Below are 72,089 nucleotides of genomic sequence, written 5' to 3'. Positions count from 1 at the left end.
GCTTTCTAGCCACAGCACGATAAGCTTCGTAATGAGCCAAAAAACAGGATGTCCTTCCTCAGCGGTTGTCAATCGTTAAAATGCAGTCAAATGATTTAGCCGACACCCTCAAGCAAAAGCAGCGAGCTGGTTACTTTATCCATTGTATAACTTGAGATAAGCACGATACACTGTCACCTACTATATATTTTTGCTCTCCACGGCAGTCACTGCAATCCCTTTGTATAATAAGAATTGCTCTTTAGATCATACCTTAACAGTCGTATAGTGTTACGAAAGGCTTCTCCCTACTAAAGCTTTCCTGTGAGAATTGTTGATGTTCGAGAATTTTTTTTTAAAGTACGATTTTACTGCATAGACCTGAGCTTGAGTATTTTAAATTCTCCTGGAAATTATTATTTATTTAACTCTTTTCTACTCCCCCTAACAATAATGGCTATGTTTTTACTTTGTAGATATAACCCAATTAATCTTTTAGTGCATAGTAAATACGAAAGCAATATTTAAGATATAACTGGGATGAGTTTTTAAAATATTATTATTAAAAATAAAAAAATTGTTTATTTGTCAAACAAAATAAATAATTTTGGAAACCCCTATTTAAATAGTGTTTTCTTAACATTTATAAAAAAAGAAAGTTTTCCTCCTGCAAACTTTACAATATCTCACTTCATGATTATAACCGATAAGATTGTTCTCCGCTTAAAAAAGTGAAAATTTTTTCGCTTAAGATTGCACTAACATAACCTAGGCCATGAGTTGATAGAAGTTCAAAACTCAAAAATCTTTTAAATTTTTGTTAACCTGCAGCTCGATCGTCATTCGGACAAAATTTCTCAACAACATACAATAATTTCGTTACAGTTACGTTAAGCAATTACGCGAGTATAGACCTCCGTCACCTTCTTTACTGAATATATTTGTTCAATCTGTGGCAACTTGCTAATCAGTTTGCTTACTCTAATTAATTCTTCATAAAAAATTGCAGTTGATTGAGGTTGCGTGTTGCGGGATGGTTATTTTGGGCCGCAACCCCGTTAATAAGTAGGTTCTTTAATAAGTTTGTAGTTTGCTATACAAGTCACAATTTTACTATCCTTGAATTCATAAATGAGATATTTTTCTTTATCAATTTAAACATCAGAACTTTTTTTTCTAAATAGTAGCTCGCCCTGTGTTACTTAATGGAAACATAGGAATTTATAGAATACTTGTTAATTTAAATTATCTGCAACCGATATATCCGCCAATACCGAATTATCGCTTTTCATTGTTGTTGTGATTTCGGAATAGAAAATATTGAGAGAAATCATTTGTTTCTCAGTTGTACAATGTGTCAATGGAAAGCTCTCTAACAGCAAGTGGTTAAAGAATTGAGGTTTCAGTAAACACGCTAAGTATAGAGCTGCCCGTAAATTTTTGCATTTGCTTGGCGCATATGGTGTACATAACATTTGTTTTTTTGTATAAATCATATTAAATAGTTACAAATAATATGTTCGAAGGTCATCCTAAAATGGAGTATCTAACCTAACACTTCAATATTAAATAAGCTCATATAAGTGCTTTACACTGTACGCAATAAAGTTGTATAGTGGCCATCTTGCCCAACCGCCTTGACTTTTACAATTTAAATAAAAAATAGTTACTGCCGTGTGCAAAAATAAAGAAACTGAGCAGTGTTTTTAACGAAAAAATATTCTAAATTTTCGTACTAGTTATTTTTGTTCTGATAGATTCCTGTTTGTTATTACATGGCTTCGGATGGCCCTATATATGTTAAGAACTCTGCTCTTCCCCCGAGCTTTATTATCTTATGCTAGGAAACTGTGTATTATTTAATAATACTTCATAAATTACTTCATATATTTTTCTTTAAAAAATTAGATCTGACTTTTATTAATCTTCTAATAAATGTATGTGTAAAGATATAATTTTTGTCGAAAATAATATTAATATATACTGCCTTCATGTTTAAAAGGAAATAAACAAAAATATTATAACATTAAGGAGGTGATAGCTGTTAGTCGACCAGAATTTTTGGTTTAGCAAAAATGGAATTAATAAAAGTAGATAACTCAAATGAAGTAGTTATGCTATAAACTAATTATTAGTCGGCTTAAATCGTAATCTTTTAAAAAAATTAAGTTATCTTCTGTCAAAAGTTCTATAAATAATAAAAATTTTAAGTTTCTGTGTTTTAATAAACTATTAAAGACTTCTGACTTTTCCCCTCTTATCCCTTTTTAATAAGTCCAAATATTTTGAGCACTTCGAAAAAGTTACGGGAACGTTTAGGGGCACCATTAGCAAAACCGAAAGGGGATCCTGGGAAATTAACAAAATTCACTAACTATTTTAATTTCTTTTTTTTTGGAAAAGGCATATACCGCTTTTAAAAACTCTTGAAACCATATCAATGAAGTGAGTGTCCTTAACTTTCATCCCGGAGTCAACCCAGTTCTCGAGTGCAGCTTTGTAGTCCCAGTCGCCTATAAGAGATTTGGTTAGTCCTTTAGCGAAAAGGAGAGAATGATGTATCACCAGAATAATTTTGAACTTCACTAACGTAATGGAAGAGACCCAACAGCCACTTTAACCACGGCCCGACCTTTTTATCGCAGACAGCGTCGGGATTTCCACATAAATCGTACTCGGGAAGCTGAGTGTTAAGTAAATAAAGAGCACTTAAGTTCGTCAATGGTTTAACTTTTATAGAATTCGGTAAATGCAAGTCATCTCGATTTGTAATTTTTTTCATATAATGATTTAATTTTCCCAGAATGCAAACACCGCTCGTTAGCAAAACTCCTATCGAACATTAATTTATAAAAAATTATTTGTTGGTTTTTAAACAGCCAATGGAAATACCTCTCCCCCACCAGCAGCAGCCTTCAACGTCGGTCCTTCCTGTTGGTCCAGCGCAGTGGTTATTTTCACAACCTCAATTATATTTTAATTAGTATATTAAAGAAATAACTGAAAATACTATGGTATATTGCACCGTTATCAAAAAGCCAGCCGGCTGCAATGATTCCTCGGTAGTCTCTACACCGTCCACCTCTATTCACATACTCGATATAATTTGTAAGATTCTGGGGTCGAATTGGGGAAGAAGGCGCACCTAATTGAAAAGGAATCAATTAAGGTAAAAATTATGAAAATCTCTATGAATGAGTACTACATTGGGGACCATTAGTAACCCATTTCGGCGCACGCGGTAAAAGAATACGCGGCGCACAGAAAAAGCCAGGAGGAGCATCAGCCCACCCAGGAGTTATTACAGCCCTTTGAATCATATTAGGATTGACTAAACACGACAAGGATGCGTCTTCTGATGTTAACAATTAATTTTTAGTGAGAAGGTGGCTCACAGGATCTATTGAAATCTCACCGTCCTCATCGGTACAACCCTTGTCCTGGTATAATTCTTTACCCTGGCCACAAGCGGCTGCTGCTGGGTAGGCTGCCCCACCTAAAAAGTTAAATTAAAAGTAATTTAATTTTACGGTTCTTAGAAATTTATAATTTAAGGTACCACTTCTTTCAGCTTCATGTGGATGCCTAGAATTAAGTTCGTTACAGGTATTCGCACTTATTCCCTCTGCCATAGCTTGGGCAAGAAAGGCAGCGATGTTAACAAGGCCATAAGTAGCGTTACTGCCACCTGTGCATAATAAAAAAATCATTCGTCATAATAAAGATCTTAGAACAACTTAACAAATACTTACCATCCCAGAGTTTATATTTGTCAAACCCCAAAATAATTTGGATGGCGTCTAGCATGTCCTCCCAGCGATATATAGTGGAGCTAGCATTTTTCACGATTCTATTACTATATCTGAAGGTTGGTGAGGTAACTTAACAATTCCAGAGTTTAAGTTTTCGTCTTTTAGCAAACCTGAAAATAGGAGCAACCTTACTTTTCTCGAAACTACGTAAACGCTGTAATAAGTTATTTTCTAGTAATTCATCTGATTTAAAAAAAAAAAGAGATTCAATAAGACAAGAAGAAACAGAAAACTCCTAGTCCCTCAAAAACGGTTTAATCTCCCAGTTTAAGGGCATGAAATATACTAAAGATTAATACCAACAACCAATTATACGATAACACAAAAAGAAAGCAGACTAAATGCTCTGTTACCGTTTTTTTTAAAAGAGGCCCTGTAAAAAAATGTTGACAAAATTAAATTAAAGCAACAATATAATAATTGCAAACCCGTCGTTTTTAACTTCAGTTATTATTTCATTGGTATCAGCTAAAACGTCCGATAATTCACTCTTAACGGCTTGTTGAAAATAAATTAAGATACGCTGGATTGGATTTTTAGTATGCAGACTAATACGTGCAGGTTTGGTTCTGCACCTGCATATAACCCTTAAGTAATATCTACTCCCTCAATTTCTATAGAAATATTACATTATTACCACTAACACTGGAGGACTTTACCAAGTTCATTAGTATAATTGCTAAGAAAGTTATCCCAGGTAACATTATTACCTATTTTAAACTTAAAATGCTGATAAAGAAAACATAAATGCTTCCCTATTTTCAAATGTAAGTACTTATATATAAATTTAATGTCTTAATACTATAGATTATCTAAGATACCATGTGAATAGGCAATAATTATTTACTCTAGTTATTCTTCTACCCAGTCATAACAATTGTTACGTTATAATATGATAGTTAATATTTGCATAATTTTTCTAGTGGAAGGTTTCTAATTACTGGAGAGCAATCGCTGATTATTAACTTGTTAAACCTTTTGATAATAACGGAATCTTCATACTACGCTAACTATTAAATATTAGGTATCTAAATCAGATAAGAAACTATCTTAAAATAATCACGGTTCCGCCAATTTCATTTTTTAACTATTGTAACTACTCTTCATCTTATTATATTATAACTATCTCTATAGTAAATAAAAAGAATTTTTTATATAGTCGTATTCCAAAGAAGTTAGTTTTCCAGCTCCTAAAGCTATATTACAAAGCTTAAATGCAACTTTTAACTCCCTATTGAAGAGTTTTAACTCCAGCAATAAAGTTAGGACATTAGTCGAGAATAATTGTTCCTGAAAGCCAAATTTTTTTTTATGGGTTCACTACTAAGTAGATATAATTTATAAAATAATTATGTAAAAATGTTTATGGTAACATTAATAAATATCTAATTTATCAGATATTTTTTTATAATACGTTTCCTTAATAGATGTATATCTTTTAAGAATCTAAATAACTAATAGATATTCTTGTTTAAAGGACTTATGTTCTTTTTTTTGTAGTTTATTGGGAAGATGATTTAATGTTTATTACTTAACATAAAAATAACCAAAATATTGCTTTATTAAATTTTGTATATATTTCCTTTCCAGATAAATATATAGAGGCTTTTTTATTTATAAGACCATAATTTTAAAACTTTTGACCCAAAAAATAGACATCCTTTTATAGTAACGCTTATAACTTATAATACATTTCTAAAAGAATTCAATTATTTGTTATATGTCTATTAATTTTGCAATATTGCCCTTAAAACAGATATTCATTAGAACGAGTTGCAATTTTTAATAGTTTCATATTTGCATTTTTTTTCTAAAGAGCTTCTAGGAATGGAAAAAGCACGGATAATAATGAAAAGTGTCTGTTAAGTGTATACTACAATATGCTTTGTTTAAAATTAATGACTGAAGAGACGAACGGAGACAATATTAGATTAGTAATCCAGTTTTTTTTTTATCTTAGCGAATAAATGATAAGTTGTATTGAGCTTAGTAAACTTAGAAAAAAAAAAGCTCCCTATTATTATTATAAAGTATCTGTTTAAGTAATGGCAACATGAAGAAAGCAAACAATGAAATTATTAATTTTTTCTAATCACTAGATTACTACGTTTCTTTCAGTGAAAATAGTAAGAACCTAATTAGTACTCCCTCAATAAAGTGATCTAGTAGGTAAAATTTATCTAATATACGGCAGAGTTCTCCAACTTACCTGAACTAACAGGTTTAACTTTATAATGCAGAAACTTGCCCTGTCGAGCATAATGACTCTCTTGATTAAATTTTAAAGTTGTGCAAGATCCTTATTAAATTCATTAAGAAGAAGATGAGCGGTTGGTTCTCGCCATAACCTTCATAAAAAAGAATTATACTCGTACGCCCTTTGTTCTGCAAACTCACACAGCATAACCGTTAAACGTTGTTTCCATGATTTCTCTCTTTCTGCAACTTGTTTCCCAAGCTTCTAGTGTGTTGTACTTAGTTATCTTAATCAACTATTTAACACTTGTTCTAATTATTTTTATTCCAATTTAGAGCTTTTGTTTATTTAAATAGTCCCTTTAAGCGCTTTTTATGTTAATAGAATACTATTGCCATGCGGTTATTACAGAGAATTGGTTAATAAAACCAACCAATGTATCCTCCTAAAATAATGTTTCAATGGTTACCTCAAACCGAAAGTCAACTTTATTCTTCTGTTGTTATATAAATCAGTCCTCATAATAAAACGAGTATTATATAGTTATAGGGTGATTTTACAGGCTTAAAGTTTTAAAAATTATATTTTAAGGCTTATAATATAGGTATGTCTAATACAAAGAAAAAGTCCAAAAACTATTGTCAACCATATGATCGCCTTACAAATATAAGTTATCAAATAAAGCCTATTAGTTTATATTGATACAGATTTATAAAAAAATTTAATTGGTACACACCTTAATTTTATAGCATGAAATATTTTTCACGTGTTATTACAATAATAAAGTAGAAAAAGAAAAAGAAAACTTTTTACTACGAGTTTGCCCATGAATGTTCAACTTCAACTTTTGCTGAATATATTACACTCTAATGAAATGGGCTTTTCTCTTCTGAAGGTCAAATTATGATAAACAAATGTTAATCTATTAGCTATTATTGAGGGGCTTTGTAAAAATTTGACGGCTTTAAACTTGAAGTTTCATACTTTTAAAAAAAAAACGAGAATAAACGACAAAAGGAACTGTGAAAATTTTCTTATATAAATATTAGTAATGCTAATACCTATTCTTCTCTCCTATAACTAAACAAGCCTTGGAAAGAAGAAGTAATAGAGGAGAGTGAAAGAAGTGCTTTTGCAAAAGGAGGTATACTGAAAAAAAATAAAAACAATGGCACTAATAACAACAATATTAATACTAGTAATAATAATGCACAAAAAATCAAAAAAATGGTAGTGTTGTTATAAATTTAGTAGTGATACTTTTGCAAATAACTTTTGTGACAATTTTAATAAAAATTTACTAAAATTACCACGCATAACTCTATTCTAATAACATAACTATAAAATTAGCAAAGAGAGAGATACGCTTATTAGCAAGCGCGGAGGTAGCCTTGGCTTAGAAATAGCAATGCACCTCCTTATCTCCAAAATACCTCCAGCAACGCCGATCCACAATGGCGGCTCCAAAAGTGTAATTGAGTCGGACAACGCCACAGCTTCCAGGCCACTTGGCTGCGCAGTACGCGAAGATCTATACCACTCAATCAGACAACTCTACCAACGCTTTAAAAGCAGACCACCTAGTGTAATTCCCACAATTTCTTAAACCGCGTGTAGGCCACTAAGGCTACCTTCAGGCAAATCGCTGAAACCACAATTCCACACTTTGACAACTGCTTTCAATATTGACAACAAACGGGTCAACGATTCTAGAAATGGTCAAAGGTATGGAATCGTCTGCAATGGTTCTAAACCACGAATGCTTCGCCATATTCATCTTCTGTTTTGCAATGCAGATGGCGTTTTACACAAGAAACAAGTGAAGCAAGAGTTGATGCAACGCGAAAAAATTGATCTTTCTCTTATACATGAGGCTCAGCTACTTTCAACGTATCTTCTCTAACACTTTGAAGTCCCCCAAACTTTTTGATAGGGGCTGTTCAATGTAATATCTTTGCCAGCTTCGCGAAGCATTAAAGCGGTTAAAATTCCTCTACTTAGCCGGCCAGATACCCGTTTCGGTAATTACAGTTTACGAGTTTCTTAGTAATCCACTTATTAATGTTCTTAATTGTTCCTAGTTGTTGTATGTGGGGTTTTAACTGCAAGCATCCCGCCTGGAACAGCCGTGTCGATAACCAAACGGTCAAGTCCTCGAATCTCGCGACTTTAGGCCACAGTACTCAACATACTTGGCGAAAACGGGAATATAGGACGTTTTAGATAACGCCGAAAAAAAAAATATTCATATATTTAATGTAACAAAGGTTTACTAATCTATACCATAGTAGTGGCCCCTCCTTTGCTATTTTTAACTCCCGAGCTCTGTTAGGGTCATCCTCCAGTTCTGATTATATTGGCCACGAAAAGGAAATACTAAGAACATACCAAAACTTCTACACTGGGCTCAATTCTTCGAGGCTCTTGATAAAACCTAAACATTTCTCTACCTAATTTAGGACGCCCGCCATACTCGACGTTACCGTTGCTAAGTCTGAGGGCTCTGTGACCTGACGTACCACACCGCTACGACAACATGTAAAGTTGAGTTTGCCCTAACTGCTCGCCTGATGGATTGATAAACCTTACCTGCTAGTAACGATGCATTTTTTGAGTGGCCACGGTTATAAATCCCACCGAAGATAAATCAGCGCTTAATAAAGTACACCGGCGCATTAAGAAAGAGCTGTTGCCGCACAAAGTTAAGTAATTTATCGGATGATGCCGGTAGCGGTTGCGTCTCTTTCTTGAAGTTTACAAAAACCGAGAGCTTTTTACTACTACCTACTATGGGAGACAGCATCTTTGTGTCGAAAAATGATCCTGATAAAGCGATACTCTTTGTTGATCACCTTGCTGCTCGGTGTGTGCGACCTGCTCTTTAGTGGCAGCTGAAGTGCTTACTGAATTTAAAACTTCTCCGCTGATAGTAAAGGACTGCTTGAGTTAATCAACAAAATCAAAATAACGGAGATTATTAAAGCTTTCCTGACCCCGGCGGTATTACTAAGTTGCTGTTTTAGCATTTACCAATGGTGGCGGTGAAACGTCTGTGGCCACCTCATCAACTCTCCGCTAGCCCTTGGTACGGCAACTGTGGTGATGCTCCCGAGGACACCAAACCAGCATCTATAGCAACCAAATAAAAACCTATTTGTCTCTAGTCATCTGTAGGCAAAAGTAGCTCAAGCAGTCATTCTGCGCCGATTGAAAACATTTGTTGACGCTGACGCAAGTGACGCCTTGCCAGAGTTCCAATTTAAATTTCAACAACACTCTACGAAGTAACACCCCCTTTACTTAACAAAGCGGACGACCCGTGCCTTAAACTTAAAGAAGGCGACAGGCGCCGTTTTTCTTGATGTCGAAAAAGCGTGTGACTGAGTTTAATACAAAGGCTTGCTAACAGGGGCTCTTCAGGTCTGCCAAGGGCTATGACCGTAATAGGTGTTTTAATGGTTTGAATGTTTTACGAAGTATGTCATAACGGACACATCTCCAAGTTTATAAAACTTGTTATTCGGCTTCTGCAGATACAATTTGTTGAGGAAAAGATCCCAGTTCATAAGTTTTAATGCAAATCACCATTTTTAGGCAATTTTATGGTTATTATTGATTATTTCATTGCTTAGTTGTTAGTATATAATGAAGGTTCACGAAAAATAAACTGGTAGTCGTATTAATTTTTTTGTTTTTTTGTTTAGTCACATCTGTACATCTCTATATATATATAGACATTTGTTTACAATTAATTTTAAAGGGCTTAAAGGTTTAGACACCATCAGTAAAGGTTTAAATGCCCCAACACAATTATTTATATTTTGGTCTTACTATCATTAAAATATTCTTTTGATAGTTAGCGGAAGTATATAAATCTATTTTCATAATAATGTTTATTTTACTTTTCAAAGATTTTAGTTTAAATTTATGTTTTACTAAAACAGATTTTTTTTCTCCTGTTCACGTCAAGTTTATACTATTATTGCAAGTTTAATCTGAAACTAAGAAAAACAATAACTTTACCCAAAAAAACTGTTTTATATATGACTATAAAGTTAAATTTTTGTAAAGTATTTAATTTTAAAATACTTATATTATAATTTTTTTTAACTTTATTTTTTAAAGTGTAAGTTATCACTGGTTATTGTAACCTGATTTAATTTTTGCTCTCTACTTTCGGAAGAGATTTCAGTTTCTTAGTACTTAAGGTATATTAACCTTTTCAATATTTTGTATATTGTAAGCTACACTACCACTTACAGGTTTATTTAAACCCTTTTACGGTTTAAGTCTTTATGTAAAATTAGAAAGTAAATTTAAGTAAATTAATAATTTTTTGTCTTTTACTAAGTATTTCTAAACTAAAATGAATTAGACTTTACAGGGAGCCTTATCTTTTCCTAAAGTTATAAATATGCAGACAACACTAATTCTTAACATTAATTTACTTCAATCAGCTATTAAATGCAATGTCTCTTGTATTTATCGGTTTGAAGGAGCCTGTCTTATCTGGTTAATTTTCGTACAAAATCTTTATTTTGCCGATGTAATAAGAGCAAAAAACACTTGAAAGCTAAGAAAAGAAGTAAATCTAAGGCGTGCAATAAAAGCAGTTAATTTATTAGTTTATACAACTAGTATATAAAACGCTTCACTTGGTGGCAAAATCTACCCTAATAGAATTTATATTTTTATATATATATATAATATATAAAGTCTAATAACTTAGGTTTAGCCAAATAAAGAAGAATGACATTATATATATATAATCTAATAACTTAGATTTACTTAAATAAAAGGAAGAGATTACATTTATTTTTAGTGAAAAAGATACACGAATGGACCGCGTCAAGCATACAAAGTTTAAATATCCTATCACAGTTAAACTTGAACCTAGACCGTTCAACCATTAGGGAAAGTAGAAGGGTAAAACAATTTATGGATCTTTTACCATTCACCAGCAACCATCAAAATGCCGAAATCAACTAAAAAATCCAAAAAATTTTCGTTAGAAATAATCAGTGTTCTACGATGGGAAACACACAATGAGTTTAGAGATTTTTCCCTATAGTGGAAAACACCAAAACCCTAACTTTTTTTTAGTTTATTTTTTATTGAATTAGATATTTTTAGTGGTTATATGACATTAATTTTTTTTTAATATAAAAAAAGTTTAGGTTTTTTAGTTTATTATTTATTAAATAGAATAAAATTAATTAATTTTTCTATAAAGATTATTAAATTTATTATAATTTAACTTTTATATAAACTTACGATTGATTAATTTATATACGAAATCCATAATTAATATTAATTTTAAATTTTTCAATTACAGTAATTTTGTTATTTATTATTTAATTTTTTTTAAATTAGGTTTAATTTTAAATTTTTTTTTTAAAAAATTATTTTGTCAAATTTATAATTAAACTAAATAAATTTATTCACTACTATATTGACCAACAAAGGTAGTAACTCTCGCTATTTTCAATTTATAAATTCTTTAAAAGGAAAATCAAATTTTAATAAATTACTACTTTAGTTAATAAAATCTTTTTAGTAATTTTTTTCAACATTTTTATTTTTTATATATAAATTCTTGATTTTTTTATAATTTTGTTATTATTAAAAATTAATCAAAAAAAATATTTGACCTTAAACTTGTTTAAAAAGAAATTAATAAATTTAATTTTTTTATTATTTCTTTTTGAATTTTTTAGGAAAATTTTATAGGGTCTGACTTTTTATATTTTTTCATTAAATAAAAATTATACGGTGTTTACCTTCCTTTAAAAAAGTTTAAGGAAACTTTATTTAAATAAAATAAAACTTTTTAGAATACTTAATATAAAACCATAATAATATATTATACAATATTTAAATTTAATATAAAGTTAGCTTATTACTATAAAGTTTTGTGAAGTCCATTTTATTAAATTGAGATCAAAATCTGGTTTATAAATTTTAACTTGAATTTTTTTCTTAACTATAAAAATTATACTGATTTCCTCTTAGGACCAACGGTTGACTCAAAAAAAAATGTCCACTTCTAATTTCTAATATTTCTTAAGCTTTTCACTTATATATATATACTCAGAATTTTTTTTAATTTGTCTTTGTGTGAAATCTACAGTGGTGTTGCATTTCTTCCTTTTTACAACAAATTTGTCATCCTTGTTTCCATCTGCTAACATAGTAGAATCAGCCAATTTTGCTGTGTCGTTTTAGGCTTGAAATCCATTATCACTGTAGTCAGTATAGCTTGTACTTTTCTTTAACAAAGTTAAGCTGTTTAGATATCTCACAGAGAAAGAGTTTGAAAATGACGCTTTTAGTATAAAAGACGAGAATGAGAATGAAAATCAAGAAAGCGTATACAAAACAAAACTCCGTTTTTTTAACTGTTCTTTTTACAATTTCTTCATATTTAGATTTATTATATGTTATTCCTATAGCTATCCACTTTATTTAAATCTTTTTTTAATTTACTATTTTTCTCAGACCTGATTTTTTATTATATTAGGCATTGTTAGTTGTGTTCCTCATAACCTAAGTAAAAGATGCAGTGTAAAGTCTAAACTATATTGTTTAGTCCATTAAAACAATTTAATTAACAATTTTCGGCGGTTGTTATTTAAAAAACTTTAAACTATAAGAATCCACTAGAGTGTAATTTTGTAATTTTGTCTCCACGGTGAAGTTAGATATTAGCATCAATTTATTCCATAATCTTTTCAGTCTCCGCTCAATTTATTGGCCATCCACAAAAGTCACTGCCTCTCCTTTGCGGAGCAATAAAATGGTCGCTCTTTTTCCCCCTTTTTGCTCTTATTTCGTAGTTATCCTTCACAAATTTATGCATCCCGAGGACTTAGCTTTATATGGCTAAAGGGAGCAGAGAGATAATGTAAAGAACAAATTAGGGTAACACACCCATTATATTATATATTCTTAAAAAACCAGGCAATAACTAAGCTTAGTGCTAGTAATGCATAAAATTTAGAAAATTCTTGTTGGTGCTGCTGCACTGATCTTAAGCTTTTTGGTAATATTAGAAGGGTTCTTAGGCTTCGAATCAATACATTTTTATTTATCAAGAATGTTGTAATTTTCAATTTTTCGTCATATGTGCACATTGTATTAATACAAGCGCAGCAAAGGAAACTTTCATTTAGGTTGATATCTCTTATAGATGTTAAATTTTAAGTTAAAGAAAGGACAGAAATAAAAAAAATCAACTTCGCTTACATTTTAGTAGTAGCCATAGTATTAAAGGCGTTAGGCTCATTTTAGTAAATGGGTTTTTTTGTTTCCTATTAGTAAATTTTAAAAAAAAAATTACAATTATTATAGAAAGTCTCTTTTATTAGTAATTAGTAAATTTTCTTTTACATACCAACGTACAACTATGAAGACTAGTTAATAATAATAATAACAGGGGCTTTTTAGCCTCAAGTTAGGGTCGGGTTTGTCACTTTTTAATTAAATAAAATTATTGGTAGCAGAATAAAGTATATTTTTCTCGCCTAATTTATGTAGAGGTTAATTTACGTATCATTGTGGCATTATACGAAAGCTTTTTTTGTTCAGCTTTGCAACGAGCTAGGCATGGGAGTTGTTAGAGTTAAAAAGAGATCGGGAGGTCTAGTAAATCTTGCAACTTCCACTAAGTTATGTTTTTAAACTTGTGCAACTTTCTAACAAAAGTTTTTTAAAACGAATTTTTTTTTTTATTGATATACTTCTATTTTCTGCTAGCGTAGGGCGTTAAGTTTATCTACCAAGATGAGTTAACTTTTTTTAAATATTTACGCAATTCAAATTGAAAGTATAGCCGTTATTAGCACGTCTGAACGCGCTCTGAAGGTAAGAACAGCTTCAACCAAACCAAATTTTGTTAGTTTTAAAACTTTTTCAATCTACTTGAGCGTGTTTGTATTACTTTTTTTATTCTCCAAATCCTTTTAATTTTTTAAAGTTACTTTGAAAAGTTATACTTCCTAAACACGAGTTTAATGAAATTAGAGAAAGCCTCTAGGAAGCAGTGCCGGGAGCGTTATGATAGGTTATTAATTAAAGCTTTAAATACAGCTTAATATTAAGTATTAATACTTTTTGGTATAACTTTTAAATATTTCTAAAAAGAGCGTCATAAGCTGCACAGAAATAGTGGAAACAGATAATAATTTTGTCAAAACTAAAGGGTTGGCTTCTTTGGCAACAACTTTTGGAGAGATCGGCTGCTTGTAATTTTATGTAAGCAAAAAATAAGGGCTCGATTCTTGGTAATGAATTTGAAGATTTATTCCATCTCTTTGTTGAATTTAAAAAGACTTTGGCTGAGGTTAATAAGTCTTTTTAAATTCTAGCAGCCGAAAGCATGGTTATTAGTGGTGGACAATAAAAAATAAAAATAATATAGTAAATAAGCCTTTCTGAAGCCCCCTAGAAATAGGGATTGGCCCTTTATAATAAAATTAAAAAATGGGGTCTATTAATTTTTGGATTAATAGATCTATAAGAATAAAAATATTTTTAAAGGGCTTCAATTAAAAACGAGGACCCAAATTACCTTATTTGAAATTGAGGGCCAACTACCAATTTATCATATTTGGCACAATTACTAAAAATTAAAATTCTCCTACACAAATGTTTTAGCATACTATTTTTTGTCAATTCTGATGTTTCTCCGTGTAATATACCTTAGGAAAAAATAGTTATGCCTTTACCTTACAGATATTATAATCAGTTTTGCTTCGTTACTAACTTCTAATTACTTTATATATTACTCTCACTTAACTATTTAGTTATTATATAAGCCTTGAGCTTAATGTAACTTCAAAAAGTAATGCGTTATTTTTTTAAATATAAATTGCTTATTCTTTTTAGCCGTTGAACCATATCCAGAAAAATAATATTTTTAACTTGTAAGTGTTAATAAAGTTTGCGCCAAATTATCACTCTTTTTTAACATTTTTCTTTTAAATAGACTTACTAAAATTTAACACTTTTCTTTGTAATAAAGTTCATGGTTACTAAATATGCTTAATGTTAACTTTAACAGCTTCACTATTTTGTGATCTTTTTGATATGCACATTGTGACACTCTAGGACTTGGTTAAAGATTGAAAGTTTTTAACAAATATAATAACTTTTTATTTTAAAGGTACTGCAAGCAACATCTATTTATTTTTCGGACAACCAACGGATGTTCTTATGTGTTTATAGTTTCAGTGTGTGGGATCTATAAGACAATATGTTCAATAAACAGCTTTAAAATAGAATTACTCAAACTATGATGGCCATAGATTAAACAAGTGAACTATTATGCTAAAGAAGTCTTGCATAAGGCTTTGGCGATTCCTACTACCATAAACTAAATTTTAAGGTTTCTTTCAGTTACCTTTAAACAAGTGCAAGGGATGTCCGCTCTTGAAACGTTTTATTAAAATTATGTTAGTAATAACTAAAGGTTGATAGTTAGCGGCCTTTTATTTGTTTAGGTATTTATTATTAAGAAAAACCATTTTAAATTTTAAGTAAGCTGTTGTCCACGCAATAAGCAGAGATAAAGAAAGGCTAACTACATCAGTGTTAAGATAGCTCTAAAGGTGATAACTAACAGCAACTAAACCCTGGTTAAACAAAAAAGTATATATATATAACTTGAAACAGAATAAAATAATAAAAGAAGACGTCGTTGTAGATCGAAAAAATAGTCGAGGCTTTTAGGTGTTATTAGTTAATAAATAGAGAGATTTTAAACTGAACAAAAGAGAAAGAAACAGATGAAAGGATCAACAGGTAAAAAGGGAGATAAAGATAAAAGAGTCTATATATGTTTTCTTAAAATCAATAAAAATAGTAGCTGATGTTTTTTAATGGAGGTATTTGTTAGAAAATGTTCAAGCAAAAAGCAAAATGGCGAGAAAGAGATGTAGGCGATTTTAAAGAAATTAGAATAATATTACAAAGAAACAATGAGTACTCTACTTGTAAAAATGAAAAAATGAATAACTCATCCCTCAAAGACTTAAGTTCATTGCCTGTAGCTGTCTTTACAAGGAAAATATAGGGCCACTTCGGTACTTTGCGAATTGGACCAGGACTGATACGGCTACTGCAGTGAACAAATGTGCTCAACACTTAATTGCTTACGACGAAAGTCAATGGCGCTCAATCAAACAAATTCTGAAATACATAAGCGGGACCAGAACCTTGAAATTAGTAGCCAGAAGATATAAAAGCACAAAAGTTGCTATATATTCAGACGCAAGCTATGCTTCTGAGTACGATAAAAGACTTCGTACTGGAATACTCATATGTATAGATAGTTGCCCCATACTTTGGGAATCGAAACGGCAGTGTTATAGGCTTATCCTCAGCAGAGGTCGATATATCGCCTTAACCGCATGCTTACGATAGGTTAAATGGATGCAATGCTTATTTATGGAAACAATGCCCTTGGGAAAATTAATAGTAAACGTGGATAACCAGCCAGCAAGAATATTCATGAGTGCATACGGTGGCAAGCTTCCCAAGCACGCCAATCTTAAATATCATTACGTTAAGGAAGTATTAGCTGATGGCACTACGTAAATAAGTTATTGTTAAACTGAAGATATGGTAGTGGGTATATTTACAAAAGTACTTTGTGGATTATTAAATTTTGGGGGCGTGGAGATTGGGCACCCGTCTGCTCAGAAAAGAGGAACGGGGTGTGGATTAAAGATTCCTCGGTAACCAATCTTGACGGCTTAAAACTCTAGCAAATTGCTATGATGCATTTTTTAGATCCAAAGACTGTGAAAGGTTATTAATTAATGCCATTTGGTCTAAAATGTATGATTATTACACTAGGAGACCATATATATACACCTATATACTTTATAAAAGATTTAGGAGGGCACCTCCTTTCTGGCAAAAGGCTCATAGTAGGGGAGGCTTGGCTGGCAGCGGTACTGATCAGTGTCTCCAGGTGACCTCGGGTATTGTGGCCCCAGGCCGCCTCTTTCGGTGGTGGTTTTAGCAGTTTTCCACTACACTAGGCCGAATGGAAGTCCGGGCCCTATATCTCACTTTTTCAGCCCCTCAGGGTCAGTCGTTCTAGCTCTCTAAAGAGCGTACACTGGTAGGTCCTCGTGCCCCAACCACTGCAGGGAATTCAGATTAAGCGGTTTAAGGCCTGAAGAAGACCGGCCGTAGTATGTGCTGGTAAAAAAAAAAATACTTATGGAATTTTTCTCCTATTTCGCGCTTCTTTGCTTTGTAGTTGTCAGATGCAGGGCTTAGTAATTGATTAAGGTCAAACCAAAACAAGTCAAACAAACAAAATAAATTCAGTTAGTGAGCTAAAGGGTCACTAACAACACGAAGCACGAGGTAAAGAGATTTTTTTCTTGCGCGCCCCTCTCGCCGTTTCTGGATGTGGCCCACCTCTACTTTTTACTGCGGATTTGCTATAAATAACTTACTTATTTACATATTACTAGGGGAATGCACTGCAATGCCAGCACCCTACTGAGATGACGACCAAGTTAGTTATTAGCTACCATTGAAGAACTTATAACAAAACTAGATTTTGCAAACAAAAAAAAAGATTTCCGTACTTGAAAGTAAAGTAGACAACTCTTGTTTTAATGCTTCGAAAAAGTGAAAGGGCGGTTCTATAGCTTAGAAGACCCCAATTTTAATCAGTTTTCAGCGCTCATGCCCGTAGTTGAAGTTGAAGTTGCTGTCATTAATTATAAGAATAATATCACTACTACTAATAATAACTATAATAAAAATAGAGGCTGTATTTACCAACATAGTAACAGTAACGTTAGGTAGTAAGTATAATACTAATAATAATGGTGGTGAGGGCCATAGTAATAATAATAGTTATATCCCTACTACTAAGAGCAGTAACGGTAGTGGTAACACTTCCAAATATAACTTCAAAGCCACCATCAGCGGCAATACTAGTAACACATCCCCAGAATTAAGCGTTTCTCCCATAGTTATACGTGAAGTGGATAAATGGACGGAAGTAGTTTCCCTTTATCAAACAGTAACCTTAAGGGACCCCCGAAATGGCATATAAGTTTTTCTCACGTTCTGACGACTTTCGAAAAGTCACAAAGCTCCTCTTTGAAGGAAATTATGAATTTTATTTCTACAACTATTCGAAGAGCAAACACTTATAGTAGTTTTAAGAGGTATATATCCAGTTTTGAACGGCGAAGAGACTAAAGAAAATCTACGAGAACAGGGATCCCGCCCGTTAAAAGTCTCTTGATTAAAAGCTTTAGAGATGATAAGAAACCTCTTGCACTGAGATCTGAAGTCTCATTTAGAGAGTTACTTCTCTCTGTCATCCCATTCTCTGTGGAAAGCCTGAAGAGCAGCACCAGGTTTGGTCAACGCCATCGCTGTCAGCTTTTCGGCCATAACTCAATTTACTGCTCCTCAACCCGCCAATGCATCAAATGTATTGAAAATCACCAAACTATACGGCTCACAAAAACACAGGAGGCTCCACTAAAATGTGCTAACTGTTAGGGAAATCACACTGCAAACCATAGGGGATGTATATATTATTGAAAAAACACACTTAAGAAAAATGCAACCTACATCCATCACTACTGTACCTAAACCAGGGATACCCCTTAAAAAACTATTTTTACGCCCTCCCCTCCAATTCAACGAGAGAAAGAGCCCGCACTGAAGGCAAAGTTACGGATAACCAATTAAATTAAAGAAATACACTTTTTTCTATAGCCTAATAACTTAATGAACTTATCAATTCGTTATGATTGTCCTTTCAAACGCATTGAAGTACATTTGTATTCTATTCTGAAACGCCGATGATCTGCGATGCAAAAGAGAGGAATTGGAAGAGCTTCTTATAAGAGAAAATATCGATATAGTTCTTGTGAGCGAAACACACTTAAAACCCGGAGATACCTTTAAATTGCACAACTGCATAGTATACCGTAAAGACAGAATTGACTCTCAAAAAGGAGGTGTAGCAGTATTGCTCAGGAGACACCTTGCCCCCTCAGAGATTTTATTTAATAAGTTAATTTTTATCGAGGCAATTGCAATTAAAATAAAGCTATGTGGCCAAGGCGATGGAACGATGGCCTCTGCATATAAATCTTCGGGAAAACCCCTAGTAAATAACGAAACTGAATTTGTTATGAGCTATCATAACTCTGTAACTCTATGTGGCTATCAGAACTGCAAAAATTCATTACGGGATAGAAGAATGGGAATCCTAATGGAGAAATTCTCTACAAGTATGCCGAAGATGGGGTCCAAACAACCTAACCCGCATTCCTAAGTAGGGTACTGCAGATGTATTAGACATTGCAGTTATAAAAATAGTAGTCTCAAAGTTAAACAAACGAGTATGTACGAGCTCTCCTCAGGTCATCTACCTGTAGTTCTCGAAATAGGTCCCCAAGGAAACGGCTCTTCCCCTTTATTACGTAAATTCACCAGTTGGAAACTTTTTAAGAACCTTCCAGACAAAAAACTTGAAGACAATCCTTTGAGACATAATTCCTCCGCATTTTTCGATGAAATCAGTAGCTAACTTTGAACCCACGATCCTTAAATCAAACCAAAAGGCCTCTACCTCTATGAAACAATCATATTCAAAATCACGTCCGCTGACAGAAGTCAAAGTTCTTCTTCAATCCAGAAAACAGCAAAAGAGGAAGTTAGCGTTAACTCGGCCCAATGGAAAATAAAACGATTACTAAACAACCTTGACTAAAAGGGCAAAAAAAGCCTTCTCACGCTTCATAACCGAGAATGGGAGAATAAGCTTTCTAATGTAGGGAATAACAATAGCCCTCGTTCTTATTGGCAATTCATTAAATTGGTGAAGAACCGCCATAAACAGCACAGCTACCCATTAAAGTCGAAAACCGGGACTGTTTACGACGACAAAAAGAAAGCGAAAGTCTTTGCTCAGTGTCTCCTGTTCCAATGCTCACCCTTAACAATTTCTTCAGATAGGGCCACACCTTTCTCACACTCTTATGCTTCTCTAGCAGGCAAGCACCGCTACAAACTTCGACGAGGTATAATTAATTATTAACACCTTAACTTATAAGTTACTAAGACCTGAGGGCAATAAAAACCTCATGCTAAAAAACATACCGGACTCGGCCATAAAAATTCATTTTAATTATTAACGGCACTCTTACTTTTTCACTATTTACAGCTCGATGGAAAGTGGCCACTGTTATTTTTTTAACAAAGTTAAAAACCCTTTCTCACCTTACTCAAATCCCGAAGATTGTCTTCTAGTAAGTCTACTATCCTGCGCAGAGACAGTTATACTCAGACGATCACAGAAGTATACAGAACAAAACCATATCATCCCCGAAGACCAATTTGGGTTCAGAAGGGGGCATTTAACTTCGCAGCAACTTTTGGGTCAATCGAGCATGTGACAAAGTGATTTAACAACAACAAGTCTGCAAGTGTTGTTCTCCTATATATTGAAAAGGCTTTTGCTAGAGTTTGGCATGCGGGTCTCTATCTTAAATGATCATCCTAAGAATACCAGATTACCTTCTCTCCCTTAATAAATCATTTCTGCACCGTAGCACGTTTTTTGTACTAAAATTGGAAAAACCTGCTCAAGTTTAAAGGAACTCAGAAGGCATACCACAAGGTTCCTTACTTTCACTCCTCCTCTTTTCGATTTACTCGGCAGACATAACCAGACCGACCAATATCTTAACATTTTTACCACAATTCGCTGACACAACAATCTTTTTTTCTGTCATCTCCGCTAGCAATGAAACATGTGCAAGCACACATTGAAAGGATCGAGCTCTGGTTCGCCCAGTGGCAACTTATTATTAACCCTTCAAAGAGCGCAGCCATAATTATTACTAAAAGATATCAAAGACTAAACGTTCAGTGAGTTGTCATTAACGCGGTACACCGGTCTCTTGGCGCACTAACAAACTATCTGGACTTCATCACAGACAACAGACTCTTTTCGCACAGCCATATTTCTCATGTCACGAAAAAGGCTTAACTAGAGATCAAACGCTATGCTTGCTTATCTGCTGGAAAAGTCACCTCTTTAAACGCAACAAGCTTCAACTTTACCTCACCATTATTAGACCAAAGATGACTATGCATCTGTGGCGTGGTTGTATTGCCTCCCTGCCATTATCCAGCCACTCCGTGTTATACAAAACTTTATACTGAGACCTATATTAGGAGCGCTATAGTTAGTTTAAGCTTTCTTCACCAAAAACTTAAATATTGAAACTCTACCACAATTTTTTGAACATGTAGCCAAAGAGAATTATGAAAAGTTTTTGGCTCATCCCATTCCGCTATTTATTCAAGAGGTAACTTACGAGACGAATTTATACAAGAAATACAGGAGACCTCGAGATCAACTTTATTTCGTCTGATGCTCCAGTGACCACTTAATTAACCTAATCAATCACCCAATGTTACACCGCAACAAAATTAGATTAGGAGTAGTTGAGGTCATAAGAAGAGAGGTTTGATTATAGCATGTCAGAGTTATAAATATATAAATAAATAAATAACGTGAAGCAGTACTTACTAAAAGAATAAAAATAATCATGATGGAATTTTTTTACTATTTCCGGTTTTAGTGGGTAAATTAATGGGGTACAAAAAAAAATTATAGGTTTTTGGTTGCAGATTGCATTTTTTTTTGTCGGTTTCTCGCTTTTTAAGCATTTACGCAGACGAATTGAAAGCTTTTTAAAAAATCTAGAAGTTATCATAAGGCTTTAAACAGCTGATAAAAAAATTGTTAATTTTAAATTATATATAAAAGTAAATACGGATTTTATTTTAGTTGTCTTTTAGTAGGAGAAAAATAGTGTGCCTATGATAAAGGGATTTGTACATTACACTAAAACGAACATTACATTAGACTCCTTTCCATGCAACCTGTGAAACAGCTACTTAACAATCCTAGGAGAACCAAGAGTACTAAAAGATTTAAGTAAATTCAAATTTATATTTTAAAAACGTTTTAAGTAGAGAACAAACTTGATTAAGTATTTATACTTTTTATCCAACTTTTTTGTAATGCATTCAAAAGAATAATTACATTTTAATCAAATCTTAATTCATTCTTATAAATTAAATCCTCTATTTCCTTTTTTTCCCCTATACACATTCGGATAATTTAATTATTTCATTATACAAATGTTATAAAAGTTGGCGCGGAGAGTATAAAAATTAATAAGATAGCCACCAGTTTACAGATGACACAAAACTAGTTGGTGGTTAATAACTATTAATAATAATTATCTGTAAGAAATTACCTTATTATCGAAAAATTGATATATTAAAATTTGGTCTTATAATAAACTATTTCATTATTATATGTATAAAAACTAAGATTAAAAACGAAAATAAATTTAATTGAAAATACGAGAAATTATATTTATGTACTAGATTTCTTTACATACTATTTGCACGATATATAAATGTTATTTCCTTAACATAGAATATATTATATACCATATACTTAGAGTTTGTGCTTAAACCTTTTGCAACTTAATTCTAATATTTTTTTAAATTTATTAATAGGTTGAAAAGTCACATTAATCTTTAGATCTGTTTCTTTATTTTTTGTTTTTACCTCTAGTCATGTTCGGTTATAAATTTAATTTTTCTCTATAGGCATCTAAGTAATATAATTATTAAAAATTTTTAGTTACTGAATTAAAATTAGATAAGATATTAAAGGTTATTGGCCTTTTTGTTAATAATAACCTTCTCAAATATAACATTTGAAGATAGGTTAGCTCTACAGGCATTTTACCCGTTTACCAGCTTTTATCAGGTGCGCGGCCTGCGTAGGTTGTATATTCTTTAGAAAACTGTATGTCTTCGTTTTTCTTGCAGTTATCAATCGATTAAACCTACACATGTACACTATTTTTTGAGAGGAATCTCTGCGTATATAAGCCTTCTTTTAGATATGATGCCTTGCGTAAATTTTTTGTTTTTAACGAAAACAATATTTTCCTTCTTTTGAATAATTTTTTTATCTTGAATTTTAGATTGATGTATCGTTTCAAACTTAATAATTATTAAATTATAATAGACGCAAACTTTAAATTAGCAAAAACGCTTACCTCCTCTAAAATCTTCGTTTTTTTCTGTTAAAGAGAAGAATTTTTTATATTTCATAATTCCAAATTTTTTTTTTGTGCTAACTCTTTTTCCATTTAATGATGGTAAGTAGTGTACTGGCACCCATTATTATAAGAATTAATACAGTTGAATAAAGTAAATGAAAGGTAGTTGATTTTCCAAAAGGGGTAAATTTAATATTCATGCAATTATGCTATCACGGACGAGTATAATTAGATATTTAAATTAACTTTTTTACAGTAATTTTAAATGATAATATAACTTAGAAGGCCTCTAAAGGGTATTATAAATGACATTTATTTCCTTGAATATATAATTTATAGTGTACCTCACAAAGTGTTCCATGATTTTCTATCATGAAATGGAAAAGTTTAACTTAGTTCATTCCTCGATAGTATTTTCTCTTCAAATGGTTTTTTAAACTAGATAACTACATAAAATTCGCACAAAGATTGTAATACTTGGAGCTTTAAGAGACACGGAAACTTGAGTATAGAAAAATGATATATTAGATGCCCCCACTCTAGCTATATTTAAAGCAGACATCTTATTTTCCTTGCTATAAGAACAAATGGTAGCACCTGATTAATTAACTTGTAAAAGTAAAGGTTAATTTTCTTTATACATTGAGCGTACAGCGCTTTAATGAAGTCTTTCAATAGATTATACTGAGAAGGCGGCAATAGTAAATTAATCATTTGTAAACTTTCTATATTTGTTTCTAAGTTTTTATCTATTTTTAAAAGTAATATTATAAAAAAAAATTGTCAGAGTATGAATTATAAACAAACAGGAAAGTCGATTGTACCTTTTACGTAGATAATTGGGATAAGTCCTCTTGGTATTAGTTTTATGAAGGTCTTATGCGCCCTGGTGGCGTTCATGAATTGTACAATCTTTATTTACAGGTTTAAAAGTTATATTAAATATATTTATTAAATTATAATTTTTCCATAAAAATACTTCAAAGTTGTGTCTCTTTCATAGAAGCCCCCATTTCAACTCTTGCTTCGTTAATTCTTGTCGCTGCACAGAGTTACTCTAAAAAAACCTTCTGTTTCGACTCCTATTATAAATTTAATTAAATAAATATACAATGTACAATAATTATCAATTACGGTTGCCATGTAATTAAGCCCATAAAGCAATCTAAAATAGATGGGACTATTAAATCCTTTGTGAGATATTGTAATGGCTTCCCAAAGAGCTTGTATTAACCATTCACAAAGTACTATAAAATGAAATCAAACTATTCAAGAGTTTGCCCTTTACCATAAAATTGGTTTTTTCTTTTTCTTCTGCTTAGTTATAGTAACATTTTGTGTGCTGCGAAAAATAGGCTTCTAATTATCCAATCAAAGTTTTTAAATATAAAAAGTTCTGTTTTTATAAAGGCTTGATGTTCAATATGCTTCTTCATCAGTTGTTTACAAGATAAATTGTTCAGGTTCAAAACTCTCTATTATTTTTAATTAATTTAGAAGTTAAATTAAAAAATCATTACTAAATGTTTAATAGACCCTCAATTCTTTGTAGCAAAATGGATTCTTCTTACAGGTATAAATTTTATTTACAGTTAAAAATTCTTTTGGTAAGCAACAAATCCCCTTTCAGAAAATTATTATAATAGTTTTTCTGAAGCCTACCACGAATCCATCATTTTATCAAATAGTTTTAGTTAAAGTTTTTCATAAATAGGTTTTTTAGTTTTCCGGCTTTGTAATAAATAAAATAGCTCGTCTCTAAGTGTATAAGAAATGTAAACTTTTAAACATATCAAGGCAGTCTAACGGCATTAAGGAGAATAAAGTCGTCTACAATTGACAAGTACTATTGATACCAAGTTCTTGTCTGGTATTCATAAACTAGGTTATAAGAAAAGATTAATATGCTCATGAATTTAAAAATGGTAAAAAGCTATTTTCTAAAAGCGGTAAAATTACGTTACAAATTGGATTCTCAGTTGACAAAATTTGTTTGGTTTATAGACAGCTATTTTTGGTATCCCTTATTGTTTTTAACCAATTATTTTTTTTAAGAAAACTTCATTTGTTAAAGGTAGTTCTTTTTTTGGTAAAAAACAATTTAACTTTCTCTCTGCTTTCTCCTAAAACCTAAAGTATAGGTGAAAGGTTTAATAGAAATCTTTTTAATATTTCCCCACTTATTGAAGATTATAAAAGGATATAAAAAGTTTTCATTTTACTTCCATTTAGATGATCGTATTGCTAATGCATGTGTATTTTGTATTGCATAAATTATAAGTTATATTGCGATCAAATGAAGAGTAGTGAAAGGTGATATCGTCTAACATTTAGTTTTTTTGTTATTTCTAAATATAATATTAGTTATATGATTAAATATTTTTAAGATGTTTACTGTGAAGAAAAAAGCAAGTTTGAAAAGAAAGAAGGTCAAAAAGATGTTTTTAATAAAATAGTAATTATGATATAACTTCTCAAGTATAATTTTTTTATTTTGGTACAAAGAATGAAAAATTACAAATCCCCCATATTAGGACATCCGTATACGTAACTTGCAAAGGAAATGAATACCACTTACCTTAAATAATAACTAATTTCTACGCTCTCCATGAGGTTACCTATATAATACTATACAACACTAAAAAAAATTAGAATCTCAATTTTTGTTATAGACAAAAAAAAAAGAAAATTTAACATATATCCCAAATTTTTCGAATAAACTTAAATTAAATGAACTTGCAGTACTACTGGTTCACTCTCCAAGTATATATCACCCTGTATTCTGTATTAGTTAATATTAAAAATTTTATCGACCTGGCCTTATATACTTGTTAATGAACGATAAGTTTACAATTTTTAAATGGTTTACTGTGCGTTTTTTATACTTAGCATTAAATATGTAAACGGTACTGCTTCTGGGGTCTGGGCCTACTGTTAAAAAAAAACCTTTTTTTTGTAAAGATTAAATTTTTTGCTTAAAGTTTTGATTTTATTAGTGCTAATTATTTTATTTAGTAAGATGTCTTGTACAAATATAATTATTGTAGACTATAAAATTTTGGAAGATCTTACGAGAGTAAGTAGTTAAAACTATAAATAAAAAAAGTCTTGACTTCTGCTTAGTTTTTGTAAGTTTTAAAGACAAAGGATGCAATGATACTTTTTCTAATAACTAGGTTGTAATTAAAATAAATATGAAGTTCAAGGTAGAAATAATTATAAACTGCTACAGTACTTTAATGCTCAAATATAGTTAAAGATATAAAGAACTTCTTCTATTAAAAAGTTTAAGGTTACCAAATAATCAAAATAAAAAGGTATAAATGTGTCTAGAGTACAACAACATAAGGGATTTATTAGGTTCCTCTATAGCAGAGTTTACAATTTTTAATTTAATATTCACGGACGTGAAGTCCCGTCAACTATATATGAGCTAGTGAATGTGTATATATATTTTATGAAATACGAAAAATTAATCATTTTTTAATGGCTCTAAGCTCCCAGAGATGCACAGCAGTCACCACCTGAAAAAACAGAAAAAAAAGTTTGATGCGCATGCCAATTCCTTAGTATGTGCCCTCGATTGGTCAACCTTCTCATTGTATGCTAAATTAAGAATACATGGTGGAATAGTATATAAAAAGCTTAATATATACCTTTAGTGTTGGGAAGCCTCTTTTCCTTTTTTCTTTCTTAATAAATGTTTTATTGTTCTGTATAGACCCTTCTTTGGTTTTACGTCACTTAAGCTTTTAGGAAGGATATATTAAAATAATATTAATTGTAATATATCACTCGCCTACACAAAGGATATTTCTCATAGTTTTTAACAAGGCCTACTATAGTATGCAAGTGCTAAAATAAAAAAACTTTAACATAAGGTTAGTTTGCTCCGGGCTTCTTTTTTGCTTAGTTTCCGTCACTACTTGGCGCCTATAATGTCGTAGCTTGACTTTGGTTTAGAGGAATCAGAGTTAATTTTAGGTCATCACAATTTAACGGAGCAGAATAAAATTTAATAGACTGTAAGCCTTTTAAATTAAAGTTAAGGTTAGTTAATAAAAAAATCTACAGGACTTATAAGTTAATATTTTGTTTTTGGTTTATATAATACTATTTTTAAACAGTTTTCTTCCATAATCCAAAAATTGGGTGAAGAACACCATCCAAAAAATGGGGATTGTATCGTTGCATACTAAATTTAAAGGCTAAACCCGCTGTCGAAAAAAATTATATTGCCAAGATTAAACAGTCTGTACTTTATTTATTGAGCAGCCCCAGAAGTCATTAGTTATAAAAATACTAACAGTATTTAATAATTAGCTTCTATTATGAGCAAAAGTACGAGTTTTAAAATTTATTTATTCTTTTTTAATTATTGATATATATTTAATTATTTTGCTACACTATTGACATATTTAAAATATAATGAATGATTAGTTAGTCACTTACTTTTAATATCAATTACCCAGTGCCTAATGCATAAATTTTTTATTACAGAAAAAATTCTTTAGTAGAATGCTTTAAGCGTCGAGTTATAAATACATTATTAAACTGATAAGAGTATTTTTAGTAAAGCGCAGTCATAGGTGGTTAAAAGTTTGTTATTTTATTAAAATCGATATGATTTATACACACCAAAAATACACAATATAATGGCCAATAGTGAAAATTTTTAGCTGTTTAGATCTAACAGCTCAATTAAAAACCTGCAAGCTATTATATAAACCTTAGCTTTAACTTTAGAAGAAACAAATTTTTTTATTTTATTTAAACTTCTCATATAGTCTTTATTTTTTCTTTTAATAAACCCAAATATACTTCCAAAAAAATATTCCTTCTTTATAATGCTTATAATAATTATAAATACTGTTTGCAGTAGTAGATAGCACTTACATATAAACGTAACAGACGTTAATTTTAATTAAACATAGAAGTAACCATGAATGGCAAGTCTCACCATTGCATACATCGCCTATGAATCGAAAAACACTTATTGACTTTAAAAGATACAAATAGTCGTTATAAAAGAAAGAATAAAAAGCAAGCTTCTCACAGTCTAAATCATTTATAATATATAAATTCCGCCCAATTAATGATAGTTTGCAAGTTGAAGCAAAATCTGTGACCCTAGATAATGAGAAAAAGAAATTGCTCCTTTTCCCAATGCTCATCTCCTTCCACTTCTAGTATTTAATTTATTTGTTCGCTTACAGAACTCTATCCTTTCTTAAGGTTGGTCGCTGAGGATAAATTAAAATTTTATATAAAAATCATATGCATTATAGTAGAGGATGCAATTTTTTTTTGCCTATGCTTAGGTGGTGGCATCAGTTCTCCGAGTCGCGAGCGGCATTAATTGTTGTGTTCATCTACACTTTAATAAGGGTCGCTACCTTAAATAGCGTTATTTTATAAACTTACAACTTGCCTTCCAGTACAAACTAACAAGTTTGCGACGGTCTTTTTCTGTTTGGACGACATAAAGAAGTTACAGGAAGATTTGGGGGGCGGGAACAACTTAATTAAACCTGGAAATGAAGAACCTTAACCTTTTTAAAAAACCAAATGTGCTATTTTAATAGAGATTAAAAAACACTTTTATGTTAAGTACAAGATTATAGCGAAGTCGTAGGACAAATTCTAGACGTTGGTTTAAGAAGACAGCAATAATTACGAAATCACTTTGATATAATAACCGAAATCCGGTTAAGTTTGTCCCTTCTTTGCGCGAAAGATGTCTTTGTGTCATCTCAAGAGGTAAATGGGGTTGTTAACTAAAGTTGTGTTAGTTGAGTTTATAGTGTTTGGAATAAAAAGGTGAGAGTATTGTGAAAAGTTTAATGGTTACGTTTATAATATTATTTTAGATTCTGGTAATCTTTAAGTGTATTTGGATAATTGGAAAGAAAGTTATACTTTAAAACTATTTTGCCAGTTATTTTTTTTAGGGAAAATTAACAATATATAGCGCAATTAATCAAGTAGTGAGAAAAAGTTAAATCTCTAGAGAGCTCGTGTTTACGTGGTCGCCTACCAATACACTAGGGGATATGATCTAATTCTTACCGAAGGCTACATTGAAGAATTGAATATAGCCTAGCTAACATATAATGAGAAACCTGTATTACGGGTTACTGTTATTAGTTTGTAGATTACATTGAAAAATAAACAAGTGTTTATGAGAAGGCTAGTCGTTTAGGAATTGAATTTGATAGAAAGGGTAGGGGGAATATTTAAGTAATAATTGAGGACAGTTTGAGTCACTTGAGTATATGCTAAGAAGGTTAGTGGTGAGAATAAAAGAGAGTTATGAGTTTGAAAGTGGTCGCCGTTCCCTTAATTGAGGTAAAATTAAAGTTAAGAATATGCTCAAGCGGAAAGTACTATAAATCAAGTGCAAAAAGCTTCTTGAGTTTAAATTTACTGAACTACTTAAAGCTTTTGAGGATAAAGATTACACAAGAAAATGAAAAAAAAAGATTTCGGGACTATGTTTAGTTATCTGCGATGTACAAAGGGGCGTAGTAAAGCGACACGGAACCTCAAAAGAGAGGTTAATAAGCCTGAAGAGCGAAGGGGATTAAGTATATCTACATCATACCTCGCCAAAGGCTCTTACCCAAGGGTATTTCTTGGTAGTACTAATAACATAACGTTACTATTATATACCATACTAGTCTGAAAGAAGACGAGTGTGGTGAACATTACTTCCCTCTGGGTATTAAAATGCACTGAGAAGTTTAAATCAGTTTACGCTGGACCAAAAAAATCCACATGTTACCCTGAACGATTTTCTGGTAAGCACCAAAAATGTACATGAGCAAAGTCAAGGAGTATCATTTGGTAAAAATTTGAAAAAAGTGTAAATTATGTGAAGAGAGCGGTAAAGTAGTTTATAAGAGCTTCTACTAAGAAAGCATAAGAATGGAGGGCAAACAGAATTTAGGTATTTAGATATACGAAGGTCAAAATAAGTAGGAATAAATGATTTTATTTCTAGTTTTAAATTACTATATAACTTGCCTTCCTCAGAGTGTTATTATACTGGAACCATTGAGTATGTTATTAAAAAAAATTACACGACATCTAAGTGAATAAAGTGCAATGCGTTGAATTTGTGGATTTCCAAATAATGTAGGGATGGGCAATGTTGTTTCAGTGTTACGAGAAGAGAATGCATTTATAGATTTTGTGTGAAGTTTAGCGAGGCTCAAAAAGAGTAAAGCGTCCTAAGCCAAAAGGCGTTTGCGATTGCAAGGGTGTACTGTTATAGTAAATCTTATCAAATTGAGCAGTTGGCGGTTTTATGTAGAAACTGATAAAAGGCTTCTCGGATTGTTCAAAAATGAAGATTAGTGTGACACAGCTGAAGGGAAATGGATGCATTGCAACAAATAAATTGGAGTTCTGGAGTTCTTCGATAATTTAAACGTAGTTTCCAATAGAAGGCTTTTTTACAAGTGGCTCTAAGGTTAGCCTTTCATAGCTGATTTGTATAAATTTATTAAAAAACGCATTTAATTAAAATATCTATTATGATTAGCTTAATCTGCACTAAGTTATATAAATTTGGGGGCGGACTAGAAGCCCTGAAAGGAAAAAGATCCATTAAAAAGGAGCGGTGAACCACATAAAAGGCAAGTTGCATTTATATTATAAGCTAGTACGCAGCGTTTGACTTTTTCTCCCTAGCTTGTGTTACTCCAAAATATTAGGTAATTTTATTGACCATCTATACTAATGTATGATTAGAATATAAAATTAGGTTTAAATTTTAGTAGTATATTTATATATTTATACTATATAAAATATTATACCTTTTTTGTTTAAAGATTATCGAAACAAAATAACTTTATATAATGTAATTCCATTTTAAAAAGGTTATATTTGTTTAATAGTGGGCACTTTTTCAGTACCTCTCTAATGTTAGGCTTTCATTGCTGATTGAATGCATTTATAAAAAAATGTATTTAATTAAAATAGTCAATTGTAAATTAGATTAATATGGGTTAAATTATCAATTTGGCAGGTGGAAAGTTTAAACGTAAAGTGGATCATAAATGCGTGGCGGGCCACCTAAAAGGGAAGTTGCCGTTATATTTTGAGCTAGTAAGCAGCTTTAAGACTTTTTTCTTTTGCGCTTGTGTTGCCTTATAACAACTGGTTATATTATTCATCTGTACTAATGCGTAATTAGAACATTAAAGTAGTTATAAAAAAAAATTAGTAGTATATTTATATATATAATATATAAAATATTATGTCTTCGTTGTTTAAAGATTGTCAAAAATAAATGACTTTTTATAAAAGTTAGGAGACCTGTCAGCAATAATTGATAAAGCATTTGTAACTTTTCAATCAAGATTACTATGGAAAGCAACTAACATTCTTTGACGTACTTCTTCTTTCCTCATATCTAAACCTATGTTTCTTTTATAAGGAAATTTACGTTTTTTAAACGAGTATTTCGTAAAAGTAGAGTTTCATAAATTTAAAAAACAAAAGAATTGTAGTTGAGGCCGATAACTTGGACGTCTCTCCCGCTGGTAGCCGTTAATTTTTATTCAATTTTAACATTGTTTTTCGCTTTTACTACACATACTGTACTGATTTTTAACCTCCATGCATTTGAGTAGAGTAACTACACACGCAGCAAAGTCTTTTGGAGAAGTAAATAATATAAGTGAAGCAGAAAACCAAGGGGGCTGTACTCATATAGAAAGGACTCCTATTTGGGGGTATAATTACTTGCTTACCATTGTTGGGCTTATTGGAGTCTATGATATGAATAGGAGTGTAAAATCATTACAAACTTTGTTTTTTATTTTTAGCATTAACATTTTACGGCCGATCTGCCAAAGGGCATTTAATCTCTAAATCTAAATATTCCTTTCTAAGTAGGAGTTGAAGCACTAGGGCCCACTAGTATACGCACCTGAAAGAACTATAATAGCTCTTTCGAAGAAATGAAACCCAAAATTTTTTAGAAAGATTAAAATGTATATATAAAAATATTGAACAAAGATTTATGTGACTCGAAATGCACCAGTTGAAGCAGTCAAGAAAATGCAAAAGGTACTAGGATTGGAAGGTCCACACGACTTGACCGAAAAAAAGAGATCAAACATGTGCGTTAAGGCATTTACAAAGCAAACTTGCACGTAATTCTCGCACTAAAAGGACGGCTAGTGGGCAAAAGGTGGCGATATGAACGAAGGTGTATATTAAATCTGACTTCCGAGAATTTGGGCTCCTATTAGGGCAATAGTCACTTAAACCTTAACGGCTGAAAAGGTAATTTGAGAACAACCTCCCTATCTAACAGTTTTAAAGTTATAAAACAAACTAAGTTTAAACATTTTGTAAGTTGTAATTAGATAGTCTACCTTTTTTCTGTTTAAACTCAAATATTATAACTGTGTTACCTAAGTTTACTGAAACTACCATATTTATAGTAATTTAATTACAATTATACATTAATGATCAGTGTGGACCTTTAGTCAGCAAATTTTTTAACTTATTAGAAAGCAGAAAGTAAATAGAAAACAAATAAACATAAATTATTTTAATATTTAATAAAAAAATTTATATTAATGTTTTTCTGCTTGCATATTGTTCTTGTGTGAAACTTTTTATTGCACTTGCTTCTGTTAATATATAAAATATTTCAATTACAAATAAAAAATTTCGGGAGGACTAGTTTACAATAAACTTTCTAATAGCTTATTATTAAATAACTTTAAGATAGCCTTGTAGCAGAGGATTAAGCTATTTATCTCTGCTTATTTTAAGCAATATACTTAAAATGACTAATTTTTTTTATAGTTATTATCACAGTATTCTGTTAATAAATGTAGAGTTATATGCACTAAATAAGCTTTTTAATGAAAAAAGATAGTTCAAGTCAATTATTCGACAGTATTTTATATAGAGGCAATTTAATTTAAAGAATTTGTTATAATAATTCCAACTTTTCTTAATTCCTCTTATAATCGTGTATCAATAAATTGGAATAATAGAAGTTTAAATAAATTCAGTATTTTAATTTCCTGAAAAAGAGTCCCCGAAGAGAGCGTTAACGAAATTTTGCTAAAGCTTGGGTAGGGTTTTTCGCTTTTTAGTAGCAAAATAATGTATAGTTACAATTACGTTAATGCAAATCGCACAAGCACTAGAGGACAGAGGACAGTTTTATAAATTAAGTTTTCGGGGACGGGAATCGGTGTTATGAAATTTTTTAATTTTTTTTTAACGGGGAGGGGAAAGCTACCGGCTTTCATATCCATTTTAAGTTTCTGGCTCAGTAGTGGTACTTTTCTTTTATATCAATTAAGGATATTTTAAACGATTAGCTTTTCATTATATAAGAGAAACAACTTTTATGGCTCCATTAAATACTGCAATAAAAGGTCTTTTTTATTAATAAACAATCCAGTTAATTTAAATAAATTTAATTTAAGAGCTTAACGTTTCAGTATACTTCCTAAAAACTGCTTATTCCCACTTTTTAAGTCATTTGCGAATAAGAGGTATATTATCATAGTTTTCTATTAATATTTTTTTTTAATTATGTAACATTGCTTTAGTATTTTAAAAATTTTTAAAAAAGGAAGAAGGATTTTATATTAACGTAACGAACTTAAAGTAATCTTAACATGTTTACTTTAGTAATAATTTAAAATGTAACGGATTTATGTTTTTTAAAAACCAATAAACTGAGGTAAGGTTAATAAATTTAATATTACGTTCAACCTTTTCTTTGCAGAAAGTAAGTTCGAAGAAAAGCTCTTTTTCCTTGCTTGCGTTAGCACGTAAGGTAATTTTATGAATAATATTAAGATTTAAGACTATTAGATCAGTCGAACTAATTCTTTTTTTTTTTAACAACTTTTACTTATTTTTTTACTCCCGACACAATGTTTTAGATTCGAAGGTTATAAAGGCAACAATATGCCTCATTTTAAAAAATTGCTTTGGCCCAAAATAATTCACTTTTTTTTTAATATTAAGTTCTAGATTTTATATGCCCTAATAATTAACTAACGCATTATTATAATCAGGTTAAAATGTAAGAATTATTAAAGTACGTACAGCTTAATAGTTCGAGTTACTTATTGTCATAGTTGTTTTACTGAAGAATATGAGAAAATAGTAATATGCTTTAAGCTAAAGTTTCTTCTAAGCACTTATGTATTTTAACTAAGTGAAGCGCGTTGTTAATAAAGCTTATAATAAAAGTATAGTGAGTAGAGCAGAAGTTTAGCATATACTTGCAAAACTTTTTCTTTAGAAAAAATTTTTACTTTTTGCTTTATTTCTTAATAAAACGAGTTGTTTATAACACTTACAACAAAAGATATAAAACCTTTTGCCTTTTTAGTAAAAATTAGTAAACCACTCTTTCCTTATCATAATTATTAATAAAACGAATCATCAATAAAACTTAAAAAGAAGTATAGTGAAATAAAGCAGAAGTTAAGCATATACATGTAAAGTTTTTATTTCATTATTAAAAAGAAATAAACCTTTTGCTTATACCATTATTATTAATAAATTGTTATTTAAAAACTTATAAGAAAAGTATACTAAGCTTATACCTTTCTTTTATTAAGGGGTATTTCCGGGTGCTCGATAGGGTCGAAAAAGGGGAACAACAAATTTACGAGCTCTCAACAGGGTGATAGCTTGCACATTGACTTTAAGCTTATTTATTTATTTATTGCACTAGCATGCTACAAACGTTATAAGTAAAATAACTTAAACTGCTTGATCTGCATTCTCCGAAGTGAGAGGGTTCGAAAGGGTTCTCTTCCTGCAAAGATGCTGCTTTTAAACCATGTCCATGAAGTAAAATTGCCAAAATAATAATTACTTAATGAGGACAACTTTCTTTTCCAAAATTTTAGATCATGTGAGTAAGCCTTCATTTGCTTTACGAGTATTACATTATTGACATAGGTAGCATTATTATTAATTTATTATTATTACTATTTGTTCACCACTATTTATCAGAATTATTATTTTATTTTTTCAGTAAAATTTTGCATTTAAAGTTATTATCGGCCATGCTAAGGAAATGTTTCGTCGTCTATATTTAGAAAAGTGAGAGGGGTCATACTTTAGGGAATTAGCTAGTATTCTATTACAATGATTTTCAGATGTTTTTATGAAGTCCTCAGCTAAGCGCTTAGTAAACTTCAAAATTGTACCAGTTTGCATTCACGATGTAACTGGGAGCGTCTTATATACCAAGGAGCTCCTGTAAACATTCTTAAAAACTTATTTTGCATAAGTTGCAGTCTATTATATTGGAGGTCGAGGAATGGGCCTAGGGTACTGACGAATAACTCAATACTGGTCTTAAAATAACTTTAGAGATTATTAGTTTGTTATCAAGGTTAAACCACGATTTTTGCTTAGAAGAGTATATAAAGCGTGTATCGTATTTCTAAATTACTTAAACCAAGTATTCAATGAGAGCCTTCCAAGTAAGTTTGTTATCAGTAATAACCCCAAGGTATTTGACTTGGCTACCAGGCGAGAAAAAGAAATAACTCTTGTAGTACCCGTTTCTTTCTTTCTTCGAGATAAGCACGGCGTGGCTTTTTAAAGGATTAACGGTTACTTCCACGTTGTTAACCAACCTCCAGATAAGTTAAGATAGGATGCATATATTTGATTGAAAGAGGCGGAGATTTTGAGCTGCTGTATAATCGGCATTCAACGCCAAGGAGGTTTGAGCGGTATGGGGAGGTATGTTAGACATGTATGATGAGATTAAAGAAGATAATTAAAACCCCTTGGGGCCCCAGCGATAAGTAGTTTGGTAGCTGATAGTTACGTTCCTATACAGACCGAAGGATTTACTGCTGGTGTATAATTTTATTATTCGTATCATGAACGCGGACAATGCACATCTGACCATTTATATATGAGCCCCTTATTGCCATACCTTGTCGAAAGCCTTCGGTATGTCTAAAAAAACCATAAGAGTAGCATTTCTTTTTATTAAGGGTATTAGTTTCGCTTCCAGTTAACCTTATGATCCGTTAAGTGGTAGAGTGACCTCTTCGAAAACCAAATTGATGGGCTGGAATAACTTTAATCATAAATAAATTTTTGCAATGTTAAAAGAAGTACAACAACTTCGACTTTTCTTAAGCAGGAAAGTAGGCTAATAGGGCGATTACCTTTAGAGTAATTGCTTGGACGAGATATTTCGGGATAAAAACAAGTTCAGCTTGCTTCCATCTTATAGGAAAATAACCATGCGTAATAAACTAGTTAGTGGGCTCTGTAAGGTAATTAATTGCGGTTATAAGAAGATTTTTAAGCATTTAATTTGAAATTTTATCAGGGCCCAGGCTCTTCCTAGTGTTAGGTTTATCGATTATAGATTATTTTTCATTTTTAATTAGTAAGGAAAAAAAGTGAAATTTACTCTTGGATGTGTGCTTCGTGTTTGTTCTCTAATAATGGTGTTGTACATTGTCTACGTTAAATTTTAGCGGGTTAGGGTAAAGGTTTGGTTAGGGTTAGGGTTACGGAGTTGGCGTAGATAACTTCCTCGTTCTTAATGATAGGGACCTTGGACCATTTTTTCCAGGTTTGAACACATTTGCCTTTTTCCACAAACGTTATCCGTAGGCTTTAAGGATTGCAGTTTTTGTTTCCATGTTATTTTTCGTAAAGCTTGCAATTCTTGTTTAACAAACTTACTTAACTTTTTTTTAAAAGCTAATTTATCACTAGGGGGCTGCCATTCCATATACTCTCTTTTTAATCGTCTTTTAATAATTTCTTTAGTGTGAACAGGAATGATTTTACGCTTATATTAAAGCAATCTCATATATATTTATATTTTGAACATAGAGCAACCCTAACCCATATTATATATTTCGTCCATTGCAAGGTGGCGATAGCGCGCGACGGCCCAGATTTCGTATTGACCTTAGCTGCCAGTAATCAGTTGGTGTGCTCATTAAGCTGATCGTAGGTTGCGATAGCATAGGGTCGAAAAACATTACCCAGAGGTTCAAAGTCTTTATGTAAGGCATCGTTGCGAACAAACCTCGGCGCGCCCGTCATAAGGCGTAGCAGCTTGTTTTGTCTCACTTGATGCGAACAGATTATTACCGGTGGCACGTAGACTCAGGCATTGCCGCGTATATCATGATTGGCGGATACACAACAAACGCAAGAGCGTCATCGTATTGTGCAGCGAAAATTTGCTTCGGGCTCAAACTAAAGGTTAAGAGTTTAAACCTTCGCCTCGATATAGTTTACGTGCGGTTGCTACGAGAGCTTACAGCCAATAATAACCTCCAGGTATTTCGCATGAAAACATTAAGGAATTACCTTGTTTTCAAATTCAGCGGCGGTATGGGTGTAGTGCGCTTTTTCCTGATAAAAAGGGCTGTGTTCTTTTCTGCATTAATATTAATTTTCCAACGGCGCACCAGTAGACAAGCGTCGCTAGGTAGTACCGCAGATGCTGGCGAAATAACAAGTAAATCGTCGTATCGTCCCACATATAAAGCAATCTGCGCGCATCGCCCACACGTATATCAAAGACGGGGTCTTTAAGATAAGATTTCATCATTTTAAAGAGAATAGTAGGAAGGACTACGGCGCCCAGTTTGTTAGCAAGCTTTTGTGCCAAACTCGGTCAAACGCTTTTTCGACATTAAGACGGCGCCCGTTGCCTTCTACAAAGTGAATGCACGGGTCCTCCATTCTCTCATGCGAAAGGGTTGTGGAGTCGTGGAGTGTCCTCGTCGATATCCTTTTGGAACTCTAGCAGGGCGTAGCTTCCACCAACAACTGCTTTCAAGCGGGGTAGTATGGGACAAGAGACTGATAGGCCTGTGGGTTTGGTGGACGCTGGTCGTGTTGTCTTCGGGAGTATCACAAATGTTGCCGTCTTTAAGCGCAATGGGAAGGTGCCGAGAGACATCGTAGAGGTGGTTAAGCAGTATAGACGTTCTATCACCACCAATGATATTGCTTTGATATCACGATGGTGTTACCATCGCGACCCAGCGCTTTTCGTCACGGTAGAGTGTTAATAATTATTATGATTTTGTCTATAGTGATTGGCTTAAGCTGTTTTTCTCAAAAGAATTTGAGACATACATAAATTAACTTTTTATTAGAAATATATAGGAAATCAAATATACTCTGTGAGTTTATTAAATTCAAGTTTAATATATTTATCTACTAACGAAGTTAAATGTCCGTTTAGTAAAATCGACACAACGTTATAAATATATATATGTAATTATGGAAAATAACAGTGATACTATTGAGTTTATTAAGTATTACCTTAACTTTTTTATTAACTATTAAATCTTAATGTTTTTTTACAAATTTAAAATAACCTTATATTATAAAAATTATATTTTATACTACATGAATCTCTTAAGTATTATTTTGATTGGTTTCCTTATTATAAAATCTAATTTTCCGTTTTATAAATAACTTACCGTTATTATAACTTACTTGTAAAAGAAGTTCAATTATACTACTGGAGATTATTAAGTATTACTCTAACCGCTTCAACCACTAACAATTTTACTTGTTTGTTTTAAAATTCAAACTCAATCTTATTAAACTATAACTATAAAAGAGAAAAATTTTACTTGTAGAATTTAATTAGTATTATTTTCAGCGGGTTGATCAACTAAAATAAATCTAATTTATATTAAAAAAATTAACTTAACATTTAATATATTTATAAAAAGAAAACAATTTACTACTCGAATTTGACTGTTTTATCTACTGACGATGTTAAAGGTCCATTCAAAAAAATAAACGCAACGCTATTAAATTTTAAATATAATAATAAATAATTTACCAAATTAAGTTTATGAATCATTAAATTAATTGTCACTCACAGATTAATCTAATTGTTTGTTTTAAAAAAAAAAAAGAACTTAACTGATTGAGATTTCCTTGGTTTTTAACTACAAATTATATATATTTTAAAATCTTCGTTAAAAATATTTCGACAGATTATTTTCTCAATTAAGTAAACCTTTTTATAATTTTTGTAAGATGTAAAGATGAAACCCGTCAGTTCTTCAAAATTAGATGAGTACAAACCGTTGCTTATAAAAATTTATCGTACTAAGACTGCTAACTAAAATTACTAAATTAACTCTAAAATTTAATATAACTAACAAAATTTTGGATTAAAATTATATTTAAAAGGCTAAAAAATTAAACAATTTTTAAAAAAAAAAATAAGGAAATTTTATTATTTAAAAGCGGTTTTGCACTTTACTGCTTATATATATATATTTCTTATTTAGCCTTCCTCAAAAGGAGGCGGGTACTGTGCCTTTTTTAAAAATAATAAGTTTACAATTTTAATAGAACTAATAAAATCAAATGTATGTTAAAAAAAAATTCCAGTTGTAACTAATGAATATCTATAAAAACTATAAATTTATAATACAATTATAATTTTATTTTCTACTTCTTTTCTAGTACACAAATCGGCAAAGGGAGCTGCTGGCGTGACTTTTTCTTTTAAAAATATAGAATCAAAAAAGGAAAGAAAGGTTAAATTTTGACTAAGTATAGAATTGCGAAGTTAAAAAAACTTTATTACACCAAAAAAAAAAATTATTTCGCTTCATAAATATTAAACAACGTATAAACTTTCTTCTACTCGCAATAATAAGTAACAAGACAAAAATAATTTTAAATCCAATTTCTTTATAATAATTAATTTTTTCAAGAAAAAGTAAAACTTTTCTATTGTACTTTTACATAAATACTAAAAATAGTAGTGATAATAAATTTATTAATATAAATTTAAACCACAAACAAATCCTCTAGAAATAAAACCTTTTTAAACTGTAAAAAGTAAAAACACGCAACTTAAAGGTAACTTTTTTTCTTATATTTTTTATATTTTGAATAAAATATAACTAAGTAAAATAAAAAATACCTAAATAATTGTAAACTATTTTATAATATAAAAAATTATAAGAAAAATTATTTTTTAAAGACTTAAAAAAAATTTTTAAATAAATATTTTATTCATCGCACAATAATGGAAAAGCAATAAAATTAAAAGTAAAGTAGTAATAAAAATAAGTAAAAAAAAATTGACTAAAACTATATTAAAAAAACTAATAAATTGTTAAAGCGAAAAATAATAAACTTTATAATACTGTTGCAAGTAGCAACCTCGAGGGAAAAAAGTTCTTAATCCGCTTACTAGCTTAAAATATTACTGCCACTTGTGTTATAGCTGGTCCACCCACGCATTTTTATAGCCCACTTTCCTTTTAAGATTTCCGTTTGCCAAATTAATAATTTTAGCGTAAACTAAACTAATCACAATCGAGTATTTTAATTATACTCATTTTTTAACAAATTCGTTTAAATAGCAATGAAAGCGTAACCCCAGAGGCGCCTGAAAAAGTGTTTACTACTGATGCACTCCGTGGGGATCCAAAAAAAAATATGTTTGCTGCAATATCGAAAGACTTCAGCTATATTTTTTTTTTGCCAATATAATGCTATGAAGAACTGAAGAAAAGTTGGTTAAAAAATGAACTACCTGAAGCCGTTTTTTACGATTCTAAAAATTTTACACATGGAGAAAGAAGCTTTTTTAAGCAAGTTCGGCTATAACACGCCAGAAGCCTTTTGGAATATATATTTTGAGATGGTAAAATTAATCCTCAGAAGAAGAGCATCGAATGCTACAAAGAGTAAACTTCTGGGCGTGGTGCCGTCCAAGTCGCGCTTCTGAATTTGTTTCGCAAAAGTTTGTAAACCCCCCACCCTCAGTATGAGGCGAATACCCTTCAAACTTTAGTTGAAGTCACGACCTCTTTTTCTTATTTTTCGCCTATTTATCATCATGTAGTGGGGGGTCTAGAATATCTACAGTGAGATTCCCTGGAGTCACCAGAAAACGCCCATAACTTACAGTGTAAACCTCACTCCCACAAGGCAAATGCTTGTATTATCCAGAAAGGATATAGTTAAAGAGAGCCCTCCAAATTTTGCTTTTTGTCTCCTCTGCGAGGAGTAATTAATAAAAAAATTGAGAAAATATATAAATCCTAACTTTTTACTTAAGGCAACCTTTGATCTCTATGTTTAACTCAAGAATAAGGCCGCCTAGAGGAATATTAAAAGTGTTCCTGTCAACCTCGCTGAAAGGAGCCTTCTAAATCAAAGGAAACGTAAGCAAGCACAAAGTATACCACATAAAGCAGTAAACCCCTCATTGAATAGATAAACTTCAGGTGGATCACTTTTACTATTTACCTTTATTATATATATATTACGATGAATACTGTCATTCCTTTTTAAGACCTTTAACGAGTTTTCTTAAAAAAAATTGCTCCCTTTCGTAAGTAATTTTCGATTGATTTTTTTTAAAGTTAAATAAACTATAATTCTTTTTTTTTTTTATGGTTTTGTATCTTATTCTCGGTAGGTATTACTGCACCTCTCCAGAAGAAATTATTACAAAACTAAAGCACCTGTTTATGAACCAAAAATAGTCCTATTATTGCTTTCGAAGCTATTGTTTTAGCTTTTCTTATTAATATTTTCCAGTGATCTCTAAAAGTAACTTTAGGGGTTCTCCGTTTTACAAACTCAAATTTGTTGGAGTTTTTCTTAGCAGAACTAAATTTTCTTTTTATTTAACTAATTCCTTATAAGTTGAAAAGCAATTAAAATGTATTATTTTAACTTGAAAAAATAATAATCTTTTTTGTGATACCGTTTTTTATTAATCACTAGTTTAGCTTTAATTAAAATTTTTTTTGTTCTGCAATTTTTATTATTTTGTTTTCTTTCAAGTTTTTATCTTTTATCTAGTAAAATAATCCTATATTTTAACAAGAAACCATTATTTTTAAAGCTTCGCGACTACACTCACGCATTCAAAAAACAAAATATATATTCTCTAGTTAATAACCTTGTCCTAATTTTGTTTAACCTTTTTTAAAGTTAGAGTTCATATCCCAAATGGTTATAAGTCGGCGCTAGGCGTCACTTTTAAATAAATAAAAAAAATTAAAAAGTTAGAAGTGCAACTATGAGCTTTCATGTTTAACGTAAAGCTCTTTATCTCTGTTTTGTAAATGTGAGAGAGCTTAATAACAGATATAGGACTCGTTTTTCAAATAACTTTTAAAACTTCAAAAGAGGAGCTGTGATTAACTGGAATTGCTTAATTATATACTAATGTTTATTTTAAAAGTTACAGTAAAAGGAGCAAAACCTAGGTGTCTAAAAGAATTTCCCAGCTTACGGAAGAAGGGTAACACAAATTACACGCCAAAAAAATTGCCACCGCTATGTGAAAGGTACAATATATAAGCGACCTCGTTATTAAGTGCTTCCCTTTAGTAAATGTAAATTTTTCTAATTAAAATTTGGATTTATCCAGAAAATTAGTCAGCCCCCGTTTATTAGTTTAATTAAAAAATGTGATCAACTTTAACCCTAGAAGGGCCCGGAGAGGACCTCCATGTATTACATATATATTAGCAGACTACTATTAACTTATAGTAATTCAAAGTTTAAATTACAATTATATATATAGGCATTAGGGTTAATATTAGGTGGTATAAGCACTCTTAGAAATATTAGTGGTATTAGCAAAAGAATCGGTATAATATACATTTCTAAGTGCAACACTAGCTAGTGAGAAAAATGGAAAGCCGTAATACTGCTAAGCAACTTTTTATTATAAACGCAACTTGTCCCCCACCCAATACTGCTTTTTTACCTGAAAGGCACTATTTTAGCCGGGCACGCTTAATTACTGCGGGGGAGCGGCGCGGTATTATATATAGTACTAGTACCTAGTACCTACCATAGTAAAGACACTATTATCCCTAGCCCGGCACGAAGCCGGAACATAGCGCACCGAAGCCGCTCGAGAAACCCGAAGCAAACACCGGTGATAGTGTCTGCACTATGACACGACGCAGCAGCCTGCTGCCACCGAAGGGCGATCCCCATTACCTTAGTTTATCTCCTCTGGGGTTTTTGTCAGATAATAACCTTTCCTAAAAGGGTCTTTGTAACCCATCTCGTAAAGTATAATATTGGTGTATTCAACTATGGGACCACGTGGGTACTTTGGTGCGGAAGTGATGTCCGGCAAATCAGTCAGGGCATGGACTACTTCATGCATATACAATCTTTGAAAACTAAATCGGTAATACTTATCTTCTTTTTCATCCAAATAATAACCTAGTTTCTTTTCATCATAATTTAAACACAGCACAGGATTTTTAGAAGGCACAAAACTATTGTCTTTTGCGGAATAGAAAGATTGTACACAATAAAATTGTTCGAACTCAGGCACAAGAGCAAACTTCTTTTCTAAATTTTTATCTCCTAGAGAGACAGCATAGTTAAACAAACGCCTAAAAGTAGGACTTTTCTTGTAAGCTTTTAGCAACAACGGTTCAAGAACCTCAAATTCTTTTGTTTCGGTAATAGGCTTGGGTATCTGAGGAGGCTGTCCTTCAACAGTCCCCGTCAGCTCTTTTAACATATACTCTGCTGGCGAGGAACCCTTTAAGTAGTCCGTGTCATCATTAGCTACATGGTCGTGAGCTAGCAAATACTCATCTGGTGGGTCCAACTGAGTCCGTAATGATTTGTATTTCCCAGCAAGCTTTTTATATGAGTTTAGCGCCTTAATTTGAAATTCCGAATAGCGGTAGTTATAGCTTGTTCTCAATGGAACGTCAATTTTCATTTCACTGAGAACAATATTAGCGTAGTTAACAACAAGTTCGTGGAGTGCCCCTAAAGAATTTTCAGAATGATAATCAATGAGAAGCGCTGTAATCATCTCATTCAAAATAGCGTGCCTTCTTGTATAAAAAGCGAGATCTTCCCCGCTTTGGTATAAAAGGCGACTGGTCGCCTTTATATTCATTCCTATGGTGCGCTTACCATCAAAAGCTTCCTTCAAATCCTCAGGGGTAACTGTTGTTCGAAAATGCTCATTTGGGGCAATCAACCAGCGATTCTCCGGAGTGTTAAGGCTTTTATCACAAGCATAATTGAATAATCGCCTAAAAGTAGGGCTCCCTTCATAAGCTTCTTTTAATGTAAATTCTAATGCCTTATATTCTTTATAATGCCAGTTCCAATTATCCTGCTTTTCTTTTACTCTACCACTAAAGTAACTCATTTCCTTATCTTTAATAAATGTTGTAATAATATTTCCTTCTTTGCCTTTAAAACGGTTAGTAAGGTCATTCGCCTTAAGATCATTTTCTATAAGAGCAGGGTGAGGATCCTTCTCCAACAGTGCCTTCATTCCAGCAGTTGTAGTTTTATATAGCTCATCATAATAATGACCCGCTTTGTTACCTGTAGCAAAATCTAGAGTCTCTGGTCGCGCATCACTGAGCCCAGGCAAACCCTCCGTTGACTGCTGAAATGTTTTTTTGCTTGATCCTTCAACTAAAGTAAGTTTACTTTCCAATACAACTGCGGGATCAGCGGTGCTTGTTCCAGGCAGTCCCAGTTTTGAAGAGGGTTCACCTTCCTGTAATCCCGGTAGCTTAGGCGGTTTTGTTGGACTTAATGGGTAACCCAGCTTGCCATTTACACGCTCTAAACGTTTAAACAGTTTAGTCGCTGGCAGTTCTTGGATTTCGTAACTTACTTTCGTCGTTAAAAGTGAAGTTCTTAAAAAACCAGCCCCCTCCGACACCGCCCCAAAAATCGCGGGTAAACTCATTACTATGTCCATTCCGGCGGCTACAGTCATTTCCCTTCTCTCCTTTTCCATATCTCCATTAACTGCAAGGTTAATCTCTAACCCCAGGGTTGGTGCCAACAAAGCTATGTTAAGAATAATACCTATAGGGCCTGCTACCATCAAGGGTATGGCAAGTATCATGTTAACAAGCTGAAGTTCCCCCAACATAAATTGCCCAAACTTTTCACCATCATCCGTAATTATTATGTCAGCATCATTGAATCCACGATTTTTAGTTTGCAACGCAAGCTCATCAAACAAGTCACACGTTATTTCAGTGCCATAGCTTACAGGGAGCGATTTATCGCCCTCCGCTATCTCCAGCAAAGTTGCAGCTATCCCTTTAGAAAAAACCCCGTTTTGACGGTCGCGCTCAGAAAAATGACGGGCTAAGAGCATCCGCTTCTTTAAATCTATTGATTGTTTAAAAACCCAGTTCCGCTTTATGCGAGCGTCCTCTAAAGTGTAAAAACGCTGAGGACTATCTGGCATATAAATTATCTCACGTTTATCCTCTAAAGTAAAAACGAAAATATCCGTGGCTAGTAAATTATTGATTTCCAGGTGACGCACGTCAATTGAAGGTGTTTGAGTCTTATAAAGATGTGCCATAGTGATATATTCGTTCAAAAAAAACTCATCATCCACTTTATTTACCGCAAAAGCACCCGCAACACCATTTAGTAGGTATGTGCAGCCGTCTTTACTAAGGAAACCTCTGTTAACAGCCCAAATGGCGGAACGAATAAACTCGGCCTTAGCCGAAGCGCGCCAGTTATCACGGTGTGCACTCCAAAAGGCGTTTAACTTATTTTTCACATGTTGGTAAAAATTTAACTGCCAAACTATTACCTTCAACTGGGAGGGAAGTAGGTTATCTAGTTTTTCAGTATCATCATAACTCTCACATCCCGGTCCGAAACGATAAACACCATAATCTCTATCTGGATCTGACCAGAAAGAAAAAGTCGGGAAGTTGGAAAATGCTAGACCCGTCAACGTCGTTGACCATTCCGGCTGATCGTCACGTTTTCCATTCCCAAAATAGTTAAGATAAACTTGGTCTGGATTTAACTCCGCCCCAGTTTTTTCTTTAATACTTTCCTGCATAAGCTGGCGGGCCATTTGAGTTATGTCCGGAAAAGCTGACATAACGCTGTTTCTTAAATGCAAAAACAATGCTAAGTTAATGCAGTTTGCACCTACCCGTTTTGCAGCCTCAACATCGGGCAAATTGTTATCAAACTGCGTTCTAACCGGCACGGCCAAGTTCATCTCTTTAAGAATTATATTGGTATATTCAACTATAGGCCCTCTTGAGGTTCCGTCCGACATATCCCGTAGCCCCGTTAGCGCTTTAACAACTTCACGCAGGTACAATCGTTCAACTGAATAAGGAACCAAACAAGGACCACTTTGATAGTACGTTTTGTTCAATATTGCCCCCATGTCTGCATATAAATCAATAAGCCTTACACCTTCGGCAACCCGCTCTCCTGTAGCAGTCGTTTGAGATGAATCAAGCAACAGAATACCTAAACGATTATCAATATCTTTTAGCCAATCATCGTATGCGTAATTAAATAAGCGGCGAAAAGTAGGGCTTCTTTTATAGGCCTCGGACACATTTTTACGTAAACCATTAATACATTTATCATATTCGTGATTATCTCCCTCTAAACGTTTCGTATTTATATACCCCTCTTCAAGTGAATACCAAAAATTGGAGCTAATAAGATACTGAACTAAATTTTCTTCCTTTCCGACATAACGATTAGCCTCATCTATAGCCCATTTGTCATGATTCACTAAAAGAAGATCGGGTTGTAGAAACTGCAATTCCAAATCAGGGAACCGCCTTCTTAAATCTAGGTAATAGCTTTTTTGCTCTAAACGAACTTTCTCAGCTTGAGGTGCTTTACAAGTAGTTATAACTCTTGAAGTCTTTCTAATAGAGCTGTTAAAAAGCTTGCTTACCTTCTGAAAAAAAGTATCCTCTCCATTGTTAAATGGCAAACGCCTTTTTGCTGTATCTTTCAAGGAAATCCAAAGGTAGTCTTTACCTAAAGAAAGATTACCAACGTGCTTGGCTATTGCGTGTGAACCTCCTATAGCTTCCCAAATGGGCAAAAGCGGGCCTGCGCTCCGAACTATAATTTCATAATAAAAAAGCTGGCTCTCCTCCGGGGTTTTATAAATAATGTTATTTAGTCTTTCGTAAAACTTTAGAGAATATACTTTAGTATTCCGTGCAACCCACTCAAAAATGTCGCCTACCAAAACAGGATTTTTTTTTAAAGGGGGAGAAGGAATAGTAAGTGGTAAGTGTCTTTCCCCCGGCTCCTCTGCCGCAGACTTAAAATTCTCTGCTAGTAACTTGAGCTGTTTGTTTACTTGTTCGTAATCCTCAAAGTGACGTGCAAGTATAAATCTCCGTTCTTGACTTTTAGCTATTTCTCGCAGCCAGTTCATTAATTCTAAAACGTTATTAAAAACGTAGAAAACTTGCCAATCTTCTAAGTTTTGATAATTATTAATAAACGGGTAAAAAACTTGGCGAGTCACAGAGGGGATGTAAAGTATTATTTTCTCGTTTTGAAGTTTAATACGGAGAATGTTATAAGACTTAGAGAGATACTGCAAATAGGTGACTTCTATTCCAGAACAGGGCTCATGCTTTTCAAGATCTTTCAAAGTAGCAGGTCTATCATCTTTATTAAGCGACGGTGCAATACCACTGAGCAAATGCTCAAAATCTACCTGTGATAAATGACCTTTATCCTTGGCCTCAAGGGCGGCAGAAAGAAACTCGGCTTTCACTAAAGTACGCAAATTTTCCTTGTGTTTACTCCAAAAGGCTTCCAATTGCCTGTTGATTTTAGATTTAAAATCAACTTTTTGTATAATTTCTCTTAAATCAGCTGGGCGTAGTTTTTCTCCAAAGTCGGAACCGTTGAAATAACGAATAGCGTAGCGAGTATTAACATTGTATTTAACGTCCTCCAAAAGTAAGTGAAACTGAAATAAAACGGCGCTGGATAAAGTAACCGACCACGTAGCAAAATTCGACTGGTAATAATTTAATGAAGGGTTTGGATTCTTTGTCCCTATAGGCTGTGGGCTATAAACCAAATACAGCTTATCGGTATCCACCTCGTCCTTAATTTTTAATTTTATTTGTTCTTGAAGTGCGGTACGTGCCGTAGATAACAAGTCTGGTAAATCCGCAAATAATTTTTGTCGTATTGCTAAGATCTTTGTATAGCTTTCATTATTGGTTTGATTAACAAAGTCTGTAGAAAGCTGCAAATTTTCCTCAGAAAAAGAATGTACTATTATTAACGAGAGAAGGACAGCTAGTAGGGCTCCAGGAGACATCATTTCTAGGAGTAGGTATAAAAGGTATTGTTTAATTTCATTAAAATTAATATTCAACTAAGCTAGTAAAAAAATGTCGAATAATGAAGCAATAATTTAAAAAATTTTTTTACTTATAGAAGGTGCTTTAACCTGCGGGTTATGGCAGCTATATAAAACTTAAAAATGCTTTTATACAATAGCAAATTATGTATTCTTAAATTGGCTTAAAAACATTAAGTATGTAGATCAATGGAGACATCTGTATTAAGCAACCTTGAAAAACACAGAATTAAGAAAACAGAGGAGAAAAACAATAATTAACACTAAATCAACTTATAAACAGTGCTTTAACCTGCAGTCTATGCTAGCTATATAAAATTTTACAATGGATTAATACAACAACAGTAAATTACGTATTCTAAAATTGACTTAAAATAACATTAAGTATATATATCAATGAAGACATTTATGTTAAGCAACCTTGAAATACGTAGAATTAAGAAAACAGAGAAAAGCAATAGTTAACACAGTATCTAATATATATAAAAAATAAAATACTACCAAGAAGATATCAATATTAGAAGTTTTTAAAGCAGTACCTTATAAAGTAAATCCCTTGAAGAGAAAATATTGGATAAATCTATTTATAATAATAAAAATACTAAGAAAAATTATTTAAAAAAGATAAAAGTCAATCGACTAGACAAAATGTGCACCAGTGGGAGCCCCCTGTAAGCTAGCTTTATAGTTGAACTTATTAGGAATGTGTGCTTAGTAAGAATCCAGTCCCATAAATGTATAGAGTTATTTAGCACCATGTGAATGGAAAGTGATTTCGTTGTTACTTTCACAATGCCTCTGTCCGTACTGAAAAACAGACTTAATGTAATAGACGACACTAATTAATGCGCGGCCTAAAAGTCTGGGATATAAGGTGTTTCATCATATTAACATATATAAAAATCCCTAAGTTCCAAGAGGATTATTTAGACTTTGATACAGTAATGGTAACTAATGATAAAACTACATGGTCTTATAATCCAACTTAAAAACAAAAACCCAGGTATTTATTATTTTAAACGTTGCTTTAGCACAACTTTTCCTTCCACCTTTTGACTTGATTTCCAAGGAAAATACTTGCCTGGTTTTCAGTCAAAATTTAAAATGACAGTGAAAATCTTTAGATATTGTAGAATTCAAGCATTTTTATAATTACTTACCGTAGAAAATTAAAAATTTAACAATCCAAGTTACGAAATTTTGTGGAACATTATCAACAGCCCTTCAAGTATTAATACTACAACGGGGTTTCCCCGTTTTGAAAGTCTTTTAATAGTTATCAGACCCGCAATAAGTACTTTTTCATGGTAATTATTCGTTTAGAGAATACATGTCTGTTAAACCAGACATTTACGGCATCAAAAAATATGGTGGCTATGCGATTTTCAAAGTTTTTATCCGTTAAATTGTTTTTCACATGCTGGAAAACAAAGGGAACGAAGGGGACATGGATAAACTGCTAGCGTGGTTTCAAGACTTACATATACCAAATCTCTATGTAAGTTGTGATAATCATTTTACTATTATAAGATATCTTCTCTCTTATTATCCAATGGACTAACGCTGGTTGGTACTCTAAGGAAAAAAATTTGATTTATAACTGCTAGAAATCTTCCTTTGAATGGTAATAAAGAAAAAATTTCTACTTAGGTTTAAAGACATGTCGTATATGCCTACAAAAAGGGAAGCTATAAAATTTCCTTCGACCTTACATATCGCCCCAGCAATAGTTTCGAGATAAAAAAACAGGTATTATACCAATTATAATGCAATTAAAGGGAGGGTAAATACCCTAAACCGATTAGTGCATGAATTTATGTCTAGAAGAAAAAAAAAATCGTTGGCCTTCTGCCTTTTTTTAATAAGATTTTGGACTGCTGCATTTTGTTCTTTATCTAGTTTACAGAAAATTACATTCTAGCTAAGAATTTAAACATAATAAAAGAAGTTATTTTCAAGAAAATTCTTAGTTCTGATTTTCCACATATTGAACGAGGCAATAAAACTGCCGTTTACACCAAACAACAACAACGCAGTGAACAAATTTGTAAAAACATCCTCTATAAAAGAATTGAAAGAAGGCGGAAATTAATGCAAGATATTAGACATATTGCATTCTGATTAAAGTAAATTTTATACAAGATAAACAACTGAGTTAAGGAAAAATTAAAAGCCTTTTTTAACGAGAGCTGGAAGACAATATTAGAGGCCTCTGGACCAGTGAACAACTCCTTACGGAAGTTAGCAAGGGCCATTAGACCACAAAGCTAGTAATAACTCCGTCTACCCATGGCGAACTTAAAGCAAAAAACAAAAAAATGAAAAAGAGGTCTGATTGTTTATTTATTTACTTCTTTATAAATGGCAGTTCCTAGTTCTCGATTGAGTCATAAAACTTCGAATACTCGAGCTCTCAATCAGGAGTGGTCGCAGATTTATTACAAAATAGTTTTCGATTGATAAGGTGTCATTATCTTCTTGACTAGTGCTTACGTGCTCTACGTTGCCGGCGATAACATGCCCCGTTTCATGGCTTGTAAATAACTTCGCTAATCGGCAGGCGATAAGTGTTCTTGACTAGTCTGTAGTAAGGGGCATTGGCATTACCTTGGAGGACTAATAATAATAATAAATATAATAGTAATAATAATAATAATAATAATAATAATAATAATAATAATAATAATAATAATAATAATAATAATAATAATAATAATAATAATAATAATAATAATAATAATAATAATAATAATAATAATAATAATAATAATAATAATAATAATAATAATAATAATAATAATAATGATAATAATAATAATAATAATGACAATAACACTAATACTAATAAAAATGAACAAACCAGCCAAAATTTCTAAATTGTAAATCTCAAGCGAGGTAACGCTTTGTTTGAAACCATTTAGAGTCCAAAGGTTTTTCAGAATGTGTTTTGAAAAATAAAATTTTTTTAAAAAAAATGTTATTATTTAAAATTTCTTCATATAATTTTAAAAAATATATTATTATAATAAATAGAAAATTAATATTATAATTATTACAAATAATTTATAATATTAGATAAGCATATATTATTATAATATTATATAAAAAACTTTTAAAATTTAGTAGAAAATGTATTATTAGAATTATTAAAAAAATAATTATTACAAATTATTTAATTTATTATAAATATAATATTTACGGTTATTATAAATAAATTTTTAATAGATTTAAAAAAAATAGTATTATTATAATTGTTATATATTGATTATTGATATTTATTTAAAAATGTTTTATCATTACTAAAATTATTATAAATATTATATATAAATTAGTAATCAAATTAAAATTGTATTATTAATATTTTTATTGAAGTTAATAATAAATGCATATTATTCAAAATATTAAAAAAAGTTATAAAAAAGTTATAAAAAATTCAATTTTAAATAATTGATTATTGTAATTATAATAAAAAAATAATTATTGTATTTAAAAAATTATATATATATTATTATGTTAAAAAATATTTTTAAAATAATAAAAAAAATAATAAAATAATCGTAAGTTTTATAAAAAAGGGAATTATTAATTATTAAAATTAATATTTAATTAAATTCGTTAATATTATTACAAGTATGATAAATAAATTTTTTAAATTTATAAAAAAAGGTGTTAGTATAGTTAAAGTTAATATAAAAAAATTAAATTTTTAAAAAAAGTAGATTAATATAATTATTATAAAAAAATAATTAAAAAAATATGTTATTAGAATTGTACAAAAAAAATTATTCAATTAAAAAAAGAATATATTTTAAAATTTTTATTAAAAAAATTTTTTATTACGCATCTCTTGCTCGTATATTAATAATATACTTATTATATTAAATAATTACAATTGTTATCGTTATAAGGTGAATGAGACACAACTCTGCAACTTTATTCTTCTTGGTTTTTAACTGTTTACCTTACATTTTCTTTATATTTACATAAATGATTACCCATTTATAAGTCATTTTTTTATTTATTTTTTGTCTCAAAGTTGGAGTTAATAATATGAGCATTAATATTTATAGTATTTATAATCTAAGTAAAAAATGCAGTTCAAAGTTTTTAACTACTATGATTAGTCCATTATAACATAATATTTTAGTCGACAATTTTTGGAGATTGTAACTTTAAAAACTTTAACTATAAGCTATGGGAGGCTATTTTTTTTGTCTCCACCATGCAAATTTTCAAAGGTCTACGCTTAACGTAAAGCCACCCGCCAAAATCTTTCAAAAATAAACATAATGGCTACATTTTCATTACGGGACCATAACACGATCACTGTATCTTTCCCTTTTATTCCGAAGTTCTTAGTCATCATGCGTAAGTTTATATATCCTGAGTAATCCTTAGCTTTATAAAACTTAAGGGAACGAAAGACTAGGTAAAAAACGAATTTGTGAAAAAACCCAATTCATTAGGTACGCTTGAGAAAGTTAGGCCAGGGCTAAGCTTAGCGCTAGCAATACGTAATAATAAGAATTACTAAATGCTGCCGCTGCCCTGGTTGGTGAAGGAAGAGGTGAAATTACCGGCTTAATGGTTGAGTGTTTAAAAAAGAGAAGGGGGAGTTAGGAAACGTACTTAGATCAGTAGGATTCTGAGGCTTCCTAGCATTACAATTGTTTTTCTATAAACTATAGTATCCTATATTTTCCCCCTCATAAATGCATCGTTCACTTTTATAATTTAAAATCTCATAATGAAGACGAGAGCAGCAAAGAAAATTTTCATCGAGTAATTAATCTTGAAAATATTAGATTATAAGCAGAGATAGGAAAGAAAAAAAAACAATTTTGCACAAAACAAGAGCTGTCAGCCCTTAACTAAGAAATTAAGTTGGTTTTAAGAGTTAACGGTTTTTTCAATGCGCTTAGTTGGGGAAAGGAGCCAGCCTCTATTGAAGATATGCGATTACTGCTAAGGTTTCCTGGATGAAAGTTTGGTTGGGTCAATGCAAATATCGGTAAATCATTCAAAAAGCTAAGAGAAAAGGTAAGTAGATACTTTTAGTTTTGGTTAAATGGTTTAGTACGGTTTTGACGGTTTTCGACTTGCAAATAAATACAATTAGTAAACTTAAGTTTTTTACAAGAATTGGATGCCCGTTGTTATCCATTCCACCACTGGTTTTTTAAAGTATTATGCAAACTTACAGACAAGTTAGCTTTTTCAGAGAGGAGAATATAGTATTTTCAAAGGAAGTGAGCTGGTTATCATGTAACTTTCTATTATAGTAAAAGACAAAAGAAATTCGACTTAAAATTATAAGATAATTTTATAGAGTATTAATAAATGCTCTAAAGCTCTTAGCTCGGCAAAGGAGTCACTCTCTATTGAAGAGAAGCTATTATTGCTAAGATCCCTGAAATATAAAGTGTAATAAGCCAATGCGTATATCGGTAAATCATTCAAAAAGCAAAAAGAAAACTAAAAATATACTTTTATTTGTGGTTAAAAAATGGTTTAGTAGGGTTTTGACAGTTTTCGACTTACAAAAGAAACCAATTATTAGTAAACTCAAGTTTTTTACAAGAAATGGATGCCCTTTGTTATCCATTTACTACTTGTACTTTTAAAGTTTCACCCAAACTTACAAATATCTCAAATTTTCCAGGGACGAAAACGTTACATTTCCAATAGAGGTGAGTTGGTTTCCACGTATATATCTTTTATTGTAGAAGAGATAAGAAATTGGCCTCGAAATAGTAAGCGAAATTTCAGAAAGAACTTTTACTAATCTATCAAATCGCTTAGTTTGGCTAAGGAACCATCCTCTATTGAAGAGATGCTATTATCCCTAAGGTATCCGAATTAAAAATGTAATAAGTTCACGTGAATACGGTAATACATTTCTAAGACAAGGTAAGCAATATTACTGTTACATTTTTACGTTACTAAACCTGTACTTTCATTAGTTGTTAAGTGGTTTAGTACGAATTTGACGGTGGTAGACTTACAATTCAGTCAAACTCCGGGGTCCTTCAAAATATTCTTTTATGATAGTTACTTGGTTCTTAATTAAATACTTTTTAAATAAATTTTTAGAAATTTGGTAACGGTAAGATTAGTTTAACTTTTTCAAAACGCATATTTTAACAAACTGCCATGATGTAAAGCTCTTTAAATTGATAAGCCAAAGAAATAATTGACCCAATGTTAAAAATATCAATTTACGTCAGATAATAACTTACAAACTTTTCACATTAAGGAGATATTTGTCGCTTGGAAAAGTTATTAAGTTGCACGATATAAGGTCCCTTTTCAATATCCGACATAGTTAAAAAATTAAATAATTATTTGTAAAATAAGGTCTGTGTAAGCATAAAGAGGTCTATTTATTAGCACTCAATAGTGTTTAATCTCAAGCACTTTATTGGAAAAAGCTTCAAAAACATAAAAATATGGAACAGGCAAATTATTTTAAACTATATTGAGCATTAATTCTCAGACAACAAAATCAATAGACTTCTTTATAATATTCTGTGCAAAGTACCTCAAAGTGTACTTACGAAGTGCTGCCGGCTACGAACAGCCCTTAATAAAGTGAAGGGGCGACCCTTGGGGAAAAAAGTGCGAAATATAGTAGAATTGTCCAAGGTAAAATGGTTGCGAACGATATGTAATAAGGTGAAACAATTACTGGTATGAAAAGTTTTACCCCCACGCTTTTAAAGTATTTTTTTAAATTTTTATTAAGCTATGACTAGTTATATAAATTACTTAAATAACCACAGCTTCAACCAATTAGAGGTTGCGCGTTTTTTTAGTATAGCTGAACACGCCTTTAAGGTAAAAGCTAAAACTTTTAATACGGTAACAAGTTACTTTTATTTAACCACTCTTTCATAGGTTTCTTAATTAAATATTAACTGTTCCCGGTGTTGATAGGAATTAATTTATTACAACTCGATTAAACAAGATGATCAAATCTGTATTCCCAGAATTTTCCTATATAGTATTTAATAAAACCTAACATCGCAAACTGTAACAGGGGTTTTCTCAGGTCTCCCTAGTATTAGGGTCGGCTGTGGTAGGAGTTTTAAGGGTTTGAACGTTTTACAAAAAATGGTATTACGAGGACACTCCCTTGACTTGTTAGTCAACCACCTCTGCAGATAAAATTATTGGGACAGGTCTCGCCACAGTGTTATTTTTATAGTTAGCGAAACTCTATGAATCTATTTATATACTTTATTTCAAACTATTTTTACAATTCTCATCTGAAAGTAATATAAACGTCACTATTACCCAACAAAAGCTAATATTAAAAATAACCGTAAAGCTGAACTTCTGTAATGTATCCTATTTTTATGTACAAAAATTATAGTTTTTTATATCTCTTTTTTATCTTTTTTATAGCTTAAGTTAGAATTAGGTAAATTATTTAATCTTGGATATGGGATTTCAGGACTCATTACTGTAACCTAAGTGAATTTTCTTTTTAGTTTTGAAAGGAACTTTAGTTTCTTGGTACTCTAGGTGTATTACACTTTACGATATAATTGTATATTGTAAGCTACACTAACACCTTTATTTTAACATAATATTTTTTTTCCTATGTGAATTGAACTTATAAATTAGTTATAAAAAATCCTTATTCGTTTTTACAGTTATAAATACGCAAACAATACTAAATTTTAACAATTAAAAATTTGAAAACAAAGTCAGTTATTTTTGCTTTTATTAAGACTAAAAAATATAGATTTTGCATGACAAACTAATTAGATATAATAGATCCTGTAAAACTGATAATTATAAGAGCCTCGACGGAAGTACAATAAAGTCAAAAAGAGTGAAGAGTATTAAATAGCAAGGACACTTGCAGTGCTAAGAAAAAAAGTAATTCAAAAAAAATGTAATGTAGTTAATAAGTAAATTATTTATACTACTACTAATAGATATACTAAAAAAAGTACGTAAAACGGCTCACTTGATTGCAAAATATACCTTAAAAGATTTTATAGTTTGACGTATATTTAAAATATATATTGGATAACATATATTGTAATACAAGGTAGGAATCACACTTATTTAAGTAAAAAAGATATACAAATGGATCCTAAAACTAAGGCATACAAAATTCTAATCACCATCCCAGTTCAACTTTAACCCAGACCAAAAATTAACAAAGCCATCATCCATCAGGAATTATAAAAAAGGAAAAAAATTTATGGACCTCCCATAAAAATAAACTTTTAGAATTATCAACACCTTCTTTAAAACCAAAATCTCCTAAAAAGTTTAAAAATTCCTCGTATAAATCTACAGGTGGCCTGCGACGGGCATCAAACAGTGAATTTAAAGATTTTTCTTAAAGTAAAAAAGCCAGAATTTTTTTTATATTCCTTCTCTATTCTTTTATGTAGTCTAACTAGATTGCCGATAGGGCCCATATCAGGAGCTATTCCCAAAAACTTAAAATAATCAACTTTATAACTTCTATTTTCATAACCTTCTGTACCATGTTTTAACGTTTCATCTAGGTTGCCCACGGTAATGTTATCAATCCTTTCTGTTGAGATATCAACAAAATCTAAAGGGGGTTGTCCACTTCCTGCAAGAGGCACTTGGTACATTTGGAATATCTAAAGCGTCAGATATCGGACTTAAAACACTAATAGTTTATCAGCACATGATAGTGCCTAAAAATATCTATAGGTCCCTCATCTAACGCAACCTTGCAGACTTCGGTCTTGATCCAGTCGCGCCACGTAGGGCATCGGGTGAATTCATCCCTTCCAAGCTATTGTTAGATTGAGGTAATTCATTACGATATTTGTTAGATTTATATTGATAAAATTTCTATACCGCATAATATCTTTTATTGATAAAATAAATAGTCTGAGGATCTTTAAGTCTCTTTGTGATGATTTTTCTGAGATTATCACGACTTTCTTACGACTTTTCTACATTGAAGATACTCTTCAAAGAATGTCTTCTCAAAAGGAAAATGAAACTGCCTTCCTTTATCAAGCTGAAAGATTTGTATGATGGACGTCTGCAGGAGTGGAAGAAGTTGAATAAGGAACTTTTGGCTTCTCTTTCTGCTAAAGAGATTATCTCGGGAAAATTAGAAGAGCTGAACAGCGCCTAAAACCTTTTCAGCCACTACACCTTTCAACTGCGGCGCCCACCTACCAGGGAGAAGAGGACAAAAAAATCCAACTTATCCATGAGGAATACTATCAAAAGTTGAAAAACAGTTCTCCCGCAAATCGAAAGCGATAAAACAGCTCTTTTTCAAAAGTAAAGAAATGTAATTTTAAGTTTGGAACAGGATCACCATCTCGTGACGGTCCACGAAGAGAAATTCACTCCAAACATCAAGAACTAACTCTATCGCGAACTACAGAATAATTTGCTGCAGTTTAAAAATCAGACGCTCACTCAGCGAAATTATTAGAAGAATAAAAACTAGCAAATGAATTCAGAGTTTGATGAAGATGACCAAAGATAATGATCCTCAAACATAGTTTCATCCGACTTGGGAGATGTGCGGAAAAAAAAGCTTATCTTTGAAATGGAGAAGAAGTTGGAGACTACGAAAAACTTTGGTCAGGGAGGAAGGCAACCTCCCGTGAAAAAAAACCTCTTCCGAGTCCTTCGTTTTTCTGGCCACTCAAAAGAATGCTCCCCAGGCAATAAACCTGGACGCAAGAGTGGTAACCAAAGCATAGCGAAAGCCAAACGTCTTCGGAGAGAAGAAGAGGCATCCTGTAGTGAAGTTAATGCCCAAAAAAGACAATGCTCGCAAAGAAAAGTTTCAAAAAATGAAGGAATTAAGCCCAATATTTTGGAGAGACAAAAAGTGTTGATCATGAAAGCAAATGCCAAAAGCTTTGCTTTCCATGATTTAACACCGTCTGGGACAAAAATGCCTGAGAACCTGAAAACCACTATTGGTTTAGGGCTCAAGTTTTGTCCCCCTCCTCCCACTTTGTCAGTGAATGACTATGAGGAAGGTTTTGACAGAATGGCGAGAGGAATATACTTAGCACTCCAATTTGATAATTTCTCAAGACATTTTTGCAAAAGCAAAATTTGAACAGCATAGGTCTTTCATTCCTGAAAAAATATCCCGGAAGAGGTCGTTGATGATTGTAGTTTGAAAACTAATTTTTTAAACTAGGTTTGGAATTCTACAAGAATAAGAAATTATTCAAATGGAATTTAGGATTTCGTCAAAAAAATTTCTTAATCGAGTTTAATAATAACAAACAAAGTGAAAGTTATTAATACTGTTACAAACCAAGGAGCGGTATTATTGACAATGATGCAGTATGTACATAGTGTAGCGACCGTTTATAGATAAATGCTTACCTCGAAATTCAGGAAAGAGGTAATGCGGATAAAAACCACTTTTGTATGGTCTAAGGCAATTCACAAGAGTACTTTAACAGTTGATCTCGTCACCATAAAATTTTTTTAAGACAACTTATTGTTCTTATTGAAAGAAGTAATAGTATTGCATTAGGTGCAGGATTACAGAAAAATAAACTGTGGGTATTTCCAAGACCGGAGCTTCGAAGGAAGGCGTCGTCAATAAAAATTCATCTATCTACTTTTCCGAAAATTTTAATGGCTATGCTTGCTTTTGAATATATGAAGTGGCTAAGTTCAGGTATTCGTTATTTTTGTTTATAACTTAAAACTTTTCATTATTATATAAAAATCTTTATTTTTAAACCCCTCTATATTTTTTAACACTCAACAAGCATTTGGGTGCTGAATAAACACCTTATATAATTTTCCATTAATACAATGACTTTCATAGTTGATTTTTATATTGGTTGCAAACAAATTTCAAAAGAAACAGAAGAATATCAAAGAGTTATAAATTTGCATAACATTTGAGACAGTTGTAAATAAAGATCATTATCAAGTCGGCCTCTCTAATTAAACATAAAGAAATAATCAAAGCAACCGTTGTAACTATAAGTTGTTGATAGAAGGAACGCTGGCAAGTCGCTGACCTTAAAAAAGTGATTTTTATTGCGCAATATATCGGATCTATTTAACAGAGACTATCTTGTTAAATTTAAATTTATATCAAACAATATTAACTTACCAAACTCTTCAATATTTAAAAAAAACAAGAAGTCAGTAGGCCATCAATATTTAATAGGTAGTAGTGATAGCCCTTCCGATAGAGTCAAATTTTAAATCAGGAGAACACGAACCAAGAGTGCTTCCTAAATGAATGGGCGACTTCTCCTTCAAAGAAGGCCTGGAGAGAAAAAAAAAATGAAATTTAAGTGTCTAAAGAAGGAAGAACAAAATGCCAAAGTGTAGTAATATAAAGTCTATACAACCTTAATTTTTACAAACTGTTGCCTACCAATAGGAATAAAAATTAATAGATTAGCGCTAATATCCACCAGTTCACTTCCAGATAATGTATATATACGTGAAAAGGTCAGTTTGAACATAGTATAAGTTTAAAATTGCAAGCTCCTTCTAAAAAGGAAGCGATTGTTTAAATAAGACGAATATTAAAGGGATTAATAGAAAAGTAAAACAGTGTCTTTAGTGTTCCCTGTTAAAACACTTAACTTGACAACACTTTTAATAATAGAGCAAGCAAAACCTAAGAAACGTATAAATTTTAAAATTTTCGTCAAGTTAAATAAACAAATAAATTTATGTAATTTTTTATCAAAGTAACAAGCCTAAAAATTATAGGTAAAATAACAAATATTTTAATAAAAAAGGATATGTTATAAATTGAATGAATAATAGAATAACTACCAAATAGTAAAGAAATATATTCAAAAACCTACAACTAAAACAGCAAAATGAGCAAAAAAAAAAAAAAAAGAGAAAGCTGGATACCAAAAAGACGAAGTATCACACTTTATAGTACTGGCTTACTACAGATGTGATTTATGATCGATTGCTGCTTAATTTTAATCGAGGGAGCAAAAACCACAAGTTCCTTAACAATTCTATGCGCCATTGGCGAGGATAGGTGCGCGTTATCATAGCTAAATAGTATATAATAAAAAGACGTAAAAGAAAAGTAATAAAAATATTTAATGAAAGGGATGGATTAGTTTCCATTCCATAATATTATAAATATATATATACAATTAAGTTAATATAATAAACTATAACCTTAGCCATACCCCTCCCTTCTTTTACTAGGCCTAAGAAATGTTTTGAGCGCGAGTACTTGGCAACCAATTAGATCATAAATTAAGAGTCTGTCTGATAAGATGAACTTAAATAGGCTTGAGGTTACACTCACTATGTAGTTAGCTGTTGTGCACAAACCAAGGGGGCGTCCAACACCATTTTAGAATGCGATTTTGTAGTATTTGTAGTCTATGAATATGTTTGCTTAAAAAATAGGCACAAGCAGTAGGTTCATAGACCATTAGCGGGTCTATAGCTACAGAAACTCATTTTTAAATGTAATTTGCTTTTCCTGCATAGTAAGGGATCTAACACGACTCTAACTTTCCTGATTTTAAAACGACCTAAGAAAGATGTGGAGTTAAGCTTAGTCGTTCGACCACGCACAATTTTGAGATATCTAACCTTCTTACTTCGAGAATTGACAGTTTACTAGAAATCTAGGTGAGTATCCTTCCATTTGTTATAATTACAAAGCTACTTTTCGGCTCGTTAATTATTAAACTCCCTGTTGAACACCGTCTCTCAATTACTGGCAACTTATGCTTTTAAACACCAGACGAGGATTTTGAACTATTATATAAGGCTGTGTCGTCTACATATTGAGCCTAGTTTCTATTTTTTTGACAATTGTGGTATTTTGCACACGTAGATGGAAAAAAGTAAAGGGGATACTAAGAAACCTTGTGGAACCCTCGCCTTTAATTGACTAAAAGCGGACTACAAAGAACTTACTCTAGCGGTAAAGGATCTATTCGTTAGGTATGAGGTGTACCACCACAGTCAAGTAAAAAAGGAAGCTAGATAGTCGTGCCCTATTTTATCGAAGAGCCTTCTCAGTATCTAAAGGACCACAGGTGCTACTTTTTTTTTATCAGAAAGCTTTTGTAGTTCCTAGTAAGCCTAATTATCTAGTGAATTGTAGGGTACTTAACTCGAAAACAAAATTGAATGTTAGGCAGGACGCACATGCCATCCACAAATTCTTATAATTAACAAAGGACCCCGCTTCTGCCTCCTTTCCTAAGCAAAAAACAAGCTTATTAGGTGATAATCTTTAATAAAAAAGTTAGAGGGACTAGTTTTAGGAATGAAAATTACTTAAGCCAATTTCCACAGTTTGGGAGAGTAGGCTGTGGAAAGTATTTTATTAATTAATCTTAAATTCATAGAGATAGCTCGTGGAATTTAGTTTTTAAGCATTATCGGTATCCGAGGCTTTTCTAGTGTTAAAGGATTGGATAATAGTTTTAAGTTTCCGCAATGGTGGTAAGCTTAACCTTGATACATATGTTAGGTCCTAAAAGGTAAGAAGTAGTTACGGTAGGCACATGCTTAAAGCGGTGCGGATTCTGGTATATGTGGGTGGGCTTCCAGGGCGTCAGCGAATCCCTCTACTACTTCGGAGGGCGTCGTAGCTGAGGCTTCCAGCGCCATGAATGAGCGGTGTTATGCCCCTAACCTTAGTAGATGTAACGGTGGTTCTTGTTAATTTCCTTAAAGAATTATTATCTGACCCAAAAGTCTATATATTTTTTGCCAGCTCTTAAGGAATCAAGCTTTCAAGTCCTCCTTAACCTCAAATATTGATCTTGTTGTAAAGTTTTCTATCGCTTGGAGACAAGAGTTTATACATCTTGCTTTCGCCTTCTCATAATTTGAGATCTACTATGGCCTAGTAGGTTATATTGTTGGTTTTTTGTGGGTCTACTATAGTTCACCTCCTCCATTGGCACAACAGCCGTGTCTGAATCAAGTGCTTTGCTAATGAAGTGCTGCATGATGACTATGCTTTTTTCTAAATATTCCCGAACTGTGGGTAAAACTGGTTACCTTTTTATCCCAAGTTGTCGAGATCGACTTATCTCCTATCTCTATGGGGATGATCGGAAGAGAGTACAAATAGCATATTGACTCTGACTGGTACTTAAATTATTTATGCTACTGTGGTCAATTTGGACCAATAACAATTAAATTTTTTTCGTGGCTATTTCGGCAAACCTTATTTCATTGCCGCTCCTCCGCCTGCTATTCCACAAAGGGTTTTTTAAAGTTTAATTCTCCAGACATAAAAGCCCCGCAATTTTAGGAGTAAGTAGCAGTCATACTTACTATTCCAATGTAACAGAGCTCTATGTTAACACAGACAACTTCTAAAGTTACCTCTATAAAAAATAGAGCTCTTGGTGGGTAAAGTTTCTTTCAGTTAAGACAGCTACTTCTTCTCCTCCAGTATCTTTTTTTGTCGCATCTTTAAAACAGAATAGTTAGGTACCTTAAATCGGTTACCTTTCTTCAGATGTGTACCAGATGTAAAATTTTGGCCAGGTCCATTCTGGCAATAAGTTTCTGAGCTGGCCTCCAATTAGATAACCTAAAAAATTATTTATTTTTTAAATTAGCTCCTTAGTGGCCTTTGCCAGAGATAACTGATAGCATTTGGTAAGTGTTGCTACAGATTTATTCCTCATGTCGTTTGGGGGCTGTATTAGTTGCTTCAAGTTACAAGTTCTCTTTAGTACGCTGTACATAGTTTGTATTTTCTTTAATGAAAGCTTTTAGGGTTCTTGGAAGCTTTAGTTGCAAAAATGCAATAAATTTTTCTCAAAGGCCCATATTTCTGGTAGTTATGCATCCTCCACAATTTGAAACATGTATTCCTGGGCAATTAGGGCAGGTAGGCTTTTCATTCTCGCTTATCGCATTTAACGCACTTGCAGCTTGACTTACAGTATTATTCTGTATATCCAAATAGTTGACATAAATAGCACTGGTCAAACCTCCCGCTCCTTTTTAAGGGTTCAACCGACACGGCGATAGACCCAATACTTTTCCAATTTTAGCTCTTGCTTCGGAATTCAGACGTCTTGACTAGTAGAGGTAGAGGTCGTCTTTCCTTTTTAAAGGAGTGCATTTTAATTATTTCAGACGAGTTGAACCGTTAATACATAAGATCCGCCTTTACAATTTCTGTATCCATTTCTGCGAAACTAGCTCGAATAGCCACTTTAAACTCATTTTTGATAGGCAGCTGGTACCCGCAGAGGTTCCAATCTCCAAACTTTCCTAGTCTGCCGGCTATAGCTTATGTATCCCTCCTCTAACTTACCTTTTTTCCTTTAATACATCCATTTATTAAAATATGTTCCTCTAGGTCTACAATTCTCGAAAGTTATTTTAAATCCCTCAGTTTAAGCTAAGATCTACGGGCTTTGTTTACCGATTAATATCGTAATACTTGTTAAGTATTGAGCGCACCACTGTCCAATTTCGTGACCAAAGCGTATTTTATCATTACTCAGCTTGGAACTTACTTGCTATACACATGTATCCAATTATTTGTCAGGCTTCGCGACGCTATTAAACGCAAGACGCCGGCCACTGGAGATAACCACCATGTTCAGGGTATCAGAAATTCTCGCTGCTCCACGCTAACTATAGCTTATATAAATAATTTTACTTGATCTTGGCAAAGTTATATACGTTTTTTAATTATATGTTAACACTCAAGAAGCAAATGTTTATAAATATAAAAAAAAAAATTTTACGATAATACTAAAATGGATAGAAACGCCCAAAGAGAGCTAAAAGAACGGTCACGGCTAGTGAACAATTTCTAATAAGGTGTTTAATATGCAATATGAAAATGTTACTCGTTTACTTATTCCATAATGAAGTATGGTTGGTCGCCCCAAAAAAATGTATTTTAGTTAACAAAACTTTTTGTCTACTCTTACGCTTTGTTTTAAATAATGTTGTACTTGATAAAAAATATTTTTCATGAAACTAATGTTTTCGAAAGCCACTCTACCCTTTTTAAGTAGAAAAGCGTCAGACTGTGGTGTTAAAATGACAATTGGTTGTCCTTTAGTTTAAAGAGCAGTCTGAAACTATAAATGCTTGTTTCAAAACACTTGTCAACCCCTCTTTTCTTAACAAATTAATTTTAAAGCCTATTTGCCTAGTAGAAGTAAAAGTGCAGGATGAATCAAATAAATAATCAGGAACCATTATTGTGAATAGTCTTATGAAAAATTGCCGTGTTAAAGTTAGCGAAATTATTTAAATACATAACACTACGTTTTCACACTTTATTCACTGGCGTATTTAATCATAATAGCAATGTAACCGAATTAATTATGCTGTAATCCACCTCAAGCGTTTAATATATCCCAGAACATTTTCAATATAAAAGAAGTTGACTCTTCATATGTATGCATCTCTATTTATAACAAACTTATATGTAGAAAAATTATTAAAATTATAATATAATATATTAAACGGCCTCATGAAGCTTATTACTATCAGAATCTTATTAATTTAATAATTTAGGCGTCCCTGGAAAGGTACGCTTACCCGTAAAGACCTCAAGCTTAATATAATTTTAACTTCAAAAAAACATTGAATTAGCCCAATTTTTTTAATGAATACGAATATTAAACAATTCACATATATATAAGGGAGTAAAACAAAGAAATCTTCTACAATCCAAGGTTTTTTTTCTAATATTAACTTAAAAAGTAATATATACAACCTAAAAAGAATATTTCTAAAAATATATACTAACCACTTCACTTAATAAAAGAAAAACTTACAATGCTAACACACTAGAGAGACTCGAAAGAGTTTGGGTGCTAATATACTTAATTTCATTTTCTTGTAAAAGTCTTAAAGTAATTATTAATTTAAAGTTTTAAAATATAATTTATAATGGTAAGCGTGAAGACATATGCTTTACTTTCATGAGTATAAGAAACCGTGGTAATATAATATATGGACTTTTTACCTTTAAAAAATACTAAATTTTTGCACTGATAAAAGATAATTTTGATCGAAGTTTATATAGTTTCTATTATAAGAATGTAAAACAATTAATAACAATTATTTACTTTTATCGTTTCGCTATACTCTTCCTAGTGTTATAATAATTATAAGCCGCAAAAGCCGATAGGATATTTTAATAACTTGACATCATTTTCAGTATCATTTGTCTTAAGTTTTAAGAAAAAAAAACCGAAGTACGAAAGCCAATAAGATTATGTCTAAAGTAATAGATCGATGCAAACTGTTATAGAAAACATACTTGTTATGTCTTTGATAGACCTCAATAATTTAAATTTTTATCTACCTGAATTTAGCTAAAATAATTGCATAAAATTTTTTTTACCATACCAACCTTGCATAGTAAATATTTTAAAACCATAGATATGTTTATTATAAACGTATATAAAAGTCAAGAAGTGAAGCCCCTCCAATGTGGAAAGCATGATTTTATTCAAGTCGTTGGCTGAGAGATCGCTTATTTTATAATAACGCATCATTTCATGATAGTAGTAGAGTAATATTTACAATTTTTTAAATTAATAGGGCTGCTACTTGTTCATAGTCAGAGAGCTTTAGATTGCAATTGGATATATTTTTTTTATAATAAACGTTTAATAAATTATATTATTAATAATAATTAAGTATAGAAGCATGTATATATATCCTAGTTAGAAACGTTTTGACCTAATACAAGGCTATTATTCTTAAGCATGTTAGCTAAATCGAAAAAAAAAAGATAAATATTTACCTAGTAACTTCATTTGGAATTCTGATGGTACTTATTGCTCGCCTAAAGACTTGCAAAAGTTTAACTTTATGCACAACTATTTCTTTAAGATAATTCAGTACTTAATGCATGGCACACATTTAAAAATACGGTATAACTGCTAAGTGCTTTCTTATGGGAAGAACATTCTTTGAGAGCTTTGGGCCTTCCCAGAAAGTACAGCAAAAAGCAGAACTAGTAAAAGGAAGGTTTTTGGCTCCCTCTGGATACAAAAATAATAAGCGCAGTCCCTCTCGCGTTACTCTTATTTAGGTCCTTTTCTGCCTTATTTTAAGTGGAAATATTTTTTTGTGATAAAGCGTTTTAACGTGACCGGTAAGAAGTCTTTATTGAATTAAAAAGTTGAGTTTATTTTATACTTAAATTTATATAATTTTATTAGTAAATATAATCTCAAAGAAAAAAAGGCTTAAGCAATTATATATATATATTTTTCTTTGTACATGAAAAACAATGCTGATAATTATCACGTTCGACAACGCTATTTTATTTTTGGGGGTCACATCTTAAATTTCATATTTTGAATCTTGGAAAAAATCCATTGGCGTTTTAACCACGACTTGTGCTATAGAATAGAGATATATAGTAAAATTGTAGCCTTCTACTAATTCATAAAATTTTTATAAACAACTATACACCTACAGTAGGAAATGCATTATTTATAATAACCTTTACAAATGAAGTTTGCTACTGTTGGGAGTTGTATTATTTATATAAATATCTTTTTAACTTAAAGGCACCCTGAAGGTGGGAAGTTTAACTCAGGTAAATTCTATACAGAAAAACAACTAACTTGACCAGGGCCCCAATGCATCATATTTAAAGAAAAGTATCAGTCTTTTAGTTGTATCTGTTCCAAAAAAAAACATTTTGTTTGGGTTCATTGTAATAAAAGCCATACAACGCAGTACGAAAGAATCTCTAGCTATTCAGGAGAATAACAATATTTTTAAAGGCACACAGTACTAACATTAAATTACTGCTAATTTAACAAGTTTTAACTTCATTATACAGCGAATGAGTTAACTTATAAAAGGTAAACTGTGAACTTGTTTTGATTATTTTTTCCCTGAATTCTATGAGGTTACTTTTTTTCAGTTAAACTCATTTGTAAACATGAAACGCATTGAGTTTAATAAAACACATTACGCTACGGCATCGTTATAATCAATTAAATTTCTATGAGGATATAAATTTCTATGAGGATATGGATTGGTAAAAAGGTGCTAAATATCGCAAACCACAAAAAGAATATTCAAGACGCTAGCATCGTTGTAAATTATTCAACAATATTTTATTCCACTAAAAATCTAAATAAAAATTACAAATGCTTTACTATTATTTATATAAACAATACTTATTCTCAGTATAAAAGTTTTATAATTAGAAATATATATTGTTTAGAAGAAAGTGCATATAATAATAATTTAATTTGGCGAAACTTTAATTTTTTTTATGATACTTCTTTTAATAGCGATTAATAAAAAGTTTTAAATAAAAAAAATTTTAGAATTATTTGTAAAAAAATTTAATAAAGTATATTAAGCTTAAAAATTAAACAGAAAATTTACATCTAACATTCTTCTTTCACACTATTTATTAACATTATAATAACTATTGATTAAAATATTTATAAATTAGCATTATTTTATAGTAATAACTTATATATTAAATAATTAGAATGAGTAAAAATGAGTAGAAATAAATTTGAGATGAATTTAGTTTAGTTCTTATGTAACATAATTTATTAATTAATAAAATTTTATAAATTCAATATTCAATAAGATTTTATATAAAAAATCAAAAAGTACACAAGATGAATCTAGTTTTCTTCTTGTATACTATTTCTCAATATTATATTGAAATATAACTTTCAATAAAAAACAAAAAGAAAAGATTTTTAGTATTATTATATAATTAAAATTTATTAATTATAAAGATCGGTAAACGCAAACTTATGAATTTAGTTTATTTCTTTTATAAATATTTAGTAATGTATAGCTATTAAAAAATTTACTTTAAAAAAAAAGACCTTTTTTATTATTTAAATTTAAATTCATATAAAATAAATTGTCATAAAGAATTTATAAAAGAGTAAATTTGTACACAAATCTCATTATTTTCTTTTATACTACTTATATATATAATATTATAATAATTAAAGAAAATAATTGAAAAAAATTTTTTTTTAGTATTATTTATATAATAAAAACAGATATAAAATTTGTAAAGTAAAAGGTAAATATAATCTCAAGTTTGAGTTAACTTTTTTACACTATATTTATTAAATAACAGTGTAATATTAATTAGAATACGTCAAATACAGCCTCTTAGTATTATTTTTTTATAAACATATATGAATAGTTATAAAAATTAATGAAAAAGCGTAAAGGAATTTCACACTTTTACACTATTTATTAATAGCGATTAACTAAAAAACTTTAACTACTGAATTTATAGAAGTACTAATTTCTTACCTTTTATAATTGCACTTACAGTATTTTAAATTAAATAACATTGAACAACGAAAAGCTGCTTAAAAATAGCTTACACGCTAAATTATAAGATTATTATTTTTTTTATAAATTATTGTGTGCTAAAAAATGAATTTATAACATGCTAACTTGTCAAACTTTTATAATTCCACTTACTTTTTTATAGTTTAATAGCTTTGAACAACAAGAAAGTTTTTTTTTTTAAACTTTTGTTGCATTTTTCCTCACTGCCTATACATAACTCTATAAAATCATGTGTGCTTAAAGTTAGATTTGTAAAGTAATAGTTTGCTTATATACTTAAATGTCCCTTACATTATTCTAAATTACAATGGGAAACAAAAAGTTTCTTTAAAAACTTTTAAGGCGTTTCATTTCAAACTGCTTAATAATAGCTTACTACTACATAGTTTATTATAAATTCGTAATGTTTGCTAGTAAGTTAATTTTATAAACAGTAATAGTTAATATACATGATTGTCGACTCACATATCTAATTTAAATAGCAATGAACAACGATAAGTTTCTTTTTAAAACTTTTGAGGTTATTTTTTCTCTCCTCTTGATAATAATTTATTTCCTAAATGACTTGTTTTGTATGCTAATAAGGTGGTTTGTAAAAATTAATAACATAATATTCATTAACAGTATTATAGTTGGTTTTCTTCCAAAAATTTTTGATAGCTCAAGTTTTTAAATTTATTTATTTAGAAAAGAGTCATTTATTTTTGTGTTTCAGTTAATTTTTTTAAATTCCAATAAATTTTTTATTAATTTAGCCAATTCTAGCTTGTTCCCTTTTGTTTTCTTTATATAATAGACAATCCTTTGTATATTCGTTAAAGTTTATTACTTTTTTTTAGTTTACCCGCTATCGATAAGTTAATAAGAAATTCAAGTGTGCAAATAAATTTGGTTTTCTGTGAAGTAGCAATTATTTAGTCTACTTTATTCTATCTTTTCTTTTTAAAAGTTTTAATAGCGCGAGCTCTAGTTATTTTTTTTTTTCTCATAATACAAAAAAAATAACTTTTCTTTTAGCTTTGTTATTTTCGTTATTTTCGTTCTACTGAAAGGCTTCAATAAAAAAGCAAGATTCGGAAAGTACAGTATTTGAACATCTGCAACAGAACACAATTCCTATTTGTTTTAAAAAACTTTTTTAATGCTTGCAATCGTTGCAGGTGAATTCAATAGCCTATTTCACTTTTTTTTTCCTAAGCTCAAAATAGCTTACGAAAACCTCCCAAGCTGAAAAGCATGCTTTTTATTAACAGTTAATAGGAAATATAGTTGTTTTGAAGAGTGTATTATTTATCGGAAAAGCAGAAGTTATTTTTCAAGATTCCATTTCCGTAACCAGGTCGGAAATAGTTGATTAGAATTATAATCAACATTTAATATTTGTCCCTAATTTACACTGTCTCTGACTCTGTTCTCGAGAATAACAGGGGGTAGCCTCTGTTGAAGAGTGCTCACTCGAGAGGGATTGCTAATACGTGCTCTATGGCAAATATTATAGTCAAAAGTTCATATATCCATATATTATTTTTTATTAAACCTAACTCTTAACCCCGATATTTTGAAATGTTTAATGCAATGCAATGTTCTACTAAAAACACCGCTGTACTAAATAGATGATAACGTAAAATCAAGTAATAGCCTTATTCTAAGAGTTTCGGAGTAAATAAGGTACAGAAAAATATTAAAAAATCAACTTTGAGAATAATCATTACATCGCCTTTTATGGCTTATACAGAAAAACCAGTATTACCAAGTAAAAGAAAGCGTAATACGTACTAAATGGATTTTTTTACTATCCCTACCCCGCTATAGAGAGACCAGGATTTAATTTCAGTATTAATACTAGTCGTGTGAGTAGTTTCTGCTCCCTTGGTTCATGGCACTTATTTTGAATAAAATCACGAAACATTTCTAGGTTCCCTTCAAAAGTGCAGTATCCATTAACATAGCTTAATTCTTCGTAGAGCGCCGGCGAGCAGCAAAGAAATTTTTGGTCAAGTTTTAATTTACTAGTAAAATTTAAAAGGTGATTAAAAATAGGTTTGTAAGACTGCAATGCTAAGGAGTAGAAAATTACATGCCATGAGGGTACCAGGACGCCACAAAAGCTTTAGCGCCATTCTCAGTTAGAGGGTTTCCTTTAAGATCCCTAATGGTTATGTAAAAGATAAATATAAATTAATATACTAAACAGGAGGAACACCTGGAGTAACACCGTTGCCCCGATAGGTCTTATTATATAAGCAGATTTACTAAAATTATTTCTAAAATTCTTTTATACTGGTCTTTAATAACCTGAATAGACTAATAAACTGTGCGAAGCTTCGGCTTACGCGGTTTATTTAGATATTACAAACAGAAAGATTTTGGCGGAACAATAAAACTAAACATCTAGAAAACGATTGGAAAAAGTATAACAAGATGTGAAAAAGTGCCTTCAAAGCAATACAACATGATATGTATATGCAAGAAAAAAGCTAAAAAATATGATAAAACGTACAGTAAAGTTAACTTCGTTAGCCACACGAAACAATGAGAAGGAATACTAGTAATAGAGTTTCCTCCAAGATCCCTAAAAGTATATAAAAAGATAAGAAATGAAAATTAAGATAAAATTTAAGGTATATAACTACACCTTAATTAAAATTAATGTAAAAAAAAGTACAAAAAGAGAGTTAGAGTGGTAGTACTAAAGAAAAACAATGTACTGCACAACATAGGCAAAGATTGAAGTGAAAATGGGTAGCTAGTGCAACGTATAGCTCCTATAATTGGTTTATTCCTATCTTATAATAAAGGCGCTTCCAAATTAAGGTGCCTTATAATACCGTCCCCAAGAGGAGTAACGAATAGAATAAAAAACTTACAGTTCAGTCAAGGCAACGAGATGTAAAAACGAATCGTCTTCAATTGATTTTATTTTGTTATTGATTATGTTTCTACAAAAAGTATCTTATTATCATTGAAATAAGATACTGAACACGGTTACTAAAGTTCTTAATAATATTACAAGGGAGTAACTATATTATTTATCGAGTAAGCGGCGAACAATTTATGATTTATTTAAATAACACGAGTGAACAGAATATTATATAATAAAATATTTAATAATAGGATCATAATTATGGCCTTACAATAAAGTCAAATTACGGAGACCAGTGAACATCCCTTTGCTGATGGAGGTAAGTTGGTTATTACCTATATCCCTTATAGTTTTTATCAGTAGTAATATTAGAATAAAAATTAAAAATATGGTTAATATTAAGATCAAAAATGTATTCATTTGGTCTTTTAATAATTGTGAAAATCAGTATATATAGCAAATATGAGAACTCAAAAAAAATTAAATTCTAGCTAACGAAGAGGGCTGTAGTTGAAATAAATTGGCAAGGCATGCCTCTAAAATTTATCAATTAGCTTATGGAATGACCCCCAAGCGTTTTAAT

The 72,089-nt window shown here is 31.3% G+C and overlaps 3 long non-coding RNA genes across 4 annotated transcripts; 1 reads left to right on the top strand and 2 right to left on the bottom strand.

Annotated features, from left to right (window-relative positions):
• Positions 1–33,359: 33,359 nt before the first annotated feature.
• LOC135120783 (uncharacterized) lies at positions 33,360–35,104 on the top strand. Its single transcript, XR_010278730.1, has 7 exons — positions 33,360–33,447; positions 33,507–33,547; positions 33,599–33,667; positions 33,904–33,954; positions 34,751–34,815; positions 34,867–34,985; positions 35,045–35,104. It is a non-coding gene; the product is annotated as an uncharacterized LOC135120783 (long non-coding RNA).
• Positions 35,105–40,567: 5,463 nt separating this feature from the next.
• LOC135120791 (uncharacterized) lies at positions 40,568–42,164 on the bottom strand. 2 transcript variants are annotated; one of them, XR_010278737.1, is made up of 4 exons: positions 42,094–42,164; positions 41,247–41,331; positions 40,714–41,180; positions 40,568–40,645 (listed from the first exon to the last, which is right to left on the bottom strand). It is a non-coding gene; the product is annotated as an uncharacterized LOC135120791 (long non-coding RNA). The 2 variants fall into 2 exon arrangements; XR_010278736.1 differs by having other exon boundaries at positions 40,568–41,180.
• A 17,002-nt stretch (positions 42,165–59,166) lies between these two features.
• On the bottom strand, positions 59,167–59,633 carry LOC135120786 (uncharacterized). Its single transcript, XR_010278733.1, has 3 exons — positions 59,447–59,633; positions 59,352–59,388; positions 59,167–59,270 (listed from the first exon to the last, which is right to left on the bottom strand). It is a non-coding gene; the product is annotated as an uncharacterized LOC135120786 (long non-coding RNA).
• Between the last annotated feature and the right edge of the window lie 12,456 nt (positions 59,634–72,089).

Source organism: Zophobas morio, unplaced genomic scaffold (assembly GCF_036711695.1).
Source record: "Zophobas morio isolate AGI-343-1 ecotype UQ-CSIRO unplaced genomic scaffold, CSIRO_AGI_Zmor_V1 ptg000420l, whole genome shotgun sequence".
NCBI classification, from domain to species: domain Eukaryota; kingdom Metazoa; phylum Arthropoda; class Insecta; order Coleoptera; family Tenebrionidae; genus Zophobas; species Zophobas morio.
This window is presented reverse-complemented; position numbering and strand designations above follow the sequence as displayed.